The sequence below is a fragment of the Triticum urartu genome, chromosome 2 (genome assembly GCF_003073215.2).
Source record: "Triticum urartu cultivar G1812 chromosome 2, Tu2.1, whole genome shotgun sequence".
NCBI lineage: Eukaryota > Viridiplantae > Streptophyta > Magnoliopsida > Poales > Poaceae > Triticum > Triticum urartu.
The window spans coordinates 578,497,167-578,568,942 of record NC_053023.1 but is presented as its reverse complement, the minus strand read 5'-3'; the positions used below and the strand labels follow the sequence as shown (position 1 = coordinate 578,568,942).

General features: G+C 46.0%; 4 protein-coding genes and 1 long non-coding RNA gene across 5 annotated transcripts; 4 read left to right on the top strand and 1 right to left on the bottom strand.

Moving 5' to 3' along the window:
• Positions 1-968: 968 nt before the first annotated feature.
• On the top strand, positions 969-4,039 carry LOC125533677. The gene is made up of 3 exons (XR_007294329.1): positions 969-1,295; positions 1,389-2,651; positions 3,692-4,039. It is a non-coding gene; the product is annotated as an uncharacterized LOC125533677 (long non-coding RNA).
• A 41,042-nt stretch (positions 4,040-45,081) lies between these two features.
• On the top strand, positions 45,082-46,173 carry LOC125534180 (septin and tuftelin-interacting protein 1 homolog 1-like). The gene has a single exon (XM_048697461.1). It carries the CDS (start codon positions 45,082-45,084, stop codon positions 46,171-46,173), a length of 1,092 nt encoding a protein of 363 aa, XP_048553418.1.
• Positions 46,174-50,560: 4,387 nt separating this feature from the next.
• Positions 50,561-51,588, top strand: LOC125538898. The gene is made up of 2 exons (XM_048702221.1): positions 50,561-51,224; positions 51,316-51,588. The coding sequence occupies exons 1-2, from the start codon at positions 50,802-50,804 to the stop codon at positions 51,418-51,420; spliced, it is 528 nt and encodes a 175-aa protein (XP_048558178.1). The 5' UTR covers positions 50,561-50,801; the 3' UTR covers positions 51,421-51,588.
• A 148-nt stretch (positions 51,589-51,736) lies between these two features.
• On the top strand, positions 51,737-52,293 carry LOC125538899. Its single transcript, XM_048702222.1, has one exon. The coding sequence runs from the start codon at positions 51,813-51,815 to the stop codon at positions 52,146-52,148; it is 336 nt and encodes a 111-aa protein (XP_048558179.1). The 5' UTR covers positions 51,737-51,812; the 3' UTR covers positions 52,149-52,293.
• Positions 52,294-53,392: 1,099 nt separating this feature from the next.
• Positions 53,393-56,948, bottom strand: LOC125538897 (adenine phosphoribosyltransferase 2-like). The gene is made up of 6 exons (XM_048702220.1): positions 56,586-56,948; positions 56,349-56,459; positions 55,135-55,227; positions 54,766-54,915; positions 54,122-54,180; positions 53,393-53,468 (listed from the first exon to the last, which is right to left on the bottom strand). Exons 1-6 carry the CDS (start codon positions 56,725-56,727, stop codon positions 53,412-53,414), a joined length of 612 nt encoding a protein of 203 aa, XP_048558177.1. The 5' UTR covers positions 56,728-56,948; the 3' UTR covers positions 53,393-53,411.
• Between the last annotated feature and the right edge of the window lie 14,828 nt (positions 56,949-71,776).

Below are 71,776 nucleotides of genomic sequence, written 5' to 3'. Positions count from 1 at the left end.
GTGGATGATGCCCTGCTGATTCTCTTTGAATTCGGCTACTGTGGGAATGTGTATAGTCAGGCTTGGAGTGAGCGCTCCATGCATGTGTGTCAGTGGCACTCAGAGATTGGTTGTGCCGCTTTTGTGAGGGTGTGTGGGAGTGGTGTGCTTGAGACAGGCCAATCTCGTGAGCAGGTGCGGAGATGAGTTGCACAAGAGAAACATTGGTGGGATGAACCCAAACCTTTTCTAAATATGAATTATCCTTCCTTCTTAGAAAAACATGTTTTGAGTAAAGTTATCTTTACTGTAGACATATATTGACAATTAATCAAGTATCAACATCATTGCATGCTTATTGTGTGGAATGTGTGTCCCAATGTTGACAGAAGGTTATAAAAAGATTGTCTTGGAATTATAATTTTCTTGGGAGATATTGCCCTGAATTCTCATTTCTCATCAGAAATTTAGTATCCATTTTCGTTGATCTTATTTGCAACATGTACAAGTCAGTAATAATCTAAGGGGGTGCCCTACCGGAGAAGATTATGATAGTTGGACAAGAAACTTGGTACTGTCGTGCAAGGTAGAGGTAGGAGAAATAGGAGATAAAAGCATGCATTGGTGGGAGAAGAAGTCGAGTGTCGCCGTGGTAGCTCAGACATGGAGTGTGGAGAAAGACCAATGACGAGATGTAATGTACCTACTAAATTATGACCATGAGATATCATCCCATAAAAATAGTCTTTGAACTCTCATGCCACATGAATTTTCTTTTTGTATATATATATTTGTTAGTCCGTGGCAACGCACGGACACTTAGCTAGTCCCTAATAGACGAGTTCGTAAGTCGTTCGTTCATCCTCCCATCGATCGACTTCCCCACCCCCGTCGATCCCCACTCCACCAAGCCCCACATGGGCCCAACCTAACAAGCCCATGACCGAAAGCCCATGCACGTCACTTGCCTGCTCCCATCCCTACCACGAACTAGCGGCGCGCTAGGGTTAGCGCCACCACCAGCCACACCCGCCGCTCGGCTCCTCGCCGGACACCCATGTGCTCTCGTGCGCAGCTGCCACCTCGCCGCCTCCAGCCGTCGCTGTCCTTGGCCCATCTCCAACACCGTCAACGCACCACCGGCCGCCTCCCTCGCCACGTCCCTGCTGCAAGCTCCCTGATGCCTCTCCACGTCGGTCTTCCTCCTCCTCTCCCACCTAGCTGACCTCTGCCGCATCGCCTACTCCCACCGGCTGCGCAGCTCCTCGTTGCCATGGACGGGTTCAACTCCAATCCCAATGTTCTTCATCTTCAAGGTTCAACTGCTCATGTTTAAAGATTTTCTATTTTGGGTGCGAGTTCATACTAATTGTACAATGATTCACGTAAGTTGGTGCATATTTAATCAGGAAATTTGGAGCTTGTTTGGTTCAGTGCCTACGGCTGCCCTGCCAATTATTTGGCGTTGACCGATGGGGTGGGCTGGCGTTTGGATTGCAGCCAAATTTTAGAATCCCAACCAATATTTTGGTCACCTGCTGCAACATGTAGTGATTCTGGCGCACGCGTGGTGGCGAGAACTTGGCGGCAAATTCGATGGCCAAAAAATTGGCACGCCACTGTTTTGGTAGGGCTCTTGTGGCCATCATACAAACAGGCCCTTGGTAATAGAAATCCCCCTCCATTGCCTCTGTTCGATTTTGGTAGCTATCCTTGTTGTAGATCATATGGTTGTCATCTTCATATGTCATATGATATATAATTGATGCAAAATGCAGCTGACCCAACGTGTATCTGAAACCATTTACCTGCAGTTGTGTCAGCTGCATTTGTCTTCAGATACACGTTGGGATATCTGAATATGACTAAAGATGTTTGAAGAAATTGATGGCCAAAACGGTGGTATCTCTTTGGCCAGATGACTGGACCATCTTCCATGATCCAGAGGAAGCACCTCTCGCACAGACATTTATATTGTGGACCATGGGTGTTCAAGATTATATTGCAGTTTGGGCAATTGTGAGACGTCTATCACCATGAATTGCTTAGATGATGCACCAAAGTGGACCGATTTTGTATTCATGGACTTTGATATTTTTATTGATCTCATGGTTGTGAACATCAATGGTGTAAAGTATATGTATTGCTGGTCATGGATAAATCTTTACCGAGTTTTCATTTTATCATGTACATTTCAAGTCTTGCTTGCCAAATTTCCACAAGTTCTTGTTAAATTGTTTAACTGCCTCATGTTTGTTCTTCATTATTCCATATCAAAGTGATGTCGTCCAATGCGTCTGTTCCTGTCTGATGTAGAAATTGCTTTCCATGAGGCATGCCCTGAAGATGATACAATATCATTCCTCTTGGTGCCCGTGCTAATATAACTCTTATTTTCAAAAAACAATTTCTTTGTATTTGGGAGCAAGATATTAGGTAGAAATCTTTTGGTGAACTGCAGATTTAAGCGTCTCTGGCGAGTTCTTTGTCGGTCAGCTCCACCTCCCTTAGCGCTTGACCTAGCAGATGTGTGTGCGTGTGCAGATCACCCATGTCTCCACTACGCCACCTACTGTTGGATGGCACTGGCCGTCCAAGCGTGTGGAACTGGAAGGACTGTCCGTCATGGCGGCACAGCTCATCTCGGAGGAGAAAAGACCAAGGTCTTGTAGGTAACATCCCATCAACTACCTGTCTACTAAATAGAAAGCTTCCATCTTGATGTAATTTTCTGGAGGTTAATCCTACTTGCTTGTTTGATAAACCTTGTCATATGCTTCATGTGAGGTTTCTTGTATTGGTAGCAAGCAATGAGTTACTATATATGATATCATATTCCAAATACAATTATTGAACTCATCAGTTCAGCAGATCCTACATAAAAGGTGAAGTGAACACACAGCATGCATTTGCTTTGGTTTATGGTTTTTTACAGCGTCACTGAGTTTGCCAAAAGAAATTCGCCCAAAACAAACATCACGACACTCTGTTTTAGCCTAAACAGAAGCGGCTTCAGTTTCTGACATCTCTGAATTTTAAGAATAGTAGGACAGGATCTGCAATTGCACTTTGCAAGTTTTACTGATTTCTTGTGCAAGATCCTAAAACAGTTTACCATTTGATCCCTAGATTTTCTTATATTGTTGATGTTTCTTCCAAATAAATATACAATATGTTTGGGGTTTATCTTAGTGCCTAGCATGGTGCAACAGTTATATTTTTCTTCAACGACGGTGAAAGAGCTATAACTTATACCGATCTCTGATTCAGGTTCTTTTTCTCTATGGAGGGCACTGTAACTATGTCATGGTCAGAACATTGATCCTGTTAGTAATTTAGTCTATATTATTTAGTTTCAAAAGAAATTTTCTCTTGAGTGAGAAGTTTCCATTTCTCTTGAGTGAGAAATTTCCGGAGGGCGGCGGTGTTGAAGGGACCCGCTGGCGCTGGCCAAGATCCCGATCGATGGGCGTGCCTGGTCGCTGGAGCCAGATCGTGCGTCGGCTTGGGGGCAACTCGGGGATGTCCACAACAGTGCGCGACGGGGACCGAGCGTCGGGGCATGTCGCGGGTTCCGGTTGAGGGCTTGATCATATAACTGAATTATTATTGCTTGGTTTGATCAGAACATTGAACACTAGAGCTGAATTGAATCTCTTCACAAGATTCACTTTGATACAGCTATTTTCTTAATGACAGTCTTCATGTGAAGGTTTCAAGTACTACATATAGGAGGAGGCAGGAGTGGCTGCAATCTTGCTACAAAATGACACTTACGGAGCTTCTTTACCTAACATGGCCAAGAAGTCAGCGTAGAGTATAGCCGGTAGGATACATATCTGCAGAGTGCATGTAGTGTGTGTGTCAGATATACAGTGGGAAAACACGACAATGCAAGTGTCAGATCCTATTCTTGATGCAATTTTGCGACTCTATTTTGGACTCTAAGCAATTGGTTGATGTTAAGCTGAAACTCGGATCAGTCTTGTGGCTCTTCTGTACCTATATGCCTAGATTATTTACTAATGGTATATGAACTATATCTTCCTGTATAGGATGATCAATTTCAAGGAATAGAAAGACTATGGTTTTGATTTTTATCATGTTTTTGTGATTAGCTTCCTGGTAGACTGGACTTCCAGTTATCCGCTAGACTAAATAATTTCTAGCTATTTTTTAAATATTGATTAGTACACAGAGATGAATTATGTTGGTCTCAAAATGAAACACATTTCTTGGATGCCTTGACTGTATGCATACTTGTGTTATATGTGATGCGCTCACGATATATGATAGATGGTGTCTTCCTTTTTATAGCTTGATTAGATGCAACTGTGGACGTTTAATTACAACTAGACATGGTGGCGCGCTCCGCCGCGCCTGGAAAGAACTGTAGTTTGTGGGAGACTTCAGGTGGCCTGGTCCTTACAGCATCGTTGGTGGCCTGATTTTGTGTGTGGCTGGTACCTTATCTATTTTTTTCCTGGGAACGGTCAAAATGGGCTGTATGCTGATAGCTGTGGACGGGGAAATACATGAATGAACCCAAGTACATCTGCACCCACTTCGAAAGACACCTTTTTAAGTTTTTTAAAAAAATCTAAAAATTGTTGCACATGTACAGCTTCACATTCTATGTGTGCGCCAAAAGTTATGAAGGATTTTTTTCGTGTGCAAAAAAGACAAAAAACTACCTCATGGAACACTAGTTTCAACCATTGAAATTTGTATTTTTTATGGAAGCAAAATAAAATGATGTATTTGTGTTGGTCCAGTGTGTTGAACATAGCATGATGGACAATCATATTTCTCTCACACATGATCTGAATTTGGGGTAGCATGGACTGTCTAAACGGTTGAATTTTGAGAAGCCCTCTAGGCAACCATTTCACATCCGAACATTGTCCGGTGTACGAAGGAGAAATGAGCGTCGGACTTGGAGACGACCCTAATCATGTGTTCAATTCATTTATATGCATCATAGCCCGTAGCAACGCACGGGCATTCTGCTAGTAGATCTAGGTATTGCCATCTTTGGTAGGCAATCCATAAGTGGCTCTCATAATAGATTCATAAGGTAATTTAATTTTATTTCTAGAAAAGTGTTTCATGCCTTTCCTTAATGGAAATTGGAATCTAATATTTCCTTCCTTCATATCAATAATTGCACCAATCGTTCTAAGGAAAGGTCTACCAAGAATAATAGGACATGAAGGATTGCAATATATATCAAGAACAATAAAATCTACGGGCACATAATTCCTATTTGCAAAAATAAGAACATCATTAATTCTTCCCATAGGTTTCTTAATAGTTGAATCCGCAAGGTGCAAGTTTAAAGAGCAATCATCAAAATCACGAAAACCTAACAAATCACACAAAGTCTTTGGAATCGTGGAAGCACTAGCACCCAAAGCATTCATGATCTTTAATTTTAATTTTAATAGTTGGTTCCCACTCATCATAAAGTTTTCTAGAGATAGAAACTTCCAATTCAAGTTTTTCTTCATAAGATTGCATCAAGGCATCAACGATATGTTTAGTAAACGCTTTATTTTGACTATACGCGTGAGGAGAATTTAGCACGGATTGCAACAAGAAAATACAATCAATCAAAAAGCAATTTTCATAGTTAAATTTCTTGAAATCCATAATAGTGGGTTTAGCAACATCTAGGGTTTTAATTTCTTCAATCCCACTTTTATCAATTTTAGCATCAAGATCAACAAATTCCGAATTCTTGGAATGCCTTCTAGTTAAAGGTGGATCATATTCAGTCCCATCATTATCAAGTTCATATTGCAAAACAAAGATTTAATAGGGGACACATCAATAACTTTTAGATCTTCATCTTTATTTTTATAGGAATTAGAAGAACACGCTCTTATAAAGGCATCTTTCTTAGCACGCACCCTAGCGGTTCTTTATTTGCACTCATCAATGGAAATTCTCATGGCTTTGAGAGACACATTTGATATCATGCTTAGGTGGAATAGATCTAAGTTTCAAAGAATCGACATCAAGAAAAATTCTATCAACGTTCCTAGCCAAATCATCAATCGTAAGCAATTTTTCTTCAATCATAGCATTAAAATTCTTTTGCGAAGTAATAAATTATTTAATATTAGATTCAAAATCATAGGGCATCTTATTATAATTTCCATAAGAATTGTTGTAGGAATTACCATAATTATTAGAGGAATTACTAGGATAAGGCCTAGGGTTGAAATTTCCTCTATACGTGTTGTTACCAAAATTGTTCCTACCAACAAAATTCACATCCATAGATTCATTATTATTCTCAATCAAAATAGACAAGGGCATATCATTAGGATCAGAAGAAACACTCTTATTAGCAAATAATTTCATAAGTTCATCCATCTTTCCACTCAAAACATTAATTTATTCTATCGCATGCACCTTTTTATTAGTAGATCTTTCAGTATGCCATTGAGAATAATTAACCATAATATTATCTAGGAGTTTAGTAGCTTCTCCTAAAGTGATTTCCATAAAAGTGCCTCCCGCGGCCGAATATAAAAGATTTCTAGAAGAAAAATTCAATCCGGCATAAAAAATTTGTATAATCATCCACAAATTTAAACCATGAGTAGGGCAATTACGTATCATTAATTTCATTCTCTCCCAAGCTTGTGCAACATGTTCATGATCAAGTTGCTTAAAATTCATAATATCGTTTCTAAGAGAGATGATCTTAGCGGGAGGAAAATACTTAGAGATAAAAGCATCTTTGCACTTATTCCATGAATCAATACTATTTTTAGGCAAAGACTAAAACCAAGCTTCAGCACGATCTCTAAGTGAAAAAAGAAATAGCTTTAATTTAACAATATCATTATCCACATCTTTCTTCTTTTGCATGTCACACAAATCAACGAAGCTATTTAGATGGGTAGCGGCATCTTCACTAGGAAGGCCGGAGAATAGATCTTTCATGACAAGATTCAGCAAAGCAGTATTAATTTCACAAGATTCAGCATCGGTAAGAGGAGCAATCGGAGTGCTAATAAAATCATTGTTGTTGGTATTGATGAAGTCACACAATTTAGTATTATCTGAGCCATCGTGACAAGCAAGCAAACTAACACACAAGCAAACAAAAAGCAAGCGGGCAGAAAGAGGCAAATAGAGAAAGAGAGGGAGGATAGAGAGAGAGAGAGGGTGAATAAAACGGCAAGGGTGAAGTGGGGGAGAGGAAAACGAGAGGCAAATGGCAAATAATGTAATGCGGGAGATAAGGGTATGTGATGGGTACTTGGTATGTTGACTATTGCGTAGACCTCCCCGGCAACGGCGCCAAAAATCCTTCTTGCTACCTCTTGAGCACTGCGTTGGTATTCCCCAAAGTAGCGTAAGTATTTCCTCAGTTTTTGAGAATCAAGGTATCAATCCAGTAGGAGGCTACACGCGAGTCCCTCGTACCTGCATAAAACAAATAAATCCTTGCAACCAACGCAAATAGGGGTTGTCAATCCCTATAAGGCCACTTACGAGAGTGAGATCTGATAGATATGATAAGATAATATTTTTGGTATTTTTATGATAAAGATGCAAAGTAAAATAAAGGCAAAGGAAATAGCAAAGGAAATAACTAAGTAGTAGGAGATTAATATGATGAAGATAGACCCGGGGGCCATAGGTTTCACGAGTGGCTTCTCTCGAGAGCATAAGTATTCTACGGTGGGTGACCAAATTACTATTGAGCAATTGACATAATTGAGCATAGTTATGAGAATATCTAGGTATGATCATGTATATAGGCATCACATCCGAGACAAGTAGACCAACTCCTGCCTGCATCTACTACTATTACTCCACTCATCGACCGCTATCCAGCATGCATCTAGAGTATTAAGTTAAAAACAGAGTAACGCCTTAAGCAAGATGACATGATGTAGAGGGATAGACTCATGCAATATGAAGAAAACCCCATCTTGTTATCCTCGATGGCAATAATATAATACGTGCCTTGCTGCCCCTACTGTCACTGGGAAAGGACACCGCAAGATTGAACCCAAAGCTAAGCACTTCTCCCATTGCAAGAAAGATCAATCTAGTAGGCAAAACCAAACTGATAATTCGAAGAGACTTGCAAAGATAACCAATCATACATAAAAGAATTCAGAGAAGATTCAAATATTATTCATAGATAGACTTGATCATAAACCCACAATTCATCGATCTCAACAAACACACCGCAAAAAGAAGATTACATCGAATAGTTCTCCACAAGAGAGGGGGAGAACATTGTATTGAGATCCAAAAAGAGAGAAGAAGCCATCTAGCTACTAACTATGGACCCGTAGGTCTGAGGTAAACTACTCACACTTCATCAGAGGGGCTATGGTGTTGATGTAGAAGCCCTCCGTGATCGATGCCCCCTCCGGCGGAGCTTCGTTACAGGCCCCAAGATGGGATCTTGTGGATACAGAAAGTTACGGCGGTGAAATTAGGGTTTTGGCTCAGTATCTGATCGTTTGGGGGTACGTAGGAATATATAGGAGGAAGGAGTACGTCGGTGGAGCAACAGGGGGCCCACGAGGGTGGAGGGCGCGTCTGGGGTGTAGGCGCGCCCCCTACCTCGTGGCCTCCTCTTTTCTTTCTTGACGTAGGGTCCAAGTCTCCCGGGTCTTGTTCATTGAGAAAATCACGTTCCTGAAGGTTTCATTCCGTTTGGACTTCGTTTGATATTCCTTTTCTTCGAAACCCTAAAATAGGCAAAAAAAACAGCAATTCTGGGCTGGGCCTCCGGTTAATAGGTTAGTCCCAAAAATAATATAAAAGTAGAAAATAAAGCCCAATAATGTCCAAAACAGTAGGTAATATAGCATGGAGCAATCAAAAATTATAGATACGTTGGAGCCGTATCAAGCATCGCCAAGCTTAATTCCTGCTCGTCCTCGAGTAGGTAAATGATAAAAACAGAATTTTTGATGCGGAGTGCTACATGGCATAATTTTAATGTAATTCTTCTTAATTGTGGTATGAATATTCAGATCCGAAATATTCAAGACAAAAGTTTAATATTGACATAAAAATAATAATACTTCAAGCATACTAATAAAGCAATTATGTCTTCTCAAAATAGCATGGCCAAAGAAAGTTATCCCTACAAAATCATATAGTCTGGCTATGCTCCATCTTCACCACACAAATATTTAAATCATGCACAACCCCGATGACAAGCCAAGCAATTGTTTCATACTTTTGGTGTTCTCTAACTTTTTTAATCTTCACGCAATACATGAGCGTGAGCCATGGACATAGCACTTATAGGTGGAATAGAATGGTGGTTGTGGAGAAGACAAAAAGGGAGAAGATAGTCTCACATCCACTAGGCGTATAAACGGGCTATGGAGATGCCCATCAATAGATATCAATGTGAGTGAGTAGGGATTGCCATGCAACGGATGCACTAGAGCTATAAGTATATGAAAGCTCAAAAAGAAACTAAGTGGGTGTGCATCCAACTTGCTTGCTCATGAAGACCTAGGGCATTTTGAGGAAGCCCATCATTGGAATATACAAGCCAAGTTCTATAATGAAAAATTCCCACTAGTATATGAAAGTGATAACATAGAAGACTCTCTATATTGAGTATCATGATGCTACTTTGAAGCACAAGTGTGATAAAAGGATAGTAGCATTGCCCCTTTTCTCTTTTTCTCTCATTTTTTATTTTTTTCATGGACTCCGTTTGATATTCCTTTTCTTCAAAACCTTAAAATAGGCAAAAAAACAGCAATTCTGGGTTGGGCCTCCGGTTAATAGGTTAGTCCCAAAAATAATATAAAAGTAGAAAATAAATCCCAATAATGTCCAAAACAGTAGATAATATAGCATGGGGCAATCAAAAATTATAGATACGTTGGAGACGTATCACGCACCATGGCTTTCGCTAAATTATTTTTGCTTGTTCACCATTTTTGAGTAGTTGAATACTTCAACATCGTCGTTTTTCTAAGAGCAAAGGGTCTTATATATTATCAAGCGAACATCATCTTCGACAACCTGCTTCTCCAATAATTCAGCATATCTCCTCCTAAGTTTTTGTCTCCTCACATCTGTCACGCCCTCGATGCGGCTATATCTCCTACGTGTTGAAGCACGACTTAGAGGCATAACCGCATTGAAAGCAATGTCGCAAGTAAGGAAATCTTCACAACACCCCATGTAAATAGATTAAGTTGGGTAACGCCAGGGTTTTCCCAGTCACGACGTTGTAAAACGACGGCCAGTGAATTGTAATACGACTCACTATAGGGCGAATTCGAGCTCGGTACCCGGGGATCAACCCAACATGCGACACGGTCCCGATCGCCCCAACTGGGCACCACTACTGATCATCAGGGAAAGACACATAGTAACGGCATGAGTCCTCGTCGAACTCCCACTTGAGCTCAAGCGCGTCATCTGGAACGGAGTCGTCAGGCCCTGCATCTGGTTTGGAAGTAATCTGTGAGCCACAGGGACTCAGCAATCTCGCACCCTCGCGATCAAGACTATTTAAGCTTATAGGTAAGGCAAGATAAATATGTGGAGCTACAGCAAGCGACTAGCATATATGGGGGCTAACCTGTTTGCAAGAGAGAGCGAGAAGAGAAGGCAAAGCGCGAACGAATAACTAGAGAACAACCTGCGGCAAGCATTACTCCAACACCGTGTTCACTTCCCGGACTCCGCCGAGAAGAGACCAGCACGGTAACTCACACAGTTGGTTCATTTTAATTAAGTTAAGGTTCAAGTTATCTACAACTGGACATTAACAAATTCCCATCTGCCCATAACTGCGGGCACAGCTTTCGAAAGTTCAAATCCCTGCAGAGGAGTCCCAACTTAGCCCATGACAAGCTCTCACGGTCAACGATGGAATAGACCTTCTCCCGAGACATTCCGATCAGACTCGGTATCCCGATTCTACAAGACACTTCGACAAGTTAAAACAAATCCAGCAACACCACCCGAATGTGCCGACAAATCCCGATAGGAGCTGCACATATCTCGTTCTCAGGGCACACTCAGATGAGCGCTCCATACAACTAAAACCAAACCTCGAGTTTCCCCGAGGGGGCGCTGCACAGGACTCTAGTTTGGACCAACACTCAGAGGAGCACTGGCCCGGGGGGTTTAAAATAAGATGACCCTCGGGCTCCGGAAACCTAAGGGAAAAGAGGCTAGGTGGCAAATGGTAAAACCAAGGTTGGGCATTGCTGGAAAAGCTTTATTCAAGGCGAACTATCAAGGGGTTCCCATTATCACCCAACCGCGTAAGGAACGCAAAATCCGAGAACATAACACCGATATGACGGAAACTAGGGCGGCAAGAGTGGAACAAAACACTAGGCAAAAGGCCGAGCCTTCCACCCTTTACCAAGTATATAGATGCATTAAGATAACAAGATAATATAATGATATCCCAATAAATAAATAATGTTCCAACAAGGAACGGTCTCCAATCTTCACCTGCAACTAGCAATGCTATAAGAGGGGCTGAGCAAAGCGGTAACATAGCCAATCAACGGTTTGCTAGGACATGGTGGGTTAGAGGTTTGACATGGCAATTTGGGAGGCATGATAAGCAAGTGGTAGGCATCGTAGCATAGGCATAGCAAAAGAGCGAGCATCTAGCAAAGCAAAGATAGAAGTGATTTCGAGGGTATGATCATCTTGCCTGCAAAGTTGTCAGAGTTGGCTAGATCCTCGAAAGCAAACTCAACGGGCTCCTCGTTAGCGAACTCGTCTCCCGGCTCTACCCAAACAAGACAAACAAGCAACAAGGATACAATCAACCACGTGCAAGGCTCAAACAACATGATGCAAACATGGTATACTATGCGGGATGTGATATGTGATGCATATGCAAGATTTGGGCAAGGGAAGAATGAACCTGGCCTCAACTTGGAAATCCAAGTGTGCCACTGGAAAGGTGAGGTGATTTCGGTTGAAATCGATATAAAGATCACCGGAATCGGAGACACGGTTTGGAAATGGCAAGCAATTCAAATATGACAACGGTCTGCGATATACAACAAGTAGCCATCTAAATGCAACAAGTTAAACATGCTACAGCACCCAAACATGGCAACAAAAAACATGGCAGGGATCCATTCATGATTCTTAAAAAAATATGAACACTGAGCTACGGCCAATTCATCCATTAACAGGTTCAAACAAGCATGGCAACAATGCATTTAGTAAACAGATTTCAGACTTAGTGAAATTAACACTTGTCTGGAATTTTAGATCAGGTAGCACACTTTGGAGCATGAAAACTATATGCTACAGGTACTGAACATGGCAAAGTAAAGAATGGCATGGAGCTACTCAAAGATCTTAACAAAAGTCCCTTAGTGACCTTGAGCCAAAAGGGATCAGAAAATACAATTGAAAGCATGTGAACATGGCAAAAACATAATCAGATCACAGACTTAGTGAAAAACTGGAGCATGCAAAATCAGATATCAAGTAGGCATGTTTACGAGCTCGATGCACTCACTACAGAGCATGTCATGACAATCTAAGCATACACCCATCAAGAATACACATTATACAAGCTAGAAATGGCAAGAACAATAACATAGCATGCACGGATCAACTACAACATCCTCGGCAAAATCGCTAACAAGTAGACAATCTGCCCAGATTCACGAAATAGCAAAAGTAGAGCTCGATTGACTCAAGCTAGGTTGCTCCATAATTGCAAACAAAGACACGTATGGATAGAGCACTACAAGATTAACAAATCATCCTTACTGATCATCCTCAAAAGAGGCACGGATCACTAGGAAACAACATGAACATATGGCATATTGATAAAAACAGATCAAGGACTTAGTGGAATTGCTAAGTCCCTGAAATCAGCATTAACGAATGCACCACTTTGCAAGCTTGTGCTAGTCACCTCACACATCACAAAAATACATGGGTTGCACCTCTGGATAGATGGCAAAACATATAACAAAACATATGTAGAGCTCAAGGGCATATCATGCACACAATAATCATGGAAAAAATGACAAATATCTAATTGGAGCAGCAGATCTAACAATTATCTCAAAAAGCATTCTTCCAACAGCATTTTGGGCATCAAGATGAACTCAAATGAAAATGATGCAATGAGATGAAATGATGTAATCTCTGAGATGAACATTTTGATATGCTAAACGCCCAAAACGGATCTACGGATGCAAAGTTATGATGCGATGAACATGGCAAAATATCTAGGGTTTCGGGGGACAAAAGTCAACCGAGGTAGATCTCAGATCCAGTTCCAGCCGGCGCAGATTACGAGGTTCGCCAGACTTCACTATTCACCGGAGAAGGACGAGGCGGCCGGAGTGAGGGAGCTTGCCGGGGACTTGGCCGGCCGGCGGGACGACGACGGTGCGGCGGCGGCGGACGGAGAGGCTGCGGGCGCGGCGGCTCCGGTGGCGCGGGCGGCGGGGCGCGGGCGCGATGGGCTCCGAGGGCCCGCCCTGGGCTCGGCGGGCCTCAGCGGCGGCGGCGGCGAAGTGGGCGCGCGGGCGCCACGTGGCGAGCTGCAATTGGCGCGAGCCGGCGGCGGACGTTGTCCGGCGGCTGGAGAGGAGCGGGGCTAGGGTTAGGGATCCGGGATTTTCGGGGGAGTGCACCTATTTATAGATAGAGGGAACTAGGAGAGTCCAAATGAGGTGCGGTTTTCGGCCACGCGATCGTGATCGAACGCTCTAGATGATGGAGAAGGTTTAGGTGGGTTTTGGGCCAAATTGGAGGGGTGTTGGGCTGCAACACACACGAGGCCTTCTCGGTCCCTCGGTTAACCGTTGGAGCATCAAACGAAGTCCAAATGGTACGAAACTTGACAGGCGGTCTACCGGTAGTAAACCAAGGCCGCTTGGCAAGTCTCGGTCCAATCCGGAAATGTTTAATCCCCACACACGAAAGAAAGGTAGAAATGACCACCGGAGGAGAACGGAGCGCCGGAATGCAAAACGGGCAACGGGGAAAATGCTCGGATGCATGAGACGAACACGTATGCAAATGCAATGCACATGATGACATGATATGAGATGCATGACAACGACAACAACACACGGAGACAAAAACCCGAACCCGAGAAAATAAAATAACTTAGCGCCGGAAACGGCAAGAGTTGGATTACATATTAGGTAAAATCATATCCGGGGTGTTACAACATCATCCCCGCTCAAGCAATTGATAGCCATCATATCTTCTTCTGGATTTACCTAGAGCCTTTTGATATGGGCTGCTCATTGATGTTTTAATTGGACACCATTGATCGTGTAGGACCCATGATTCAACAAGATTGGTGTCACCCAATTGGTGGAAAATCTATGTTACCTCCCCCCTTTCATAATGGCCTTATGTTCTCCAACGATTGTGTGCAATCGTCACTGGTCCATGACACGTCTCCAACGTATCTATAATTTTTGATTGCTCCATGCTATTATATTATCTATTTTGGATGTTAATGGGCTTTATTTTACACTTTTATATCATTTTTGGGACTAACCTACTAATCGGAGGCCCAGCCCAAATTGTTGTTTTTTGCCTATTTTAGTGTTTCGAAGAAAAGAAATATCAAACGGAGTCCAAACGGAATGAAACCTTCGGGAACGTGATTTTCTCAACAAACATGATCCAGGAGACTTGGAGTGGCCGTCAAGAAACAAGTGAGGAAGGCACGAGGCAGGGGGCGCCTACCCCCCTGGGCGCGCCCTCCACCCTCGTGGGCCCTCTGTTGCTCCACCGACGTACTTCTTCCACCTATATATATCCACATACCCTCCAAACATCCAGGAGCGCCACGAAAACCTAATTCCACCGCCGCAACCTTCTGTACTCAAGAGTTCCCATCTCGGGGCCTTTTCTGGAGCTCCACCGGAGGGGGCATTGATCATTGAGGGTGTCGTGGAATTGTCACGACAGATGTCCTAGTGAAAGGACTTAGTCATGGAGCCATCACAACTAGGAAGCTTAAAGGGGTTAATCGGGACAAAGGACACGAGAGATTTATACTGGTTCGGCCCCTTGCGGTGAAGGTAAAGCCAAGTCCAGTTGATGTGGTATTGCTAGGTTTCGATGACCAAGGAGCGAATACGCTAGCTTGGCTCTCGATATGTTGTCTCTTGCCCCAAGCCGCCACCGGGTCGTCCCCTTATATACACGGGTTGACGCCCTGCGGCCTACAGAGTCCCGGCCGGCTCATACAACGTGTCTGGCTCGGTGACCTCTCTTACATGCCTTGTATTACAAGTCTATTCATACATGGTGATACGTCTCCGTCGTATCTATAATTTTTGATTGTTCCATGCCAATATTATTCAACTTTCATATACTTTTTGACAAATTTTTATATTATTTTTGGGACTAACATATTGATCCAGTGCCCAGTGCCAGTTCCTGTTTGTTGCATGTTTTTTGTTTCGCAGAAAACCCATACCAAACGGAGTCCAAACGGAATAAAAACTGACGGAGATTTATTTTGGGATATTTATGAATTTTGGGAAGTGGAATCATCGCAAGACGGTGCCCGAGGGGGGCACGAGGTAGGGGGTGCGCCCTAGGGTGTCAGGCGCGCCCCTGAACCTCGTGGCCACCCCGTAAGGCGGTTGGAGCCCTTCTTTCGCCGCAAGAAAGCTAATTTCTGGATAGAGATCGTGTTAAAATTTCAGCCCAATCGGAGTTACGGATCTCCAGGAATATAAGAAATAGTGAAAGGGAAGAATCTGAGAACGCAGAACGAGAGAGAGACAGAGAGATAGATCCAATCTCGGAGGGGCTCTCACCCCTCCCACGCAATGGAGGCCATGAACCAGAGGGGAAACCCTTCTCCCATCTAGGGAGGAGGTCAAGGAAGAAGAAGGAGGAGGGGGTCTCTCTCCCCCTCGCTTCTGGTGGCACCGGAGTGCTACCGGGGGCCATCATCATCACCGCAATCTTCACCAACAACTTCACCGCCATCATCACCAACTCTTCCCCCCTCTATGCAGCGGTGTAACCTCTCTCTTACCCGCTGTAATCTCTACTTAAACATGGTGCTCAACGCTATATATTATTTCCCAATGATGTATGGCTATCCTATGATGTTTGAGTAGATCTGTTTTGTCCTAATGGCTATTTGATGATCGTGATTGGTTTGAGTTGTATGTTTTATTATTGGTGATGTCCTATGGTGCTCTCTGTGTCGCGCAAGCGTGAGGGATTCCTGCTGTAGGGTTTGCAATATGTTTATGATTTGCTTACGGTGGGTGGCGTGAGTGACAGAAGCACAGACCCGAGTAAGTAGGTTGTTTGCGTATGGGATAAAGGGGACTTGATGCTTTAATGCTATGGTTGGGTTTTACCTTAATGAATCTTTAGTAGTTGCGGATGCTTGCTAGAGTTCCAATCATAAGTGCATATGATCCAAGTAGAGAAAGTATGTTAGCTTATGCCTCTCCCTCAAATAAATTTGCAATAATGATTACCGGTCTAGTTATCCATTGCCTAGGGACAAATAACCTTCTTGTTGACAAAAGCTCTTTACTAAAACTAATTTATTTGTGTCTTCGTCTAAACAGCCCCTACTTTATATTTACTTGCTCTTTATTATCTTGCACACCTATCCAACAACACCTACAAAGTACTTCTAGTTTCATACTTGTTTCCGGTAAAGCGAACGTCAAGTGTGCATAGAATTGTATCGGTGGTCGATAGAACTTGAGGGAATATTTGTTCTACCTTTAGCTCCTCGTTGGGTTCGACACTCTTACTTATCGAAAGAGGCTACAATTGATCCCCGATACTTGTGGGTTATCAAGACCTTTTTCTGGCGCCGTTGCCGGGGAGCAATAGCGTGGGGTGAATATTCTCGTGTGTGCTTGTTTGCTTTATCACTAAGTAATTTTTATTTGTTGTTCTTAGTTGTTTCCCATCTTTAGTTATGGGTAGGAAACGCAAAATACCAAAAAAATTAGTTGTACCTACTGAACCAATGGTTGAAGAACCAATCAAAATCTATCACACTGTTGAAGCTTATTACTTGGATCATCTTCGATCCCTATGTGCTCTTGCTGAAACCCCAACTAGTTTAGTTGAGGGCAAATCCTTAGATGAGCATGCTTGTTATGTGCGACACTGTATATCTGAAAAAGGGAAACTATTATGGGGTCAAATTCAACGTTTGCAATGCTATGCTTGGAATTTATGTGAAATATATGATTTTACTTGTTGTTCTGAAAACCCTAAGAAACACCTTCCCTATCAATGTGAGTTTAATAATAATGGAATCATATCTTCGTATGCTAAGGGTGTTTATAATTACTATGATGTTCAACAAATTGAAGAATTTGTTGCTTTTAAGGGTGCTTTTGAAATTGATTCGTCGATTGAAAAGTATGATGCTACTCTTTACAAATCTGAAAATTTTGCTATACATGAATATTGTTATGAGAATTATGCTTCTAATACCTATGTTAAACAATATATTGAGGAATACTCCGCTGTCCAAGGAGTCTATGGAAGAAGAAATTGATGAAACTATGAGCTCATTGGATGAAAAATATGAGGAGGAGAGCGAAGAACAAAAGGAGGAAGAGCGGATTGATCACCCGTGCCCACCTTCTAATGAGAGTAACTCTTCAACTCATACATTGTTTAATTCCCCTTCGTGCTTACCGAAGGTTGATTGCTATGATGACTGTTATGATCCCATTGATTCTCTTGAAATATCCCTTTTTGATGATGCTTGCTATGCTTGTGGCCAAGATGCCAATATGAATGATGCTTATGGAGGTGAACCTGCTATAGTTCCTTATGTTAAACATGAAATTGTTGCTATTGCACCCACGCATGATAGTCCTATTATCTTTTTGAATTCTCCCGATTACACTATATCAGAGAAGTTTGCACTTATTAAGGATTACATTGATGGGTTGCCTTTTACCGTTGCACATGATGATTTTGATGAATATAATATGCATGTGCTTGCTGCTCCTACTTGCAATTATTATGAAAGAGGAACTATATCTCCACCTCTCTATGTTTCCAATACGATAAAATTGCAAGAAACTGTTTATACTATGCATTGGCCTTTAGTATGTGTGCATGAATTGTTATTTTATGACATGCCGATGCATAGGAAGAGAGTTAGACTTCGTCATTTATTGATATATGTTACTTTGTGCTCACTACTAAATTAGACCGCTTTGATATACCTTGGGATCCGGGTGGATTCATTACTTGAGCACTATATGCCTAGCTTAATGGCTTTAAAGAAAGCGCTGCCAGGGAGACAACTCGGAAGTTTTAGAGAGTCATTTATTTCTTTTGAGTGCTTCCATATAGTTTAAAAACAACAAAAATAAAGAGGGGAACCCAAAACTTTTTCTTAAAGAAAAGTGGAAGTGAGAGAGATGAGCATTGTGAAAGTGGGGGACGTCCTTGAACTTTGTTCATGCCCATGGGAACTTTCTGAATCTTAATTGCAAAAACCTTTCAACAAAAATAATTATCCCCTTGTAAAATTCCATTGAATTATAAAAATAATGTGCCAAGGTTTGCCTTTAGGACGTTTACATTTGCTTGATGGTTTGTACGGTGCAGGACAGAAACTTTGGCTGTAGTGCGCGATTTTACATGTTTAGCTGGAACATCAAATGGTTCTGATTCTTTTTTCATTATCTTCCTATACAAATTGTTTGTTTTTCCAAATTTTTTTAGAATTTTTCAAGTATCAGAAGTATGGTGAATGTTCAGATTATTACAGACTGTTCTGTTTTAGACAGATTCTGTTTTTGATGCATAATTTGCTTGTTTTGATGAACCTATCAATTTATATCAGTGGATTAAGCCATGAAAAAGTTATATTACAGTAGACACAATGCAAAAACAAAATATGAATTGGTTTGCAACAGTACTTAGAGTAGTGATTTGCTTTATTATACTAACGGATCTTACCGAGTTTTCTGTTGAAGTTTTGTGTGGATGAAGTGTTCGATGATTGAGAAGGTTTCGATGTGAGAAGAAGGAAGAGAGGCAAGATATCAAGCTTGGGGATGCCCGAGGCACCCCAAGTAAATATTCAAGGAGACTCAAGTGTCTAAGCTTGGGGATGTTGGGGAGGCATCCCCTCTTTCTTCAACAAATATCGGTATGTTTTCGGATTCGTTTCGTTCATGTGATATGTGCAAGTCTTGGAGCGTCTTTTGCATTTAGGTTTTTATTTTTTTATGCACCATGCTGGTATGAGATAGTCCTTGGTTTATTTATAGAATGCTCATTGCACTTCACTTATATCTTTTGAGTATGGCTTTATAGAATGCTTCGTGTGCTTCACTTATATCATTTGAAGTTTGGATTGCCTGTTTCTCTTCACTTAGACAACCGCCATTTGTAGAATGCTCTTTTGCTTCACTTATATTTGTTAGAGCATGGGCATATCTTTTGTAGAAAGAATTAAACTTTCTTGCTTCACTTATATCTATTTAGAGAGATGACAGGAACTGGTCATTCACATGGTTAGTCATAAAATCCTACATAAACTCGTAGATCGCTGAATATGATATGTTTGATTCCTTGCAATAGTTTTGCGATATAAAGATGGTGATATTAGAGTCATGCTAGTCGAGTAATTGTGAAATTGATAAATACTTGTGTTGAGGTTTGCAAGTCCCGTAGCATGCACGTATGGTGAACCGTTATGTAACGAAGTCGGAGCATGAGGTGTTTATTGATTGTCTTCCTTATGAGTGGCGGTCGGGGACGAGCGATGGTATTTTCCTACCAATCTATCCCCCTAGGAGCATGCGCGTAGTACTTTGTTTCGATGACTAATAGATTTTTGCAATAAGTATGTGAGTTCTTTATGACTAATGTTGAGTCCATGGATTATGCGCACTCTCACCCTTCCATCATTGCTAGCCTCTCTAGTACCGCGCAACTTTCGCCGGTACCATAAACCCACCATATACCTTCCTCAAAACAGCCACCATACCTACCTATCATGGCATTTCCATAGCCATTCCGAGATATATTGCCATGCAACTTCCATCATCATCATACACATGACTTGAGCATTTATTGTCATATTGCTTTGCATGATCGTAAGATAGCTAGCATGATGTTTTCATGGCTTGTCCGTTTTTTGATGTCATTGCTACGCTAGATCATTGCACATCCCGGTACACCGCCGGAGGCATTCATATAGAGTCATATCTTTGTTCTAGATATCCAGTTGAATATTGAGTTGTAAGTAAATAAAAGTGTGATGATCATCATTATTAGAGCATTGCCCAAAAAAAGAGAGGCCAAAGAAGCCTAAATAAAAAAGGGGGGGCCAAAGAAGCCCGCAAAAAAAGGGGCAATGTTACTATCCTTTTACCACACTTGTGCTTCAAAGTAGCACCATGTTCTTCATATAGAGAGTCTCTTGAGTTATCACTTTCATATACTAGTGGAAATTTTCATTATAGAACTTGGCTTGTATATTCCAACGATGGGCTTCCTCAAATGCCCTAGGTCTTCATGAGCAAGCAAGTTGGATGCACACCCACTTAGTTTCAGTTTGAGCTTTCATATACTTATAGCTCTAGTGCATCCGTTGGATGGCAATCCCTACTCACTCACATTGATATCTATTGATGGGCATCTCCATAGCCCGTTGATACACCTAGTTGATGTGAGACTATCTTCTCCTTTTTGTCTTCTCCACATAACCCCCATCATCATATTCTATTCCACCTATAGTGCTATGTCCATGGCTCACGCTCATGTATTGCGTGAAAGTTGAAAAGGTTTGAGAACGTCAAAAGTATGAAACAATTGCTTGGCTTGTCATCGGGGTTGTGCATGATGTGAATATTTTGTGTGGTGAAGATGGAGCATAGCCAGACTATATGATTTTGTAGGGATGAGCTTTCTTTGGCTATGTTATTTCAATAAGACATAATTGCTTGGTTGTATGCTTGAAGTATTATTATTTTTATGTCAAAGGATAGACTATTGCTTTGAATCACTCATGTCTTAATATTCATGCCATGATTAGACATATGATCAAGATTATGCTAGCTAGCATTCCACATCAAAAATTATCATTTTTATCATTTACCTACTCGAGGACAGGAAGGAATTAAGCTTGGGGATGTTGATACGTCTCCGTCGTATCTATAATTTTTGATTGTTCCATGCCAATATTATTCAACTTTCATATACTTTTTGGCAACTTTTTATATTATTTTTGGGACTAACATATTGATCCAGTGCCTAGTGCCAGTTCCTATTTGTTGCATGTTTTTTGTTTCGCAGAAAACCCATACCAAACGGAGTCCAAACGGAATAAAAACTGACGGAGATTTATTTTGGAATATTTATGAATTTTGGGAAGTGGAATCATCGCGAGATGGTGCCCGAGGGGGGCACGAGGTAGGGGGCGCCCAGGGTGTCAGGCGCGCTCCTGACCCTCGTGGCCACCCCGTAACGCGGTTGGAGCCCTTCTTTCGCCGCAAGAAAGCTAATTTCTGGATAGAGATCGTGTTAAAATTTCAGCCCAATTAGAGTTACGGATCTCCGGGAATATAAGAAACGGTGAAAGGGAAGAATCTGGGAACGCAGAACCAGAGAGAGACAGAGAGATAGATCCAATCTCGGAGGGGCTCTCGCCCCTCCCACGCCATGGAGGCCATGAACCAGAGGGAAACCCTTCTCCCATCTAGGGAGGAGGTCAAGGAAGAAGAAGAAGGAGGGGGGCTCTCTCCCCCTTGCTTCTGGTGGCACCGGAGTGCTACCGGGGGCCATCATCATCACCGCAATCTTCACCAACAACTTCACCGCCATCATCACCAACTCTTCCCCCCTCTATGCAGCGGTGTAACCTCTCTCTTACCCGCTGTAATCTCACTTAAACATGGTGCTCAACGCTATATATTATTTCCCAATGATGTATGGCTATCCTATGATGTTTGAGTAGATCTGTTTTGTCCTAATGGATATTTGATGATCGTGATTGGTTTGAGTTGTATGTTTTATTATTGGTGCTGTCCTATGGTGCTCTTCGTGTCGCGCAAGCGTGAGGGATTCCCGCTGTAGGGTTTGCAATATGTTTATGATTTGCTTATGGTGGGTGGCGTGAGTGACAGAAGCACAGACCCGAGTAAGTAGGTTGTTTGCGTATGGGATGAAGGGGACTTGATGCTTTAATGCTATGGTTGGGTTTTACCTTAATGAATCTTTAGTAGTTGCGGATGCTTGCTAGAGTTCCGATCATAAGTGCATATGATCCAAGTAGAGAAAGTATGTTAGCTTATGCCTCTCCCTCAAATAAAATTGCAATAATGATTACCGGTCTAGTTATCCATTGCCTAGGGACAAATAACCTTCTTGTTGACAAAAGCTCTACTAAAACTAATTTAGTTTTGTCTTCATCTAAACAGCCCCTACTTTATATTTACTTGCTCTTTATTATCTTGCATACCTATCCAACAACACCTACAAAGTACTTCTAGTTTCATACTTGTTTCCGGTAAAGCGAATGTCAAGTGTGCGTTGAGTTGTATCGATGGTCGATAGAACTTGAGGGAATATTTGTTCTACCTTTAGCTCCTCGTTGGGTTTGACACTCTTACTTATCAAAAGAGGCTACAATTGATCCCCTATACTTGTGGGTTATCACATGGTTGTTTATACTTACGGGCCTTAAGCCGCCTCTGGGCTTGGGATTATTATAAGCCTTATTGTAAACCGTCACCTTATATACTCTTCGGGCTTCATTCACGTAACCCGCCGTTGTGGTTGACCCGGCCCCTCCTGGGTGGGTCATACCTGGTAGTTATATCCCCAACAGAGGGCCTCTACATCAACTCCATGGCCTCTCTGGTGATGTGTGAGTAGTTTACTTCAGACCTACGGATCCATAGTTATTAGCTAGATGGCTTCTTCTCTCTCTTTGGATCTCAATACAAAGTTCTCCTCAATTTTCTTGGAGATCTATTCGATGTAATCTTCTTTTGTGGTGTGTTTGTCGAGATCCGATGAATTGTGGGTTTATGATCCAGTTTATCTATGAACAATATTTGATTCTCCTCTAAATTCTTTTATGTATGATTGGTTTATCTTTGCAAGTCTCTTCAAATTATCAGTTTGGTTTGGCCTACTAGATTGATCTTTCTTGCAATGGGAGAAGTGCTTAGCTTTGGTTCAATCTTGCGGTGTTCGATCCCAGTGACAGAAAGGAAACCGATACGTATTGTATTGTTGCCATCGAGGATAAACAGATGGGGTTTATATCATATTGCATGAGTTTATCCCTCTACATCATGTCATCTTCCTTAAAGCATTATTCTGTTCTCTTGAACTTAATACTCTAGATGCATGCTGGATAGCGGTTGATGTGTGGACTAATAGTAGTAGATGCAGAATCGTTTTGGTCTACTTGTCTCAGACGTGATGCCTATATACATGATCATACCTAGATATTCTCATAACTATGCTCCATTCTATCAATTGCTCGACAGTAATTCGTTTACCCACCGTAATACTTATGCTCTTGAGAGAAGCCACTAGTGAAACCTATGGCCCCCGGGTCTATATTTTATCATATTAATCTTCCAATACTTAGTTATTTCCATTGCTATTTATTTTACTTGCATCTTTTATTTCTCTTTATCATAAAAATACCAAAAATATTATCTTATCATATCTATCAGATCTCACTCTCGTAAGTGACCGAGAAGGGCTTGACGACCCCTTTATCGTGTTGGTTGCGAGGTTCTTATTTGTTTGTGTAGGTGCGTGGGACTTTAGCGTGATCTCCTACTGGATTGATACCTTGGTTCTCAAAAACTGAGGGAAATACTTACGCTACTTTACTGCATCACCCTTGTTGGAAATATGCCCTAGAGGCAATAATAAAAGCATTATTATTATATTTCCTTGTTCATGATAATTGACTTTATTCATGCTATAATTGTGTTATCCGGAAATCGTAATACATGTGTGAATAACAGACACCAACATGTCCCTAGTAAGCCTCTAGTTGACTAGCTCGTTAATCAACAGATAGTCATGGTTTCCTGACTATGGACATTGGATGTCATTGATAACGGGATCACATCATTAGGAGAATGATGTGATGGACAAGACCCAATCCTAAACATAGCATAAGATCGTATAGTTCGTTTGCTGGAGTTTTTCCAATGTCAAGTATCTTTTCCTTAGACCATGAGATCGTGTAACTCCCGGATACCGTAGGAGTGCTTTGGGTATACCAAACGTCACAACGTAACTGGGTGACTATAAAGGTAGACTACGGGTATCTCCGAAAGTGTCTGTTGGGTTGACACGGATCAAGACTGGGATTTGTCACTCCGTATGACGGAGAGGTATCACCGGGCCCACTCGGTAATGCATCATCATAATGAGCTCAAAGTGACCAAGTGTCTGGTCACGGGATCATGCATTACGGTACGAGTAAAGTGACTTGCCGGTAACGAGATTGAACGAGGTATTGGGATACCGACGATCGAATCTCGGGCAAGTAACATATCGATTGACAAAGGGAATTGCATACGGGGTTGATTGAATCCTCGACATCGTGGTTCATCCGATGAGATCATCGTGGAGCATGTGGGAGCCAACATGGGTATCCAGATCCCGCTGTTGGTTATTGACCAGAGAGTCGTCTCGGTCATGTCTGCTTGTCTCCCGAACCCGTAGGGTCTACACACTTAAGGTTCGGTGACGCTAGGGTTGTGAAGATATGTATATGCAGTAACCCGAATGTTGTTCGGAGTCCCGGATGAGATCCCGGACGTCACGAGGAGTTCCGGAATGGTCCGGAGGTAAAGAATTATATATAGGAAGTGTTGTTTCGGCCATCGGGATAAGTTTCGGGGTCACCGGTATTGTACCGGGACCACCGGAAGGGTCCCGGGGGTCCACCGGGTGGGGCCACCTATCCCGGGGGGCCCCATGGGCTGAAGTGGGAGGGAACCCAGCCCAAAGTGGGCTGGGGCGCCACCCCCCTAGGGCCCATGCGGCTAGGGTTTGGGGGAAACCCTAAAGGGGGGCGCCCCCTTGCTTGGGGGGCAAGCCCCCCACCCTTGGCCGCCGCCCCCCCTAGTAGATTCCATCTACTAGGGCCGGCGCCCCCCCCCAAGCACCCCTATATATAGTGGGGGAGAGGAGGGACATGACACACCAGCCCCTGGCGCCTCCCTCTCTCCCCGTTACGTCTCTCTCTCGTAGTATAGGCGAAGCCCTGCTACTGTGACGCCCTGCATCCATCACCACGCCGTCGTGCTGCTGGATCTTCATCAACCTCTCCTTCCCCCTTGCTGGATCAAGAAGGAGGAGATGTCTCCCGTCCCGTCGTGTGTTGAACGCGGAGGCAATCGTCCGTTCGGTGCTAAGATCATCGGTGATTTGAATCACGTCGTGTTCGACTACATCATCCCCGTTCTTTGAACGCTTCCGCTCGCGATCTACAAGGTACGTAGATGCATCTAATCACTCGTTGCTAGATGAACTCCTAGATGGATCTTGGTGAAACCGTAGGAAAAATTTTTGTTTCTGCAACGTTCCCCAACAGTGGCATCTGAGCTAGGTCTATGCGTAGTTCTCTTGCACGAGTAGAACACAAAGTAGTTGTGGGCGTTGATTTTGTTCAATATGCTTGCCGTTACTAGTCTTATCTTGATCAGCGGTATTGTGGGATGAAGCGGCCCGGACCAACCTTACACGTACGCTTACGTGAGACCGGTTCCACCGACTAACATGCATAAGGTGGCTGGCGGGTGTCTGTCTCTCCCACTTTAGTTGGAGCGGATTCGATGAACAGGGTCCTTATGAAGGGTAAATAGAAGTTGACAAATCACGTTGTGGCTTTAACGTAGGTAAGAAGTCGTTCTTGCTAGAACCCTAATTCAGCCACGTAAAACTTGCAACAACAATTAGAGGACGTCTAACTTGTTTTTGCAGCAAGTGGTTTGTGATATGATATGGCCAAAGTTGTGATGAATGATGAATGATCTATATGTGATGTATGAGATGTTCATGCTATTGTAATAGGAATCACGACTTGCATGTCGATGAGTATGACAACCGGCAGGAGCCATAGGAGTTGTCTTTATTCTTTTATATGACCTGAGTGTCATTGAGAAACGCCATGTAAATTACTTTACTTTATTGCTAAACACGTTAGCCATAGTAGTAGAAGTAATAGTTGGCGAGCAACTTCATGGAGACACGATGATGGAGATCATGGTGTCAAGCCGGTGACAAGATGATCATGGAGCCCCAAGATGGAGATCAAAGGAGCTATGTGATATTGGCCATATCATGTCACATTTATTATTTGATTGCATGTGATGTTTATCATGTTTTGCATCTTGTTTACTTAGAACGACGGTATTAAATAAGATGATCCCTCATAATAATTTCAAGAAGTGTTCCCCCTAACTGTGCACCGTTGCGACAGTTCGCTGTTTCAAAACACCACGTGATGATCGGGTGTTTTATTCAGACGTTCACATACAACGGGTGTAAGACAGATTTACACATGCAAACACTTAGGTTGACTTGACGAGCCTAGCATGTACAGACATGGCCTCGGAACACAGAAGACCGAAAGGTCGAGCATGAGTCGTATAGAAGATACGATCAACACGAAGATGTTCACCGATGTTGACTAGTCCGTCTCACGTGATGATCGGACACGGCCTAGTTAACTCGGATCATGTAATACTTAGATGACTAGAGGGATGTCTAATCTAAGTGGGAGTTCATTAATATTTTGATTAGATTAACTTAATTATCATGAACTTAGTCTAAAATATTTTACAATATGTCTTGTAGATCAAATGGCCAACGTAGTCCTCAACTTCAACGCGTTCCTAGAGAAAACCAAGCTGAAAGACGATGGCAGCAACTATACGGACTGGGTCCGGAACCTGAGGATCATCCTCATAGCTGCCAAGAAAGATTATGTCCTACAAGCACCGCTAGGTGATCCACCCGTCCCACAGAACCAAGATGTTATGAACGCTTGGCAGACACGTGTTGACGACTACTCCCTCGTTCAGTGCGGCATGCTTTACAGCTTAGAGCCGGGGCTCCAAAAGCGTTTTGAGAGACATGGAGCATATGAGATGTTCGAAGAGCTGAAAATGGTTTTTCAAGCTCATGCCTGGATCGAGAGATATGAAGTCTCCGATAAGTTCTTCAGCTGTAAGATGGAGGAAAATAGTTCTGTCAGTGAGCACATACTCACTATGTCTGGGTTACATAACCGCTTGTCTCAGCTGGGAGTTAATCTCCCGGATGATGCGGTCATTGACAGAATCCTCCAGTCGCTTCCACCAAGCTACAAGAGCTTTGTGATGAACTTCAACATGCAGGGGATGCAAAAGACCATTCCTGAGTTATTCTCAATGCTGAAATCAGCGGAGGTAGAAGTCAAGAAGGAACATCAAGTGTTGATGGTCAATAAAACCACTAAGTTCAAGAAAGGCAAGGGTAAAAAGAACTTCAAGAAGGACGGCAAGGAGGTTGTCGCGCCCGGCAAGCAAGCTGCCGGGAAGAAGCCAAAGAATGGACCCAAGCCCGAGACTGAGTGCTTTTATTGCAAGGGAAGCGGTCACTGGAAGCGGAACTGCCCTAAATACTTAGCAGACAAGAAGGCCGGCAAAACAAAAGGTATATGTGATATACATGTAATTGATGTGTACCTTACTAGTGTCCGTAGTAGCTCCTGGGTATTTGATACCGGTGCAGTTGCTCACATTTGTAACTCAAAGCAGGGGCTGCGAAATAAGCGGAAACTGGCAAAGGACGAGGTGACGATGCGCGTCGGGAATGGTTCCAAGGTCAATGTGATCGCCGTCGGCACGCTGCCTCTATATCTACCTTCGGGATTAGTTTTAAACCTTAATAATTGTTATTTAGTGCCAGCTTTGAGCATGAACATTGTATCGGGATCTCGTTTAATTCGAGATGGCTACTCATTTAAATCCGAGAATAATGGTTGTCCCATTTATATGAGAGATATGTTTTATGGTCATGCTCCTATGGTGAATGGTTTATTCTTTATGAATCTCGAACGTAATACTACACATGTTCATAATGTGAGTACCAAAAGATGTAAGGTTGATAATGATAGTCCCACATACTTGTGGCACTGCCGCCTTGGTCACATAGGTGTCAAACGCATGAAGAAGCTCCATGCAGATGGACTTTTGGAGTCTCTTGATTATGAATCATTTGACACGTGCGAACCATGCCTCATGGGTAAGATGACCAAGACTCCGTTCTCAGGAACAATGGAGCGAGCAACCAACTTATTGGAAATCATACATACTGATGTGTGCGGTCCAATGAGTGTTGAGGCTCGCGGTGGCTATCGTTATGTTCTCACGCTCACTGATGATTTAAGTAGATATGGGTATATCTACTTAATGAAACACAAGTCTGAAACCTTTGAAAAGTTCAAGGAATTTCAGAGTGAGGTTGAAAATCAACGTGACAGGAAAATCAAGTTTCTACGATCAGATCGTGGAGGAGAATACTTGAGTCACGAGTTTGGCACACACTTAAGAAAATGTGGAATAGTTTCACAACTCACGCCGCCTGGAACACCACAGCGTAACGGTGTGTCCGAACGTCGTAATCGCACTCTATTAGATATGGTGCGATCTATGATGTCTCTTACCGATTTACCGCTATCTTTTGGGGGCTATGCTTTAGAGACTGCCGCATTCACTTTAAATAGGGCTCCGTCGAAATCCGTTGAGACGACACCGTATGAATTATGGTTTGGGAAGAAACCTAAGCTGTCATTTCTAAAAGTTTGGGGATGCGATGCTTATGTCAAGAAACTTCAACCTGAAAAGCTCGAACCCAAGTCGGAAAAATGCGTCTTCATAGGATACCCAAAAGAAACTATTGGGTACACCTTCTACCTCAGATACGAAGGCAAGATCTTTGTTGCCAAGAATGGGTCCTTTCTAGAGAAAGAGTTTCTCCCGAAAGAAGTAAGTGGGAGGAAAGTAGAGCTTGATGAAGTATTACCTCTTGAACCGGAAAATGGCGCAACTCAAGAAAATGTTCCTGAGGTGCCTGCACCGACTAGAGAGGAAGTTAATGATAATGATCAAGATACTTCTGATCAAGCTCCTACTGAAATTCGAAGGTCCACAAGGACACGTTCCGCACCAGAGTGGTACGGCAACCCTGTCTTGGAAATCATGTTGTTAGACAACGGTGAACCTTCGAACTATGAAGAAGCGATGGCGGGCCCGGATTCCGACAAATGGCTAGAAGCCATGAAATCCGAGATAGGATCCATGTATGAAAATAAAGTATGGACTTTGACTAACTTGCCCGTTGAACGGCGAGCCATAGAAAATAAATGGATCTTTAAGAAGAAGACAGACGCGGATGGTAATGTGACCATCTATGAAGCTCGACTTGTCGCTAAGGGTTATCGACAAGTTCAAGGGGTTGACTACGATGAGACTTTCTCACCGGTAGCGAAGCTAAAGTCCGTCCGAATCATGTTAGCAATTGCCGCATTCTACGATTATGAGATATGGCAAATGGACGTCAAAACGGCATTCCTTAATGGTTTCCTTAAGGAAGAATTGTATATGATGCAGCCGGAAGGTTTTGTCGATCCTAAGAATGCTGACAAGGTGTGCAAGCTCCAACGCTCGATTTATGGGCTGGTGCAAGCATCTCGGAGTTGGAACATTTGCTTTGATGAGATGATCAAAGCGTTCGGGTTTACGCAGACTTATGGAGAAGCCTGCGTTTACAAGAAAGTGAGTGGGAGCTCTGTAGCATTTCTCATATTATATGTAGATGACATACTATTGATGGGAAATGATATAGAACTCTTGGACAGCATCAAGGCCTACTTGAATAAGAGTTTTTCAATGAAGGACCTTGGAGAAGCTGCTTATATATTAGGCATCAAAATCTATAGAGATAGATCGAGACGCCTCATAGGTCTTTCACAAAGCACATACCTTGATAAGATATTGAAGAAGTTCAATATGGATCAATCTAAGAAGGGGTTCTTGCCTGTGTTACAAGGTATGAAATTGAGCTCAGCTCAATGTCCGACCACCGCAGAAGATATAGAAGAGATGAGTGTCATCCCCTATGCATCAGCCATAGGTTCTATTATGTATGCCATGCTGTGTACCAGACCTGATGTAAACCTTGCCGTAAGTTTGGTAGGAAGGTACCAAAGTAATCCCGGCAAGGAACACTGGACAGCGGTCAAGAATATCTGAAGTACCTGAAAAGGACTAAGGGAAATGTTTCTCGTTTATGGAGGTGACGAAGAGCTCGTCGTAAAAGGGTTACGTCGACGCTAGCTTCGACACAGATCTGGATGACTCTAAGTCACAAACCGGATACGTGTATATTTTGAATGGTGGGGCAGTAAGCTGGTGCAGTTGCAAGCAGAAGCGTCGTGGCGGGATCTACATGTGAAGCGGAGTACATGGCAGCCTCGGAGGCAGCACATGAAGCAATATGGGTGAAGGAGTTCATCACCGACCTAGGAGTCATACCCAATGCGTCGGGGCCAATCAAACTCTTCTGTGACAACACTGGAGCTATTGCACTTGCCAAGGAGCCCAGGTTTCACAAGAAGACAAGGCACATCAAGCGTCGCTTCAACTCCATTCGTGAAAATGTTCTAGATGGAGACATAGATATTTGTAAAGTACATACAGACCTGGATGTAGCAGATCCGTTGACTAAACCTCTCCCTAGAGCGAAACATGATCAACACCAGAATTCCATGGGTGTTTGATTCATCACAATGTACCTAGATTATTGACTCTAGTGCAAGTGGGAGACTGTTGGAAATATGCCCTAGAGGCAATAATAAAGCATTATTATTATATTTCCTTGTTCATGATAATTGTCTTTATTCATGCTATAATTGTGTTATCCGGAAATCGTAATACATGTGTGAATAATAGACACCAACATGTCCCTAGTAAGCCTCTAGTTGACTAGCTCGTTGATCAACAGATAGTCATGGTTTCCTGACTATGGACAGTGATGTCATTGATAACGAGATCACATCATTAGGAGAATGATGGGATGGACAAGACCCAATCCTAAACATAGCACAAGATCATATAGTTCGTTTGCTAGAGTTTTTCATGTCAAGTATCCTTTCTAGACCATGAGATCGTGTAACTCCCGGATACCGTAGGAGTGCTTTGGGTAACCAGAACGTCACAACGTAACTGGGTGACAATAAAGGTATACTACGGGTATTCCCGAAAGTGTCTGTTGGGTTGACACGGATCAAGACTGGGATTTGTCACTCCGTATGACGGAGAGGTATCACTGGGCCCACTCGGTAATGCATCATCATTATGAGCTCAAAGTGACCAAGTGTCTGGTCACGGGATCATGCATTACGGTACGAGTAAAGTGACTTGCCGGTAACGAGATTGAACAAGGTATTGGGATACCGACGATCGAATCTCGGGCAAGTAACATATCGATTGACAAAGGGAATTGCATACGGGGTTGATTGAATCCTCGACATCGTGGTTCATCCGATGAGATCATCGTGGAGCATGTGGGAGCCAACATGGGTATCTAGATCCCGCTGTTGGTTATTGACGGAGAATCGTCTCGGTCATGTCTGCTTGTCTCCCGAACCCGTAGGGTCTACACACTTAAGGTTCGGTGACGCTAGGGTTGTAGAGATATGTATATGCAGTAACCCGAATGTTTTTCGGAGTCCCGGATGAGATCCCGGACGTCACGAGGAGTTCCGGAATGGTCCGGAGGTAAAGAATTATATATAGGAAGTGAAGTTTCGGCCATCGGGAGAGTTTCGGGGTCACCGGTATTGTACCGGGACCACCGGAGGTCCCGGGGGTCCACCGGGTGGGGCCACCTATCCCGGAGGGCCCCATGGGCTGAAGTGGGTGGGCTGGGGCGCCACCTCCCTAGGGCCCATGCGGCTAGGGTTGAGGGGAAACCCTAAAGGGGGCGCCCCCTTGCTTGGGGGGCAAGCCCCCCACCCTTGGCCGCCGCCCCCCCTAGGTAGATTCCATCTACTAGGGCCGGCGCCCCCCCTAGCACCCCTATATATAGTGGGGGAGAGGAGGGACTTCATACACACCAGCCCCTGGCGCCTCCCTCTCTCCCCGTTACGTCTCTCTCTCGTAGTATAGGCGAAGCCCTGCTACTGTGACGCCCTGCATCCACCACCACGCCGTCGGTGCTGCTGGATCTTCATCAACCTCTCCTTCCCCCTTGCTGGATCAAGAAGGAGGAGATGTCTCCCGTCCCGTACGTGTGTTGAACACGGAGGTGCCGTCCGTTCGGCGCTTGGTCATCGGTGATTTGAATCACGTCGTGTTCGACTACATCATCACCGTTCTTTGAACGCTTCCGCACGCGATCTACAAAGGTATGTAGATGCATCCGATGACTCGTTGCTAGATGAACTCCTAGATGGATCTTGGTGAAACGAGTAGGAAAATTTTTGTTTTCTGCAACGTTCTCCAACAACCCTTTCCTCTACAAGATGGGGTTTTCTTCATATTGCATGAGTCTATCCCTCTACATCATGTCATCTTGCTTAAGGCGTTACTCTGTTTTTAACTTAATACTCTAGATGCATGCTGGATAGCGGTCGATGAGTGGAGTAATAGTAGTAGATGCAGGCAGGAGTTGGTCTACTTGTCTCAGACGTGATGCTTATATACATGATCATACCTAGATATTCTCATAACTATGCTCAATTATGTCAATTGCTCAATAGTAATTTGTTCACCCACCATAGAATACTTATGGTCTCGAGAGAAGCCACTAGTGAAACCTATGGCCCCCAGGTCTATCTTCATCATATTAATCTCCTACTACTTAGTTATTTCCTTTGCTATTTACTTTGCCTTTATTTTACTTTGCATCTTTATCATAAAAATACCAAAAATATTATCTTATCGTATCTATCAGATCTCACTCTCGTAAGTGACCGAGAAGGGCTTGACAACCCCTTTATCGCGTTGGTTGCGAGGTTCCTATTTGTTTGTGTAGGTGCGTGGGACTTGAGCGTGATCTCCTACTAGATTGATACTTTGGTTCTCAAAAACTGAGGGAAATACTTACGCTACTTTACTGCATCACCCTTTCCTCTTCAAGGGAAAACCAACGCAGTGCTCAAGAGGTAGCATGTAACACCCCGGATGTAACTTACCCAATTTGTACTCCAACTCTTGCCGTTTCCGGCGTTAAGTTATTTTATTTTCTCGGGTTCGGGTCATTGTCTCCATGTGTTGTTATCGTTGTCATGCATCTCATATCATGTCATCATGTGCATTGCATTTTCATACGTGTTCATCTCATGCATTCGAGCATTTTCCCCGTTGCCCGTTTTGCATTCGGGCGCTTCATTCTCCTCCGGTGGTCATTTCTAGCTTTCTTTCATGTGTGGGGACTAAACATTTCTGGATTGGACCGAGACTTGCCAATCGGCCTTGGTTTACTACCGGTAGACCGCCTGTCAAGTTTCGTACCATTTGGACTTCGTTTGACACTCCAACGGTTAACCGAGGGACCGAAAAGGCCTTGTGTGTGTTGCAGCCCAACACCCCTCCATTTTGGCCCAAAACCCACCTAAACCTGCTCCATCATCTAGAGCGTTCGATCACGATCGCGTGGCCAAAAACCGCACCTCATTTGGACTCTCCTAGCTCCTCCTATGCCTATTTATAGACCCCCCCCCTTCCCAAATCCGGATCCCCTCGTCCGAAACCCTAAAAATCTCCCTCGCGCCGGCCGAACACGTCCGTCCCCAGCTGGACACACCGCCGCCAGCCACTCCACGCCTGCCACGTGGCGCCGCCGCGCTGCTCCCGCCGCCGGCCCGGAGAGCCCGCATCAGGCCCTCCCGGCCCGCGCGCCTCGCCGCCTGCCTCCTCCCTCCGCGCCGCCCGACCGCACTCGCGACGCCGCCGCCTCCACCACGCGCCGGCCACCACCGCCCACTCCGGCCGCCGCCTAGCTTCGTCGCGCCGGCGAGCTCGGCGCCCCGCGACCCCGCCGCCTCCATCGAAGCCTGCCGCCGCCGCCTCCCCGCCGTCACGACGGCTCCGGCGACCGGCCTCGCCCCGCCGCCTTCCCGCCCTCAAGCCGGCTCCGGCGAGCCCTCTCCCCGCCGGTGAACAGTACCCGACGGACCTCGGTTTCTGCGTGCCCCGATCCGATCTAGATCTATCTCCTCGGGTTGACTTTTCCCTCAGTAACCCTAACTATTTTGCCATCTTGGACCTGCCGTAACTTTGCATCCGTAGCTCCGATTCATGCATATAGCATATCAAAATGTTCATCTCAGAGAGTAAATCATTTCATTCCATTGCAACATTTTCATTTGAGTTTATATTGATGCCCGAAATGCTGTTAGAAGGACGCTACTTGAGTTAATTGTCAGATCTGCTGCTCCATTTAGCCTTTTGTCATTTTTGCCATGATTATTGTGTGCATGATATGCCCTGATGCTCTACATATGTTTTGTTAAGGGTTTTGTCATCTTTCCAGAGGTGCAACCCATGTATTTTTGTGATGTGTGTGGTGACCAGCACAAGCTTGCCAAGTGAGGCACTTGGTAATTCTGATTTCAGGGACTTAGCATTTCCACTAAGTCCTTGATCTGTTTATCTCATGATGACATATGTTCATGTTGTTTTCTAGTGATCCGTGCTTCTTTTGAGGATGATCAGTAAGGATATTTTGTTAACCTTGTAGTGCTCTATTCATCCATGTCTTTGTTTGAAATTATGGAGCACCCTAGCTTGAGTCAATCGAGCTCTACTTTTGCTACTTTGTGAATCTAGGCAGATTGTCAACTTGTTTGCAATTTTGCCGATGATGTTGTAGTTGATCCGTGCATGCTATGCTATTGTTCTTGCCATGTCTAGCTTGAATTTTGTGTGCTCTTGATAGATGTATGCTTATCTTTTCATGACTTGCTCCGTAGTGAGTGCATCGAGCTCGTAAACATGCCTACTTGAGTTATGTTTCAGCATGTGCCAGTTTTTCACTAAGTCTGAAAACTGATTATGTTTTTGCTATGTTCACATGCTTGCAATTGTGTTTTCTGATCCCTTTTGGCTCAAGGTCACTAAGCGACTTTTGTTAAGCTCTTTGAGTAGCTCCATGGCATGCTTTACTTTGCCATGTTCAGGTCCTGTAGCATGTAGTTTTGTTGCTCCGAAGAGTGCTACCTGATCTGAAATTTCAGACAAGTGTTAATTTCACCAAGTCTGAGATTTGTTTACCATATGCATTTTTGCCATGCTTGTTTGAACCTGTTAATGGATGAATTGGCCGTAGCTCAGTGCTAGACTTATGTTAAGCATCTTGAATGCATCCCTGCTATGTATTTTGTTGTCATGTTTGAGTGCTGTAACATGATCATCTCATTGCATTTAGATGGCTACTTGCTGTAAATCGCAGACCGGTGTCATATTTGAATCGCTTGCCATTTCCAAACCATAACTCCGATTCCGGCGTTCTTTATATCGTTTTCAAGCGATTTCATCTCATATTTCTAGTGGAACACTTGGTTTTCCAAGTTGAGACCAGGTCCATGTATTTCCTGTCACATCTTGCATATGCATCCCGCATCGCATCCCGCATAGCATATCTTCATAGCATCATATTGTTTGATCCTTGCACGTGGTTGATTGTGTCCTTGTTGCTTGTTTGTCTTGTTTGGGTAGAGCCAGGAGACGAGTTTGCTAACGAGGAGCCCGTTGAGTTTGCTTTCGAGGATCCAGTCAACTCTGACAACTTTGCAGGCAAGATGATCATACCCTCGAAATCACTACTATCTTTGCTATGCTAGTTTGCTCGCTCTTTTGCTATGCCAATGCTACGATGCCTACCATTTGCTTTCAAGCCTCCCAAATTTCCATGTCAAACCTCTAACCCACCATGTCCTAGCAAACCGTTGATTGGCTATGTTACCGCTTTGCTCAGCCCCTCTTATAGCGTTGCTAGTTGCAGGTGAAGATTGGAGACCATTCCTTGTTGGAACATTTATTTACTTGTTGGGATACCATTATATTGCCATGTTATCTTAATGCATCTATATACTTGGTAAAGGGTGGAAGGCTCGGCCTCTCGCCTAGTGTTTTGTTCCACTCTTGCCGCCCTAGTTTCCGTCATATCGGTGTTATGTTCCCGGATTTTGTGTTCCTTACGCGGTTGGGTTATAATGGGAACCCCTTGATAGTTCGCCTTGATTAAAGCTTTTCCAGCAATGCCCAACCTTGGTTTTACCATTTGCCACCTAGCCTTTTCCCTTGGGTTTCGTGGACTCAAGGGTCATCTTATTTTAAACCCCCCCCCCGGGCCAGTGCTCCTCTGAGTGTTGGTCCGAACTGAGCTGCCTGCGGGGCCACCTCGGGGCAACTTGAGGGTTGGTTTTACTCGTAGCTAGTCTCATCTGAGTGTGCCCTAAGAACAAGATATGTGCAGCTCCTATCGGGATTTGTCGGCACATTCGGGCGGTGTTGCTGGTCTTGTTTTAACCTGTCGGAAGTGTCTTGAAGAACCGAGGTACCGAGTCTGATCGGAACGTCTCGGGAGGAGGTCTATTCCTTCGTTGACCGTGAGAGCTTGTCATGGGCTAAGTTGGGACTCCCCTGCAGGGATTTGTACTTTCGAAAGACGTGCCCGCGGTTATGGGCAGATGGGAATTTGTTAATGTCCGGTTGTAGATAACTTGAACTTTAACTTAATTAAAATGAATCAACCGTGTGAGTTACCGTGATGGCCTCTTCTCGGCGGAGTCCGGGAAGTGGACACAGTGTTGGAGTAATGTTTGCGCAGGTTGTCCTCTAGTTTCTCGCTCACGCTTTGCCTCCTCTTCTCGCGCTCTTTTGCGAATAAGTTAGCCACCATATATGCTAGTCGCTTGCTGCAGCTCCACATATTTTTACCTTACCCTACCTATTAAGCTTAAATAGTCTTGATCGCGAGGGTGCGAGATTGCTGAGTCCCTGTGGCTCACAGATTACTATTACTCCAGATGCAGGGCCTGATGATTCCGCTCCAGGTGACGCGCTCGAGCTCAAGTGGGAGTTCGACGAGGACTCTCAACGTTACTATGTTTCCTTTCCTGATGATCAGTAGTGGTGCCCTGTTGGGGGTGATCGGGACCGTGTCGCATGTTGGGTTATCTTTTATTTTGGTGCCGTAGTCGGGCCATGAGTGTTTGGGTGATGTAATGTTATTTATGTACTTGATTGACGTGGCGAGTGTAAGCCAACTATGTTATCTCCCCTTTTATTAATTAGATTACATGGGATGTTTGTGAAGATTGCCTAACTTGCGACATATGCCTTCAATGCGATTATGCCTCTAAGTCGTGCCTCGACACGTGGGAGATATAGTCGCATCGAGGGTGTTACATAGCAGTCCACCGCACGAGCTTCCTCGGGATTGAGATGGTTTGTCGCGCTAATGGGTTCTTTCTACATCAACAGAAGTACACCCACGAGTTGCTCGAGCGTACTGGCATGCTTAATTGCAAGCACGTCTCTACGCATGTTGATAAGAAGGCCAAGCTTTCTGCTCATGATGGGTTACCAGCATCGAATGTTCCCTTCTACCGCTCCATTGTCGGTGCACTTCAATACTTGACCTCACCAGGCCAGACTTGTAGTGTGCTGTCCAGCAGGTGTGTCTTCATATGCACTCTCCTCGTGACACTCACTGGAACCTGGTGAAGCAGATTCTGATGCCTCCATATTTTACACATCTTTAGAGCTCATTTGTTGCACATTATCTCTGTATATCAAGTCATGTTCCATTTAGCCAATTATATGTCCATATGCATGATTTCTAGTTTTTGACCTTTTCACCGCGAGCATTGCATAATATTTATTCCTAGTTGGTTTTTATTAGTTTTCTTTGTCTGTGTGTGTCTTGTAGGTGATGCAGACTTCCCAAGTACTTAGCGCAATGAAAGGAGTTCAAACGATGGACATTCAGGACCCAGACTTAACCATTTCAAAGGTGGAAAAGGTCATTTTTCCAAAGTGCCCCCAATCAAGATCTAAAACCAGAAATGGGTCGGCTTCGTTCATACGAATCCAGCGAGCTCAAGAACGTCAAATTATGAGTTCGTATGAAGAAGTGGCGACCGTTTTACTGAAGGGAGGTTGCCGAAGAAATGAGGAGAAAAGATGGCGTTCCATGCGATTGCACGCGTTTGTTTGAGAGCCCATTTGGACTCCACACAGCATCGAAAGTTGCCTCTCGTGGCGGGATTCTTCATGGATTTCGTCCCTGTTTGTTCCCACGACTTCCTTGGCCTTCAAGGGATAATTTGGGAGAGAATTGGGCTCACCTAGAGCCCTTGGATTAAAGGGAAGATGCTACATCAATGGAGGAGGCTATAGGAGAGCTCTTATACAAACACCTCCAACCCTAATTGCCGCCATCAAGCTTCATCATTCATCATTCATCATCCTCATCTCCAAGTCCAGCCACCATCCACCTCAAGAACACCATTGTTGCAACCTTAAAAGGAGACCGGAAGGGAGCCGCACCATGGGGCGCGGCCATGGGCCGCCGCCGCCGCGCAACCATCATACGGCGTTGCCGCCATCATCACCATCATCACCCCTTCTTCCTCCTCCATCACAGTCTCCGTGATGGGTTGTAATAACTCTTGAACCCCTCTATATGTGATGTTATTTGAGTAATTGTTGGCTATGGGTCGGTCGATTAATAAGTGTCTATTTGATATGTGTTGTCTAATTATGTGTGTTGCTTCGTGTTGCATATTTACCTTCGGTAATTTAGTGATGGGGATGTCCTATCCATTGGTGTAGTTGGACACATCCAACTCCCTAGGCCACACATGAAGTATATAGATGGTTGTGCAAACTAGTTGACCTGTGATGTGACACGTGCAGATATGTTGAGGGGAAACACGATTATTCTAGGAGCACAGTTGTCCATAGAACCTAATGCCTTCGTCCAATCCTCAAACCACAAGGACCTTAATATCTTTGTGCTAGCCACCTTAGGTATGGGACACGAAGCAGGATGAATGAGTTATCTCAATATAGCTCGTCTTGGGAGATAATGTTATGTGAGGGGCCGCCCACCAGAAGTAGACCACCGTATCATATAATGCATGTACTGACTTAGTCACAACGTGGCATAGTCATAAAACCCAAACTCTATTCTGCGCTCGTACCGAACGAGGTTGTACCTAGATGACAGCAATCTGATCTGAAACATCACATACTTCTCTTAGATTATTTCTTCTAGTTAGTTTAGTATTTATTTTTCGTTCTCTCTAGTACTTAGTTTAATTCTTGCTTTTTACCATTCCCTTGAAACTTACTTAAATGAGCTATTTCCAAACTCCAGTTTGGGTGTGAGAGCGGTAGTGTTAGTGACAACACAACTATGGGGATTGTGGTGCCATCCTATTCGCTCCTTGTGGGATCGACAAACCTTACTTATCATGAAATTTCCACATAGGCATGTGCACTTCCAGACCATTAGATTATCCGGTACATTTGTGTCACTATGGCTCTCGGACTCACGTTGACGGCATCCTCATCTACCGAAATGGTGGCCTACTTCGATGTTGATTGGGCTGGTTGCCTTGACACTCGGCATTCTACTTCCGGCTATTGTGTCCATCTTGGTCCTTCCCTAATCTCATGGTCGTCCAAGCGACAACCTACAGTATCGCACTCCAGCGAAGAGGCGGAGTACAGAGTTGTGGCCAACGCCATTGCAGAGTGTTCATGGCTATGGCAACTTCTTCAGGAGCTACATCACGATGTCTCTCTGGCTACCATGGTATATTGCGACAATGTATCCACCCTTTACCTCTCCGCTAACCCCGTTCATCGTCGTTGGACGAAGCACATCGAGCTTGATACTCACTTTGTGCATGAACAGGTTGCCCTTGGACGCATCCGAGTTCTTCATGTTCCGACAGCACAGCAGTTTGCCGATGTGATGACTAAGGGACTGCCAACTTCCACCTTCGAGGAGTTTTGGTCCAGTCTTTGTGTCGCTGGCGAGGCTTCGACTGTGCACGCGAGGGGGGTGTTGAGTACGTGATATTACATGTATAGATTGTTTCCTTGTACGCCAAGCCCACCTCATGTTTCCTTGTCTAGAGTGAGGTTGAGTCCCACCTTGTACATCATATATACATGCATATTGCACACGATCAATACATCGTGCATACACTTTGTCCTTGAATAACAGGAACAACACTTGGCCTAGGAAACGTTGTAGGATGAAACTGTATAGGTGGACTGCCGCTGGAATTGCCTCTATGATTCCGTCGTCATCTTCCTGAGAATACTACAATTGATGAAGGCCGATGTGGCTGACAAGAACATCCACACCGTTGTCGTGGTGAGCGCGATGAGCTGGCAAAACAAAGTTCTGCTCTAAGTACGTGGTGCGAGACAGAATAATCCAATAAGATTGTACTCCTTCTGTCCCACAATATAAGTACAAATATGTCGTATATTATGGGATGGAGTGAGTTTTTTTACCTCACTGATCAATAGAGCCAAAAGACCTGGAAGTGTGGACACAGGGCGGAGCCAGTGTGGGGGGGTGGGGGGGTGAGCGCCCCCCTCTCCCCCCAACAAATGGATCGACAGGCATATCCTATAAGGCGCCCGTTGCGTCAGTTACAGGCATTGGTGCAAGCGGGGGGGACCCCCCTCATCCTTCAATACTGCATGGCCGCCCCATTAAAAAGGTATACGCGGGAGTTAGAGCGCTGGTTTTTGGAAGCTAGCTTTCAAGCTTTTTTTTCTAAACTTTTTTCAATTTGGTTTTTCCTTAGGCCGGATTTGGTTCAGTTTTCCTTTCTTTTTCAGGGGAACCTTTTTTTTAATGGCACCGGATTAGATATAAATTGTTTCCATCTTATCTCTAATAGTCATATAGTCATTGTATGTGATGAGCCTAGGTAAATGGATCGCCTTCTAGAGATAAGATGGCAATAATTGTTATCTAATCTGATCCAATCTCTAAATGCCAAATATATATGTAACAATTAAGACCCTGGAATGGCGCGAGCAAACTAGCGTGTTGTACAGACCAACACACGACGACCTACTTGTAGAATATTGGCTGCTTCCCACCCAAGGCATCGCCCTTGTTCGATCCTGCTTCCCAACAGCATAAGGAAGAGGAACCCCCAATCAATTCTTTGTTCTAGGCTTTCCTCTGTTGGGATTAATGTGTATTCTTCGACACCGCGACCACCTTTGGTTGTTGCTTGAGCAACCACTAGTGAATCCTTCGTCTCATTGGTCGATTGCACCGCGCGAAGGTCTCCTTGAGGCATCGATGGTTGGTTGTCGGCCTCGCATGCACATGTCGCAGACTCGCGCATCCATGTGCCCTAGCAGATCTATCAATGATATGCTCTCTTGGAACCCCATGTACAGGGGTCATGGCGAGGCACTCCATCCTCGCCATAGATGGTTTCTTTTTTCTGGTTGAGTCCCACATGTAGGGAAGGGTCAAAATATGATGTGGCGGTGCTCAAGTCAAAACCGCTTTGATGAGTCAAAACTAGGTGGGGGTTGATTCATGGACCGGATGGTTAGTTCGGGGTGTGAGACGACTGGTTTTAAAGTTGATGTATGAATCTTAAACCGAGTGTCAAGTTTAGGATTGTAATATGGACATTTCTTTTGTAAATAGTCAAATGCTATTGACAGTATCTAGCAACACATGTAAATTTAGAAGAGTTGGGGCCTAGGAAGATTTGCCACACATAATAGGATTCTGGCTAAAGGGTACGCCAATAGGGTGACCCTGCTCGCGGACCTCATTACCCTCCCCAACCAGTCCGCCTTCGTGAAATGGCGGTATATCTTGGATGGGGTTTTAGTTCTCCTTGAAGTTCTTCATGAGGTTCGGTCGAAACACCTTAAGGCGGTTTTCCTGAAAATTGATTTTCATAAGGCCTACGACACTGTTAGTTGGCCCTTCCTTCGGGAAGTTTTGCTCCGGAAGGGCTTTGATGATCGTTGGGTCACCCAGATGATGTAGATGGTATCCTGCGGTCGCACTGCCGTGAACATCAATGGAGAGGTTGGGCCTTACTTCCCCACCCTTTGTGGGGTTAGACAAGGCCAAAGCCGCTGGCCACATTCATGGGATTATCCCTCATCTAGCGGGCGGCTCTGGGATCTCCATGCTCCAGTACACCGACGACACCATCATCATGGTCGAGGGCTCGGACACGGACATCGCTAACCTCAAGTTCCTTCTTCTCTGCTTCCAACAAATGTCTGGCCTCAAGATCAACTTTGATAAGAGTAATGTGATGGTTATGGGCTACTCTCCGGCTGTCGCCTTGGACATCGCCAACCGCCTCAATTGTCGCGTCGGCTCCTTTCCCACGACCTACTTGGGAACCCCCATCAGTGACTCTCAGCTCACTGTCGCGAACTTGCGCCCCACAGTGGCCAAGCTTCAAACGCGCATGGAGCCGTGGCAGGGCCGGTGGCTGTCAAAGGCAGCTCGGACGATCCTCATTAACTCCTCCCTCACTAGCCTCCTCCTGTTTCTTATGAGCTTCTATAGCCTCCATGAGACCCTTCACCATGAGATCGCCAAAATTCAATCTCGCTTCTATTGGGCGGGTGACAACAATAAGCAGAAATACCACATGGTTAGCTGGCCGGACATCTGCAAGCCCCGTGAACAGGGAGGCCTTGGTATCATGTGCTCTAAACGCATGAACATCTCCCTCCTCACCCGCTGGCTCTGGCGCATTTCGCAGGGCCACGGTGGTCTCTGGCTTGACATTATCCGGAACAAGTACATGCGCGGACAGCCCCTCGCCTTCTGTCAGAGATCCGGCGGATCCCAGTTTTGGCAATCGGTTGTCCAGCTGCTTCACGTCCTTCGCATTGGCACCTCCATCTCGGTTGGATCGGGTATAGCGACGTTGTTCTGGTTCGACCGGTGGGCGGGAGACTCCCCCTTTGCGACCCGTTTCCCCGACCTCTTCTCCATTGTTGTCGTCCCCCTAATCTCCGTTGAGAGGGCCCTTATTGACTTAGGGCGCCTCGCCTTCCGGAGACCATTTGGGCCTCTGGAAGCCGCCGCGTGGCTGGAGCTGCTCGACTGCATCGCCCTCCACGAACCGGAGTTGGATGCGGGCCCAGACGAGGTTCGGTGGCGTCTTGAGCCTTCGGGACAATTCTCCACCAAGTCCCTCTACTCGGCCATTGCCCCCTCCTCCGTCCCTCCCCCCTTACGGCGGTCTGGTCCATCCGCTTGCCACTGAAAATGATCTTTATGTGGCAATGGATTTGCGGTAGGATGCCGTCTGGGGTGGAGGTCCGCAAACGCAATGGCCCTGGGTCCGGCCTTTGCCCCCTGTGCGGTACCCCCGAAGGCTCGAATCACATCTTCTTCTCCTGTGTCTCAGCTCAATTCTTGTGGAGCTGCTTTAGGGAAACTGTGGGAGGCGATTGGTGCCACACCAACTTCCCCGACCTCTTTGCCGAACTCCAAAACTCCCCTTCCCCTTCTCGCCACATTAGGTGGCTCGAGATTGGGGTTCTTGCGTGGACCCTTTGGACGATTCGCAATAAGCTTGTGATCCAGCTATTCCTCTTCGACGGGCTACTGACACTCTCTTCAAAATGTCTGGTTACTTGCAGCTATGGCGGCCGCTTAGCCGCCCTCAGGACCGCGACGCCATCACCGCCTTCATCGCCGACCTCCGCTCGATGGCCGTCCGTCTATCGCCGCCGCCCCCTCCGCCACCCCCGGAGCCGGATTAGACGCTGTGCCTTGGCCGCGTCCTTTTATTGTTTGTTGTTTTTTCTGGGCTTGTTGAGTTGTGCCCTCAGCAGAACCTTTGTACTCCTCGTTATGTGACTTGGGTGTGTGTGTGTGCGCTGAACTAGTCTATGTTTGTGTGCTCTTGGCGGTTTGCTTTATTTATAAAGCGGGGCGAAAGCCTTTTTCGATAATAGGATAAGACTTTTTTGCACAGCAAGACGTTGGAGCCCGGGTAATTGATGGCGGCGAGGATGCAGCTGCTGGAGGTGGGGGCTTCGGAGAAGATGATTTTCCGCAGGCTGGTTGGCCTGGCGTTGAGTAGATTGCACGAGCACACCGGAGCGAGCTCCACACTGGCACCAGAGAAGAAGTTGACGATCACGAGGGAGCGCTCGTCGACCGCAGCGACCCAACCACCGTCGTGCGAGCCGACGAACCACTTGTTTTCCATCTTGTCTGGGACGCGCACGACAAAGCAGTCATCGGGGCCGCACAGGAGCTTGTTCCCGACGAATCGTCCACGCAGCGGATACACGAGCAGCTGCGGGCTGGCCGGCGGCCGCCGACGCGATGCGGCGGCGCGCCATCCCTTGCAAACGGCCGCGACGTGCACGCGATCGCGCAGGGAGGCAAGCCTTTGGCGGACCATGCCGAGGAGGTCGTCGGGCAGGTTGGACCACGGCGGCGATGGCGACGACTGTGTGCTGCCGGCGGTTGTCGACATGTCGCGCGTCTGTGTCTCTGGATCGACCACGAGTAGTGGCAAGCAGAGGTTGGAAGTTTGGGTGTGTCTAGGGCACATTTAGATGTGCTCTAGTTATTGCACATCTAAGTAGGTGAATCAAGCATAAAAAAAAAGAAAGAAAGAAAATATTAACACGAATCTCAATGTAAGACCAATGACATATGACTTAAATGTGCAATACTTTAGGCACAAATGTGTTTTAGCAAAACTGCGGAAGTTTTTATCGGCAACTTATGGGAGAGTTAGAAAGGGAAACGTGCTCAAACTCAAAGGCTCGTCTTCAGGACGGAATCGAATTAAAATTGGAAAATTAGCGTCTCGCGCTGGCCTCAAACTCAAAGGCTCGTCTCCAGGACGGAATCGAATTAGCGGCCCCTAATATAATCAGGCGTACGTATACCATATGTACGCAACTCTCACAGGCCTCAGCCGATCGAGCGAACAGCACGCCGGCGAATCGAGTCCCAGTAGCTAGCGACGGTGTTTGCTCTCGTCGCATGGCAACCATGGCGCTACTGCAACCCAGCTTCAACGGGGCGCTGCTCGACAAGGACGACGACGACGACTCCGCGGGCAGCTACAAGTGCACCAATGCGGCGGTGGCCAAGATGATGCGGCTATGGAACTACAAGGACGGCTCCGGACTTGGCGCACAAGGCCAAGGCATCATCGTCCCAATACAACCCGCCGTGCGTCGTCGTCGCAGGGCCGGCATCGGCCACCGCGACAAGCCTTACGACAACGGCCTGCAGGTTGCGCCGCCGCTGTCGCCGGTGGAAGACGACTTAGACGAGTGCCGTGAGTGGGAGGCTGTCGCAGGAGCCCTGCGGCTGGAACGAGAGTGCCACGAGAAGACTCTGACGCTGCTGCGTGAGATGAAGCTTCAAGGGGACAGCAGCGTGGAGACGGCGGACGCGCTGGCGGCCATCGTCAAGTCCGGGGAGGTGCTCCAGGGGAAGCGCGCGCTAGGGGCGTGGAAGGCCGCGTTGCCCCCATCCACCGTGCGCTACATCGTCGACAAGGTTCTCTCGCCGAGGCTCGCCGTGGAAGCGCAACAGTGGCGCCCGTCGTGGGACCCGGAGTGCGACGATTGGCTACGCCCCTGGATCCCTCTGATCGGCCACCTGCCGGAGGGCCTCTACGACGTCGTGGAGAGCAAGATCAGCAGCGCCGGCCACGACATCGTCCGGCCGTGGAAAGACTACTTCGACCCGGCGCACTGGGAACTCTTCGCCAGGCGCCACGTCCTGCCTGAGCTGACACGGCTGATGCGGGAGCTGAGGATGACGCCCCCAAAGCAGACGGACAGCTCGTTGCACATGGCGATGCTGTGGGCGCCGCTCCTGCACGCCGAAGACGTGCTATCGATCTTGGAAGAAACGGAGTTCTTCGACAAATGGGAGAGCGCGCTGCGCCACTGGCTGCAATCCGCGAAGCCGTCGTACGGGGAGGCCGTCGCATGGTGCACCGGCTGGAAGAAGCTCTTCACCCCGGAGCTGCTCGCCGACGAGCACGTGCTCGCGCGTCTGGACGCCGGCGCTGCCATGGTGGATCAAGAAACGCAAGACCTCGACAGCCTTCTTGGGTATAGTTGGTAGTCTACGTTCCACACACAGATTGCTTGTAAGGTGGTATAGCCACTCACGATTAGTAATGTAATGGTGATCATGCATCTATAATACCATCTTTACTGTAACTGTGTGACTTCTCGTGGTAGAATAATTGTTTCCTCTCAACTCAAGTTATGTTTTTGAGCAGAGGTTCCCTCAGTTACTAAACAGGAGGGGAAATCATGGAGACCGGCTGCAAACAGTCCGTACTTATAGGATTTATTGTCCAAGAAATGTTGGTGAACGTCCATGCTGATCTGAAATAACAGGCCAAGAAACATAGTACTACTCTCTCGGATCGAAAATAAGTGTCATTTTTTTAGTTCAAATTAGGGAGTACTAGATTTTCATAGGTTTTTTTTTGTTTGCGAAAATGATTCCAATCTATTATCAAAGTTCATCACAAATACAAAACACCTTAAATATAATAAAAATTACATGGAGATTCCGAGATTTTCATAGATGTTGTTATAGTTGGTCATCTTTGTTTTGTTCAAAGGCAAAAGTATCCCTCAGACTGTTGACATATTCCATCCTCCGCATGGAAAACGCAAAAATTTAGAGTTCACATGTTCCTACGTTGTCTATTGTACATGTATAAGACTAGGGTTTTATATTTATATCATTGTATGTTCTCTCTTCCTTTTGCATATTTGTATATATTGGGAGATAAGTAGAAGCCGGTCCATCCTATACCTATATATGTACATCATGCACACAATCAATGAATTATTGATGCATGCAATCCTTTCTTTTCAATTAAGGTGGTATCAGTTTAGCACGCCGATTCCTTTCCTCGCTTCGGCCTTTCCCTGCCGCCGCCACCCCTACAGCCGCCGCCGCCGCCGTTGTCCTCCTATTCTTCCGCAGCCGCCGCACCTCTCCCTTGCCGCCGCTGCCTCCCACCCCTCTTCTGTAGCCGCCACCACCAACACTAGCTGCCGCTCCCACAAACCCTAACCCGAGCCGCCGCTACACCAAACCCTACCCATGCCACCGCACCATGGACTCCCCCCACTCCACCTTCTTCGGTAACTCCAGTCCCTTCGTCGGACCCGAGCCCTCCGCCGCCGACGTCCACAACCTCGACATCCCAACCCGCGTCCCCATCAAACTGGATCAATCCAACTCTTCGTACTACGCGTGGAAGACCTACTTCAACCTTGTCTTCCGCGAGAGTACTACCTCCTCGAGCACATCGACGGCTTCGTCGGCAGTGCCGTCATGGCAGGCGACCCGGAGTAGTCTGCTATTGAGGCCACCCTCATCCGCTGGTTCTACCTCACCGTCTCGGCAGACATCTTCCACACGGTCGTCTCCGAGGATGATGACGCTTGTGTCGTGTGGACCAAGATCAACGCCCTCTTCACCGACAACAAGCTCCAACGCCTCGTCTTTTTGTAGCAAGAATTTTTTGGCCCCCTTAAAGCTCCAGGTCCTGATGGTTTTCCTACAAGATTTTTTTCAGCGGAATTGGTGACTGCTCAAAGAGGATATTATTCGTGCCGTTAAACAGTTTTTCATCATGGGTATAATGCCGGATGGGGTAAATGATACAGTTATGCTCCTATAGCCCTTGAATGTATGCATTTTTTTAGCATGCTTAAGGACAGTCCGGGAAAATTTGTGCTTATAAATTGGATTTAGCCAAAGCGTATGACCAGGTGGATTGTCACTTTCTGAAAAGAATGATGGGTGCTTTGGGCTTTGATATAGTTTGGATAAAATTGATTATGGCATGTGTCACATCTGTCAAAGTTTCTGTGCGCTTTAATGGTCAACTTTTGGAGTCGTTCTCCCCTTTATGTTTGTACCTATTCTTGCTGGTGGCGGAGGCTCTTTCTTTGTTGCTTCGGGATACATGTGCTAGAGGAGCTCTCCAAGATTTCAAGGTGAATAGGCATGCTCTGGGTATATCTCATCTTTTATTTGCCAATGATTTCCTTATGTTTTCAAGGGGTCCATTGATCAAGCGTTGATGATTAGAAATATTCTTTCAACTTTTAAGAAGGGGACTGGGCAATTATTGAGTACAGATAAATGCTATATTATGTTCGGGAAGAAGTGTAGCATGGAAAATCAAGTGTCTACCATGGTAATCTTGAATATTACTGCTGAAGGTTTTGAGGATAAATTTCTTGGGCTTTCGGTGTCTAAAGGTAGAATGAGACGGGTAAATTTCAATCTACTAAAGAAAAAGCTCTCAAAATTTTATCATATTGGATTTAAGAATATGTCTCTAGTGGGGCAAAGGAAACTTTGATCAAATAAGTTCTTCAAACTCTTCTAATTTATGCCATGGGTATCTTCAAGTTCCCGACATCGCTTTGCAAGGAGCTATCCCAGATTATAAGGAATTTTTGGTGGGGTGACGAGGATGATAGGAGGAAAACCCACCAGTTGGCTTGGGACAAATTGACTAGGCCTAAAGGTGAGGGAGGTATGGGTTTCCGCCATCTCAGATGATTTAACCAAGCTCTTCTCACTAAGCAGGCTTGGAGATTGGTGGTTAACCCTGAGTCCTTATGCGCAAAGATGATGAAGGGTCCTTATGCCAAAGATGATGAAGGCGAAATATTATCCCCAGGGGTATATCCTTGACACTGGTTTTCCACAATCGGCTTCGCTCCCTTGACAAGGTATTCTGCATGGTTTGGACCTGTTTTCCCACAATCGGCTTCGCTCCCTTGGCAAGGTATTCTGCATGGTTTGGACCTACTGAAATCTGGTGTTATTTGGAGAGTATGTAATGGGGTCTAATATTAATATTTGAAGAGATAATTGGCTACCAAGAATCACTGGCCTTAAAGTTACTGCAAAAAATAACAGGACCATCATCAGATGGGTGTCTCACTTGATTTTGAGGGAACCGAGGAGATGGCATGAGAGTTTGGTTAGGCACTTATTTTATCCACATGATGCAGGGGAGATATTAAGTTTACGTCTTCAGCGATCAGGAGAAGGTGATTTTATAGCTTGGCACTTTGAGAAGAATGATTTATGCTCGGTTAAAATCGCATATATGCTTCTGCTTAATCTAAAGGGGCGTAAAGAAGACGAAGGGCAATATAATGGCACTGTGTTGGGGAAGACGAAGGTTTGGGATATTATTTGGAATCCGGATTTTTGTGTGGCGTGTCGCTACGAATAGTTTGGCCGTCCAGGTAAACAAAGTCTTGCACCACCAAGCACTCTCAGTACATGCTTTATTTGTGGAGTGGAAGATGAAAGTACGTTTCATGCACTAGTCAGGTGCCCTAAGGCATATGCGTTGCGTATGGCCATTAGGGACATATGAGATCTACCTGGGGAGGAGGTTTTCAAGCATTCGGGGTCTGATTGGTTTCTTATTCTTTTGGACCAATTGAGTGTTACTCTGCTTGACCAAATTATATTCATTTTCTGAGAGCCAGACATTTGAGAAATGACTTCATATTTGGTACGGTGAAGGAACTTGTCTCGGCCTCTGCTAATTTTGTGGAGAGTTATTGGTCGTCATTTGTCGCAAATTCACTCCTGTCAAGAGGTGGACTCGAAAAATAAAGGTAAAGGTTCGTTGTCTGGATTAAAACTTGGTCCTAATCCTTTGGAAACTCAGGTATTATGGCAATTCCCTCCTTCTGATTATATTAAGATCAATGTTGATGCAAGCTTTGTGAAGAGCATTAGCGCTGCAAGTGTGGGCATGGTGGCCAGTGACTCTTCGGGGAAGGTCTTGGGCTTTGTAAAAGTGTGGACGAGGCGGAACTCCGAGCATGTCTTGCTAGTCTATATATAGATATCACTTTTCACAATCCTATAATTTTGAAGATTGACTATACTTTTGTGGTTGCGTCCCTTGCAAATGAAATAGCTGACAGGTCCTCACTGGCCGATTTGAAAAAGGAATCAAGGAGTTTATCAAAGCTTATAAATAATTTTAAATATGCTAATGTTGTGGCCCATACGATTGCGAAGTTTAGCTTCAATAATACTTTCTTCGGTCCTTTTTACTCTGCATATTAGAATTCTCTGAAGTCAAACTTCATAAAGTTTGGCCGTATTTATATAAAAAAATATCAACATCTGCCATGTTAAAGTTATACGATATGAAACTTTAAGTCATGACACATCTATTGATATTGATTTCAGATTGTGAATGTTGGTATTTTCTTCTATAAAGTTGGTCAAACTTTACGAGGCTTGACTTCAGTCAAATCTTATATGCGAACTAAAAAGGACCGGAAGGAGTAGATGGGATGGTATTCTTGTTAATGATGCTCCGCCCTATGTGGTCAATTTTATAATGAATGATCGTAATAACATTTTAATTCATTGACATTTTAATTAATCAACATTTTAAAATCTCTCTTAAAAAAACACTTTGTCGCAAAAGAAAAACAAATGACAAGCTTTGGCGTACACGTCAGCTTTGGTGCACGCAGTTCGAGACCCCACTCATCAGTGCCACGAACCCTCGAGATCCCAACGGTCGAGTGCCCGCCTAGACACCGCAACGGTTACTTCCACCGATCTGCTCCATTTCCCACCCCTTTCCCTCCCTTCCTCCGATCACCACGCTCTCCATTCCCTCTGCTCCCTCTCAATTCCAAGCACTTGTCCAGCCTTAAGCCAAGATGAACAGCGCAGCAGAGACAGACGCCGGCGGCGACAACGGCAACCCGGGCGCCGCGGTGCTGGTGGTGGAGCGCGTGGTGACGGTGGAGTACCTGGAGCAGTCCATGTCGCGGGGCCTCCTCGGCAAGTTCCCCGACTCCTCCGCCTACGACTTCGACTACTGCCAGAGCGGCATCTGGTCCCCGGTCAACAAGATCCCCAGCGAGTCGCCGGCCTCCGGCTCCAGAGACTTCCTCATCGCCAAGCTGAAGCGCCGGGCGCGGGCCGGGAGCAGGCTCAAGGACGCTGCCGTCGGTGGCGGCAGCAGGTCGAGATGGCGGCGCCGGCGGCTGCGGCGGGACGGCTCTTTCCTCGACCTCCACGACACCGGCAGGGCGAAGCTGGACTTATCGCCGCCGCTGCCGTCGCCTGCCCCCACCAAGGTAGTTCCCTGCACATGAACCCCTCCAAGCTTAAGCTAGCTCCCCGAATCGGCCTTGGGTTACGAGGTTTCTGTTGGCTTGGGTTGTTCAGGAGGGGTGGAGGAGGGTGCTCACGGCGGCCATCAGGAAGTTCAAGGCGCGCCACCGCCGCTCCCGGCCGGCTCCCCTGCTCCAGATGATGCTGCCAATGCTCTGAAGTCTGAATCCGCCGACCGATCGATCGATCGCGCCCGCGACTTCTTGTTCTTCTCTTTGATTATTGGTGAGTTCGAGCGTGCTGTACAACAGATTAGATGGTCAGATCGATGGTTTGTAAGTTGCCTGTCATGTACTGTAACTATCACCAGTTAAGTTTCTCCATTCAGTTTACGTCCTACTTTTCCGTCAGTTTGTTTCGGTTTGCAACCCATCTGACACGGTTCCTGATGGAATCGTAACGAACCTGAACTCTGACACGAAATCCACCCTGCAATTCCGTTATAATCTCCCTGTGGGAATCGCAACAAAAACAAACGCGCCGGATCAACAACACCCGACAAAATCGACTTTCAAGTTCGGCCCGAACCCAAGAGTCCCGGAGCTCTGAAGATGGCTTCCAAGATCGCCGCCACGGCGGCGAAGGTGCCAGCGAAGGCGAAGGGGCAGTGCATCTGCTCGCCCACCGACCATCCTGGCTCCTTCCGGTGCCGCCTCCACCGCGCCAGCGGTATGCCCAGGTCGGTCTCGTGCCAGCAGTTCGGCGACCCCCACACGGCGAGCTCCCCGCTGCTCTGCTCCGGCCACATGCCGAGGTCGGCATCGCAGCAGCAGTTCACGACTCCTTCCGGCTCCGGCATTTTGAGATCGGCGTCCCAGCAGCAGCTCCCGCGCACCGCAGGTGTGCCAAGATCGGCATCGTGGCAAGATTTTGCTCAGAAGAACTGATCAAACCTCCTGAACCAGGCTGTTCTTTTTTCATAGCTTAAGTTCAGAAACTACCTATGTAACTTTTTTTTAGAATTTTTTCCCTTGTTTGAAGCGCTAGATAGTTGCAACTAGAGCTGCAATCTTAGGGCGATATAATTTTAGAGACAATAATGTTCAAAAAAAATTAGAGACAATGGGATAAACTAATGCGGAGATACACAAAAAATTCTCATAAAAAGAACCTGGACAGCAGGATGGTTCTTTTCTTTGCAGCTAACAGTGGTGATTCCCGACAGAAATAGCTACAAGCTCTCATCAAATACTCCACTACTGGAAAACTAGTGCTAGGAAGACTACATCTCATCTATCTCACCCTCTCCACCAAGACACTTAGCAATAGCAGCTGCCCCTGACAGTGTACTGCAGAGTTATCAATACACATCCACCATGCGCTCTTGCAAAGGAATGAAGCTGTGATCCTTTTTCTGAAGAAGATAAAAGGCCAGAATTAGTACTCAGAACCTCTGGATTATTAGACTAAACGGCACATGCTCTCCTGTTTCAGAAAAAGGCGGATGTGGATTGTGGAGAATAGCTTAATGCGGAAGTTCTACACGAAGTAACTAAGCGTCTATCTATAATTGATGCCTAGTGAGGTTGTCATCTGTCTTTACTTAAGAACGGTTACTCAACAAATTACACATTTTACAAAATGGATAGTGTCGATATAGGATAGCATCACCCCTGGATAGTATCATTTACTCCTCAATTTGTAATAGTGTATTTGTACAAGAACATGAGTTAGTTAATTGATAACCTAGCCGTGTTGTATAATATGTTGAAAAAACATGAGTGAATTCCAGTTTTTACCCCTAAGTTTAACATTCTTGATGCTAATTACCCCATTTAAGAGAATTTCATCCATTATACCCTATTTAACATAAGTGTTGCCACAAATTACCCTTTTCTATTTTTTGTGAGTGTTCTGATTGGTGGGCCCCGATTACCAGGTCCACATGGCGTGCCACATCGTCGGTTTTTTCCTTGGCGATTTTTCTACAGGCTGAACCGATTCACTTAAATGGGGTAATTTGTGGCAACACTTTTGTTAAATGGGGTATAATGAATGAAATTCTCTTAAATGGGGCAATTAGCGTCAAGGATGTTAAACTTAGGGGTAAAAACTGGAATTCACTCAAAAACATTAACAAAAACTACTGGGGGATATTTCAACCATGAAACTATGAACACTTCACACTTGCCTGATCAATCATCATCATTTCACTTTTTGGACTCCACCAGTATGTAAACTGGCTTTCCATCGAGCTTGTAGAAATCCTGCAGAATATATGAAGTTAATAAATTTGAAAAGGCAGCTGGGTCACGCCTCTCTTGGAAATATGTGCTTTCCATGTATTAAATACATTTGCTAGATTTAAAATGAAGCTATACAATATATTTACGTAGTCAGTTTATTAAAAAAGTTTGAATAATGTGTATATTCTTGATGCGATGATATGAAAAGCTACCATTGTTGGGGGGTATGTAGTGTTTCTACTAGTGGAATATTTTACAAACACAAGTTTGCACTTTTGCTCACAATCCCTGATATGTTCAATTTACAGCAAGTATGTTCAAAGAGGAGAACCTATAAGCCTAAGTTGATGTGTCCATGTAAGTAAAATAGAGATGTCCTGCAGTGTGCAAATTAGGATTCTTCTAGATAATGTACTCCCTCCGTTCCTAAATACAAGTCTTTTTAGAGATTCTAATATGGGCTACATACCAAGCAAGATGAGTGAATCTACACTCTAACGTATGTCTATATACATCCGAATGTAGTCCAAACATGCAACACTTGTAGTAGTAACTTTGTTCGTTGCTTATTTTGTTCATTGTTTTCTCATTTATATCTGTCCTATTCACATAATGCAACACTCGTAGTAGTAACTTTTTAGCTATAGGGTTGTTTCACCTTAGCCCTTGCGTACCTTAAACTTAGGGAGTCCGATGAGGCATGCACACTCAACAACGTCAGCTGCGGCGTGTTCTGGAATGCAAATAATTGCATCAATCATGGAAATATTAGTCAAAAGACATTCTCATGTTGTTAGCTCATGATATATTCATATGATTGAGCGAGACATGTAATTAGAACTCCTCGTCTCTCTGTGGCGTGGACGCTTCATACTTATCTACAAAGTTTCCTCTTGGTAGCATGGAAAGATTGAAATTATGCGTCCAGTCGCATCAAGCCACACCTTTATGCAATTAGCTAGTAGCTACCCCCCATATATAGGGCTTATCTTTCAAACAGGAATTTGTCACGCTCACGGGAAAACTTTGCTTCTTGTCAAGAAAACATGATGGTCCTCTACTCTACATGTTGTCACTTATCACTAAGTTGTTGAGATGCTTAAGTGGCTACATTGCATGATACTCAATGTGTCTTTTTTGGCAAGGCTATGAGAGATTATTCCATATCAGCATCACACATCCTTTGACTTACTTATCCCTCTTCGATTTATTTACTGCACTACTGCTAGAGTCCTAGTGTAGCAGAAGCTCCAAATTGAGCCTTGTATTAAAGGATTATTCACATTTCATGTAGTGAGAACAAGAGGGAGGGGCTCACCAAGAAGTTTTATGGCTGCAGAAAGTGTCCCGCCCGTTGCAACCAGATCATCCACGACCACCACACGGTCGCCGGGCTCGACGGCTCCAACATGCATCTCCAAGCAATCCGTCCCATACTCGAGCGTATAATTCTCGGAAATCACCGCACCTTCATTAGTTGTTTGTATAGCAAAATTAGCACATTTTGGAAACTACTAGTGGTAACGATTTGTTTGTTTCCTTAATATGGTAACAACATTTGATGAAGCTATTCTGAATGAATGAAACTTTTCAGAAATCGACATGGTTAATGTGCTCAGAGATTCAGTATGCATTGGTACTCCTCGCAGCACATCATTTGATACCAACACCTATGGAATTATATTACCTGGGAGTTTGCCGGGTTTGCGCAGCGGTATGAATTTGGCCCCGATGGCCAACGCGATCGCGGGGCCAAATATGAATCCTCTTGCTTCAATGCCTAGTAGCAGCAACATGAAATATAGTGAGACGTACAGGTCAGGGAAGCATACAGAATTACAGATACTGCAGGGATAACCACGAAATACATGCAGCCGGCGGCCATCATTCATTCTTCGCCGTATATACAGCATGGCTAGGGTACGTGTACGTAATCACGTCACGGTGGCATTAGGTGCTGACATAAGCCAGGCGCAGCAAACAGCGGAGTTAACCAGATCGCTGTGCTCTTGTACCAGCAGGGGTACCGAACCACGCCAGCAAGCGTACGCGCGAACGCGAGGACCGGCGGGACGACACCGCATGTGCGCGATCGACCTCGGCCGTCCGATGAGGTGACCACGGTCCCCGCGCGATCTCCCCCCAATCGCCCGCCGGCTACATGCACGCCCCCTGTGACCCGGGCATTCAACGCGTACAGGTACAGGCGATGCCGCTGGCCCGGCCCGGTCACCGCGGGCCGTACAAGTGGCGCGCCGGGGCCGGCCGGCGCGCGCTGGCGTTCGTTCGTTCGGCTGCCGGGACCATCGTGGTCGTAGTACCACCATGCGACGACAGCGCGAGGGCGCATCCCACATGCGTGCAGAGACTATTCCGGTTGAATTGGCTGGCTTGCATCCATGGATGACTCTTCTTCCTCCTCTTCTTCTTCCCAGCGTGGCGGCATTGGCCCCTGGTTTAATTGCTCTGCTCTCTGGGGTCTGGACCAGACCGGACGATGAACTGATGAGGAAGACGCGTACGTGTGTGTGCGTATCAATACTGTTGCTACCTAGTACTGCAGCTACTGTTCTGTTACCTGAAAATAAGAGTTACTCCTACGAGTACACACAGTAATGTGGTGCGGTGGTGATGACCTGATCGCCGGCAGAGCGGAGCGGGGGAGACAAAGGGGGCAGGAATTATCTGGCCCAAAGACACGGCTAGTAGCAGCAGGCCGGCGCCCGGCGGCGGTATATTCCACAGCACCGGCGCACCGGGCCAACGGCGCGCTCTCAGCGGCATTAAAGAAAGACGCACGGGCCGGCACCAGAGCGCACGCGCGTGCGTGGACGGCACATGGCTCCTGCCTGCACTGCATGATTGACTAGAGAGCGGATAAGGGTGGAGTAATTTCTTTACCTGCGACGGCCGCGATGCCCATGCCGCGGTAGCGCTCCACGAACAAGTCCACGGCGTCCTTGAACACGCCCGGCCGCAGCAGCAGCGCCGTGATGTCGTTGAACATGATCCCTGCGCGCGCGGCACCAACGACCGGCCGACCAGACGAGAGCACGTCAGACAGGAACACAGGAGGGTTATGGTTAGTTAGTACTACTCCTAGTAGCAATGGTTTCGCACGGGGATGGACGGACGGACCTGGCTTGGGGAAGTGCGGGACGACGCGGATGGCGTCGGAAATGCCCTGGAGCCGCGGGTCGGCGGCGCCCTTCTTGGCCGGCGCCTGCGCCTCCGCCACCTTGCCGCCGCCCTCGCTGCCGCTGGTGCCCTGCTCCCCCATGCCCGTGACGCCGACGCTCGATGCTTGCTTTGCTTTGCTTCGTCGTTTGATCTTCCTTCCTCTGAGTAGTGAGTAGTGGTGGCTAGGGAGAAAGGTGTGCGCGTGTGTGTATAAATAAACACGAGCAGAGGAGACGGGCGGAGGCGCCGGGTGGACGTAGCCGGGAGGGAGGCAGTGTGAGAGCGTAGGGAGGGGTAGTTTTTATTATCCTTGGAAACCAGCCGGTATGCAGGACCACCTGTGCCGTGTTTGCGTAGAGAAGGAGGGCTCGGCTCGGCGCTCGCTCACCGGACAGTGGCCAACCTCTCCCCGGTTCATGAATGGTGACTCGGTGGGGCGTTGGCCGTTCCAGCCACGGGAGGGGAGATCACTCTCCCAGCACAAGTTTTACCACTTCGCTTCGAGGACCGCCAGCGGCTGCTGATCGAGACGTGTTTCACCTCTTTACTGCGTCCGGTTCGTATTCTTTTTTTATAGTTTTTATTACACGGCACGCGCTTTCCTTTGTCTTTGCGCATCGAAGTAAATTGCAGAAAACCACCTTTCTTCTTCTCTTTCATTGTTGGCTCAACCAGCGATTGACTGGATCTCATTGTTCCATTGTTTCTGATATGATATAGCCCACGGTTCATGCCGAGTGATGACCGACAAGATTTCTAGTTGCGGTTTCTGCGGTTGACAAAGCAAAACTGAAAACAGTTAAAAATATGTAGAAACTAAACTATTTCCAAATTTTGTGATTTTTTTCAAAGATGCAATTAAGGATGTAGTAGACGCGTGTTTATCAAACAATGATGTATACTAAACATGTGATCGACTAAAAAATGCGGACAAAAAGCTCGGTAAACACTAAACGGATCATATGCGAACATATTCCATGCACCAGTCCAATTTATGCACCGGTTGCACCCCTTCTAGTTGAGCCATTGGTTGTGAACCCGAGGGAGAGGATCAAGCCAAAAGATGAGTTGCTCGCATGTTTGCAAAGTAGTCCTTCTATTTCCGCAATCCTTTGTCTGTTTTTTAAAATGAAACTTAATATGAAGGGCATCTCTTAGTAAATTTAATGAAGCACTATTGCAATTTTTGTAAATGTTTCGTCGATGCTTTTACGTTTTTTAACACATATCCCATATTGGGCTTGTCTCGAACGTCTCGTCAAAACAAAAATGCTGGTCAAACCAGATTCAAATCCGAGCATGTGGTTCAAAAATATAAGAATCTTGTTGTGTTTGGAGATGGAAATAAAAACATGGATTTGATTATGGGATAGGGCAAACTGTGGAATGTGGGTTGATTATCATAAAGTATGAGCATGTTCACAAACATGCCAACGATCCATCTTGTGTCCCTCAGATTTGTATCCAACGGTCCCAAAAACTTGGTGCACAGGTTCTTCCGTTTCACTAGATTACTATTGATGGAACATGTCCATTATATATAGTTCAAGTCCTAGACTTGACCTGGATGGTTGTATTTTTCTGCATTTATTTTAGGCTTCCGGTGCTATTTCTTCAACGGTATGGCATACCCCTCAACTACGAGGCGTCTATAGAGACTACATCAATCCCAAGATTTGTCGATTCATTATCTCAAAGGTGTTCATATGGATAGGGCATGCAAGTGATCATACAGATGTGTGTGTGTGTGTGTGTGTGTGTGTGTGTGTGTGTGTGTGTGTGTGTTCGGAAGGGTCTGTGTATGCACTATATGTTTTTTTCAAATACACTAAAGGAATCACATAACAATATTGTCCATACGTTTTTTTTTCTTATCGATGCTTTTTAGGGTGTAGCAGACCTACTTTTGTTGAATCTTTTTTACTCAAACACATGCAAAAAAAAAATCCACGGGTCAGAAAATTCTGTCAATTGCGCGGTAGAATATGGTATCTTTATACACGCTTCGCCTCACCTAGATGCCACGATCAAGGGAAACCCGGACACCATCATCATCAGAGTTCCCTCGCCTCCACCGACCGCTCCGCGTAGCGGGACGGAAAGGAACCCCGAGATCTTGTCCCGCGTCCATCCAATAGTCTAGTTTGTTTCAATTACAGTATTTGCTTGTCCATGGATTTGGCTTCGACGACGGCGATGGCGGTGGAGAATATGGTTCCTCCTAATCTTCCTCTGATGCGATGTCTCTCCCTCTCTCTCTGATGTTGGTATTGGATCTGAGAGGCAGTGTCTACATTGTTTGGATTCTTTCAGATTTAGGCGAACACTTTGTGTGTATTAGTCGTGGCGTCGGGGTGGTGATGCGGAGTCCCAAACGTGGCATCGAGCATGGCTCACAACGTGTGGTGTGTGGCTCGGGTGGATCTTCCTGGATTTGATTGGTTTTGGCTTCTGGTCGATCTGTCTGGATTCGACCAATACTCGTAGTATTTTGAGTATTTGAAGGCCCTCTTCGACGTTTTTTCCTCCAAGGCAGGGATTTGATATGTAGACCGTGGCCGTCGACTCCTTGTGATCTACATCGATGACTTTTCGGCTGAGCGGTTTCTATAAACTCCTGGGTTGAAACAGTGGCCTAAGGCGACAATGAGCTTTACTCATGGCGTGCCGTCAACGAATGCAGGAGGAAGAAGACTTCGGGACCCTTAAGGATTTGGATATATTTTTCTTTTTGTAAGAGTGTGTTTGAAGACATATTATACTTAATATATGGTCTTAGTCCTTTCCAAAAAAGAAAAGAAATGTTAGAAGTTGGTGTTGTGTGTTTCTCTGTAATAAGCGCGAAGAAGGAAGAGTGAGAGATCCGTAAAAATAAACAAACGACGTGGGGCTCAACTTGGTTGCAACAATTTCATTAGACGTCGGAGGGTAAGACCTGCCTGCCGCCGCTAGAAGACCTAGTTGTCCGTAGCTTCTCCAACCTTCTTGCCACCGGGCATCGCCGACTGCGATGGACAGGATATGTCCACATGGGAGTTTGATGCGGCGGGTTTTGGCCAACTGTGACGGTGCTTCTGGACTGTGGTGCCAACCGTGACGTTGCATGTGTTGATGGCATCCGAGGGTCCCTAGAGACTTTGTCCCAGATGGTGATGAGCTGGATGTCTAGCCAATGGCGGAGCTGGAGGTATTCCTGGGTATTCTCTGGAATACCAAAGAATTTTGTGCAAAAAAAAATTACTACATATATCAATATACGATGTAGACTTACTTGGCCCAGCCAATGGCCCAATGCCCAGCCCAAACACAGCAACGCAATGACGCGGGGCGCCAGACATGAGCGACCGGGTGTCTGGTCTCGCGCGTGAGTAGCAGACCGAAATCGAATCCCCTTTCCCCTTCCCCTAACCTAGCGCTAGCTGAGGCTCCGGCGGCGGCAGTGAGCGATTCTGGTCCGGCGGCCGGCCTTCTCCTCTCGCCTCTCCCTCAGTTCCTCCCCTCCACTCCGGTCATCTCCCTCCCCTCCCCAGCTCCCCTCTCCTCCGTCCGGCCCTCTCCTCCGCGGCTCCGCCAAGCGCCAGAACGGCAGGCTGCCAGTCCGCCTCCAGCTTCCCCAGCGCGGCGGCTGCCAGCATCGCCCTCCGTCCAGCAGCAGCAGGCAGCAGGTCCGGCGACAGCGTCGTCCAGCAGCAGCAGGCAGCAGGTCCAGCCTCGGTTCCTCACTTCCTCTGTTTCTTTCCCTCTGTTTCTAACAAATCTGTAGTTTATTCAGTGAGTGCTTGTAAATTTAAATATAGTAAACTAAAATTGCAATAACTTCCTTTACTATGTGATTCGTTTCTTGTTTACTATGAAAATTGAAGTGTTTGTCCCATGTACATTAGGCCATGCCACATTGTCCCTGTCACTGATTTCTATTTTGTTTATGTGATTGTCATGCAGATGAAGAAGAAGGGTGTTACCATATTTGAAATGTGGGACAAATCTTCAAAGACAAGGAAAATAACTCCTACATCCACACCAACTTCTCTTTCCGTTGAGGTCGAGAGCAATCTGCAGCTAGCACTAGTGCAAAGACATGACGAAGCTCCACAACCGGAGAGGGAGACAACTCCAATTGTAGAAGATGATGAAGCGGTCGATGAAGATGATGAATCAATGCCCCAATTTGAAGCAGATTTGGCAGCTCTGGAACGTGATCCCGGCAAGCGACTTCCCATATCTTCATACCATGCCAATGACCAAGATAGAGTTAGAAGGAGATACATTGACTTGGGTGCTTGTCAACCAAAGGATCATAAGTTTGAGATCAGAGATTTTAGTGGACATCCCCGTCGCTTTTGCCCTACTTGGTTTAAGGATTATAAGTGGCGTATAGTGTGCAAGAAGATGCTGCTTTCTGTTTTGTTTGCTACTTGTTCAAGGATAAAACAAAAAGTCCCGGAGGAGATGCATTCGTGAATGGTGGGTTTAATAATTGGAACTTGAAAGCTAGATTGAAGAGGCATATTGGTGCTGTTAGTAGTGCTCACGCTGAAGCTCAAGAAAAGTATGATATGTTCACTACACCTACAACATCAATTAGGGAGTCCATTGCTTCAAACACCACACAGTACAAGGTTCTATATAAGCTCCGTGTGACATGGACACTCAAGTGTTTAAGATTCCTATTGCACCAAGGTTTGGCATTTAGAGGACATGATGAAAGTGATGACTCAATAAATAAAGGAAATTTCCTTGAGCTTTTAAATTGGCTAGCAGGAAACTTTGAAGAGGTTGATAGGGTGGTTCTAAAGAATGCTCCACAAAATTGTAAGATGACTTGCCATGATATACAACAAGAGTTGATCAAATGTTGTGCCCAGCTGACTACTAAACTAGTCATTGAAGATCTTGATGGTGGGCATTTTGCAGTACTTGCAGATGAGTCTAGTGATATGTACCAGAATGAACAACTAGCTGTTTGCTTGCGTTATGTGGATAAGAAAGGAAGGTCAGTTGTGAGATTTCTTGGTCTTGCCCATGTTGAAGACACTTCCTCTTTAACACTTAAAGCTGCAATTGAGGACATGCTTATGGCATACAATTTGAGCTTTGCAATGGTCCGTGGGCAAGGATATGATGGGGCTAGTAATATGAAAGGTAATGCTAATGGCATGAAGAAACTAATTATGGATGAGTCTCCTTATGCCTATTATGTCCATTGCTTTGCCCATCAACTACAATTAACTCTTGTTGCTGTTGCAAAGGAGAGTGGTGATTGCAATTGGTTCTTTCAACAGCTGGCATGTTTGCTAAATGTTCTAGGCTATTCTTGTAAAAAGATGAGAATGCTTCGAATAGCTCAAGCTGAGGAACTTATTACTGCATTAGAGTTGGAAGAAGTAGAAACCGGGACGGATTTGAATCAAGAAATGGGTATTGGAAGGCCATGTGATACTCGTTGGGGCTCTCACTACAAGACTGTCAACCATGTTATCTCTATGTATCCGGCAATAAGGCGTGTTCTCATAAGGATTGCAAAAGAGTATAATGGCACAGAGGCAGTAGCAGCAATGACTATGTTGACATCATTTCGAACATTTGAATTTGTTTTCATGGCACACTTGATGCAAGAAATATTTGAATATACCGATGACTTGAGTAGAGCTTTGCAAAAAAAAGATCAAGATATTGTTAATGCTATGGAGATTGTTGATCTCACAAAGCTGCACTTGCAATGCTTGCGAGAAGATGAAGGGTGGAATGATTTTCTTGAGAATGTCACTTCTTTTTGTGTAAAGCACAAGATCAAAGTTGTTGACATGGAGGCTCCTTACTATCCTGCTGGGAGACCAAGAAGAGGGTTCTTCAATGGCGCAAAGAATTACCAACGTTTCAAGGTTGAAATGTTTGTGGGTGTCATTGATAGGCAACTTCAAGAGCTGAATGCAAGATTTGATGAGGTAAACACTGAACTACTTACTTGCATGGCAGCATTCAGTCCACGTGATTCATTTGCTGCTTATGATAAAGAGAAGTTGGTTAGGCTTGCTAGAAAGTTTTATGCTAAGGATTTCACAAATGATGAATTGTCAAGACTTCCGTGGCAATTAAGCATGTTCATTTCTCATGTGCGTAAGGATAAAGGTTTAGCAAGTTGAAGAGTCTATGTGAGCTTTCAGTTTTGATGGTTGAGACAAGAAAGAATGAACAATATTATATTGTTTACAAGCTTCTTAAGTTGGTTCTCATTCTTCCGGTAGCCACTGCTAGCGTTGAGAGGGTATTTTCCTCGATGAAATACGTGAAGAATTCACTAAGAAACAAAATGGGTGATGAATATTTGAACAATTGCTTGGTTACATTCGTTGAGAGAGAATTCTTCGGGCAAGTGAAAGATGAGGATGTCATCAATCTCTTCCAGAAAGGGGATCGTAAAGTTATATTGTAATTTCCTTTGCTATTTGTAATTTTTCTTAATTGTTAGAGATATTGCCACAATGATATTTTGCTACTATTATCGATGTATGGTCATTGAGTCATTAATATTATCATCTTGTTGTACATTTATTGTTCTATTGTGTTGCTTTGGCATAAAAAAATTTAAAAGAATACCCAGCAGCAAATTCCTGACTCCGCCATTGTGTCTAGCCCGGATTTGATGTACAGCGGTGTGTGCATTTTGGTGTAGGCTGTTTTTAGGGAGTCTTTATGTCTTGACCGGGGCGGTGAGACGTCTCCTTAGCTCAACCAAATGAACTAAAATTTTAGAATTCACATTACCTTTGAAATTTCAGTCCATTTGATTGAACCAAAGCAGGGTCGAAGGATACCCTAGAGGTTCTAAATTTGCATGCCCAGTGTTCTTCCGTGGGATGGTGATTTGTTACGTTAATTGCGGTTGTCGATGTCTTTCGATACACATCGATGACTTTCCGGACACTGCTTGTATAAACACCCAGGCGGAGACTTAGAGACGGTATTGAGCTTTGCTCGAGGCACGCCATTTATGGATGCGGGAGGAAGAAGATTCCGACACGCCTAAGAATTTTAACATAATTTCCAAGGACATTGACAATTAATATACTACAAGTTGAGCTCTTTTTTTTCTTGAGAAAATGTAATAAAAAAAGAAACAGCGCGGTGGTTTTCACCCGCCGAGAGGTACGTACCGACACGTACTGGCTGGGAAGAAGAAATGTCGTCACACGCAGCATCACGGTCGGGGAGATCGACGGGGATGCGCGGGCACAGGGAGAAGATCCGTCCGGGTACGCGCGAACAGTGGCACGCGCACGTCCACCAGCGGCACGCATCACGGCGGATTCCGCAGCGCCAGCATCACGTCTTTTCGCATTGAATTATCATGTGATCTCCCCGCCCCACCCTGCGACCTGCCTGTACCTTACCTACAAGCACTAGTCTGTCCCGTCCAGTACGCTCGCTCGACGACGCCGCGAACCGGCTGGCTGCCTCCTGCCTGCCCGCGCCGAACGTCACTGTGCCCTCGCTCAGCTCGCACAGCGGCTGCCACTGCATGCATGCGCATGCGCCCATGGCTACGCGCGCGCGCGGCCGTAGGCACGCTGTTGGCCGGCCGGCCGGCTACTAGACGTAGGATTTGTGGGACCTGACTCAACCCTTTAGGAGTGGCCTATCACATATACTTATAATGATACATGATACATATTACACAGTTGGGCTACGTTACAAAGTCTAACACCCTCCCTCAATCTCAACTCACTCCTGATGCATCTAGGAGGTTGAGATTGCGCTTACAGACCTCAAATATGGGAGAAGGTAAAGGCTTGGTGAAGATGTCGGCAAGTTGATCCTTTGAGGAGATAAACTTGATCTGTAGTAGCTTCTGTGCAACACGTTCCCTCACAAAATGATAGTCAATCTCAATGTGCTTGGTTCGTGCATGGAACACCGGGTTTGTCGAAAGAAACGTAGCACCGATGTTGTCACACCAAAGAACTGAAGGATGTGACTGGGAGATTCCCAGCTCTCGAAGCAAAGACTCAATCCAGATAAGCTCAGCAGTCGCATTGGCAACTGCTTTGTACTCAGGCTCTGTGCTGCTGCGAGAAACAGTGGCTTGCTTGCGCGCACTCCAGGCGATCAAATTAGGACCCAGAAATACAGCATGTCCCCCCGTGGATCGCCTGTCATCTGGACACCTAGCCCAATCAGCATCTGAGAATGCAGAGAGAACAGTACAGGAACTAGGTCGCAGATGAAGACCATAGGAAACAGTGAGACGCACATAACAAAGAATGCGCTTCACAGCAGACCAGTGCACATCTGTAGGAGCATGAAGATACTGACATACCCTGTTAACCGCAAATGAAAGATCAGGACGGGTGATAGTCAGATACTGCAAGCCACCAACAATACTCCGATACTCCGTAGTATCCGTAGAAGAAAGAGGAGAACCAGCAGTGGCCGAGAGCTTATCCGTAGAGGACATGGGCGTGGGTGACGGCTTACACTTGAGCATACCAGCACGGCGCAAGAGATCAAGGGAGTACTTCTTCTGGGTGAGAGCCAAGCTACCACGAGACGGATGTGCAACCTCAATGCCTAGAAAGAAGTGTAGCTGTCCCAAGTCTTTAACCACAAAATCTCTGCCAAGAGCAGTCACAAGAGCATCAGCAGCCGTGACAGAAGAACTGACCAGAATAATATCATCCACGTACACAAGCAAATACACAGTCAGACTGGGACGCTGAAATAAGAACAGCGAACTGTCAGCTGTCGACGGAACGAATCCATGAGTACGAAGAGCCGAAGCAAGACGAGCATGCCAGGCACGAGGTGCCTGTTTCAGTCCGTAGAGCGCCTTCGTCAGACGACAGAGATGATGAGGCTGATCTGGATCAACAAACCCTGGTGGCTGCCACATGTAAACCTCCTCTTCAAGCAACCCATGGAGAAAATCATTCTGCACATCAAGCTGTCGAAGAGACCAACCACGAGAGACTGCAAGAGACAAAAGAAGCCTAATGGTAGTAGGTTTAACAACCGGGTTGAATGTGTCCTCGTAGTCCAGACCCTGTCGCTGCTTAAACCCTCTAGCCACGAGACGCGCCTTGTAGCGCTCAATAGACCCGTCCGCATGTCTCTTGACTTTGAAAACCCACTTCAAATCAATAACGTTGACACGAGGCAGAGGAGGAACCAATGTCCATGTCTTATTATGAAGAAGAGCGTTTTACTCTTGCTCCATAGCTGCCTGCCAGTGAGGAATACTCATAGCAACCTCATAGTGGCGTGGTTCATCAATGGGATCTGCAACAGTATGAGCAAGACAGGCAGCCAAATATGTGACAGTACCATCATGACGCTGCTTGGGCTTGACAATACCGTTGCGGCTTCGAGTATGCGGGCGTTGCAGTGCAACGGGAACGGGATCTGGCGGCGCCAACATGGGAGAGGATGACGGCAGAGCGGGAGACGGGAGCCCAGTGTAACACCCCGGATGTAACTTTCTCTATTTGTACTCCAACTCTTGCCGTTTCCGGCGTTAAGTTAATTTATTTCCTCGGGTTCGGGTCTTGTCTCCGTGTGTTGTTATCGTTGTCATGCATCTCTTATCATGTCATCATGTGCATTGCATTTGCATACGTATTCGTCTCATGCACTCGAGCATTTTCCCCGTTGTCCGTTTTGCGTTCCGGCGCTTCGTTCTCCTCCAGTGGTCATTTCTAGCTTTCTTTCGTGTGTGGGGATTAAACGTTTCCGGATTGGACCGAGACTTGCCAACCGGCCTTGGTTTACTACCGGTAGACCGTCTGTCAAGTTTCGTATCATTTGGACTTCGTTTGATACTCCAACGGTTAACCGAGGGACCGAAAAGGCATCATGTGTGTTGCAGCCCAACACCCCTCCAATTTGGCCCAAAACCCACCTAACTCTGCTCCATGTCCTAGAGCGTTCGATCACGATCGCGTGGCCGAAAACCGCACCTCATTTGGACTCTCCTAACTCCATCTATGCCTATTTAAACACCCCCCGAAATCAGGATCTTCCTCTCCCCCGAAAACCCTAATTTCGCCTCCGCGCCGGCTGGACACGTCCGTCCGGACCGGACGAAATCGTCGCCGCCCGCCCGCACCAGTGGCAAGCTGCCACGTGGCGCGCCGCCGCCGCCGCCGAGGCCCGTGAGGCCCATCCGGGGCCCCCGCGGCCCAGATCTGGCGCCGCCACCGCCGCCTCCTCCTCCCCGCGGCCGGGCCCGCTCGCCGTCCGGCGCCGCCGTGGCGCCATAGCCGCCGTTGCCGCCTCGTCTCCCGGGCCGCCACGCGCGCCGCTCCTGCTGTCAGCCGCCGCCGCCAACGGCCGCCGTCTCCGCGCCGGCCTCGCCGCGCCCTTCGTCCAGCCATCGCCGGCCCCAGGCGACGCCGGCCGCCGCCTCCTCCCTCCTCTCGCCGGCCGCTGCTTTCTTCTTCCCCAACGAACAGCTACAGTGCCACCGCCGCCTCGTATTCCGTGCCAACCCTAGATCTGAGGAGGTTGTTTTTCTTCTAAGTCCTGAAATTCGCAGATTCAAGTGCTCATGTTCGCGGCCTCGTAACTTTGCATCCGTAGCTCCGATTCATGCATATAGCATATCAAAATGTTCACCTCAGAGAGTACATCATTTCATTCCATTGCATCATTTTCATTTGAGTTCATCTTGATGCCCAAAATGCTGTTAGAAGAGGGCTCAGGGCTTGTGTGATCTCCTTCGGCATGAAGTGGGAGGATTGTCTTCCTTATGCTGAATTCTCCTACAACAACAGTTTTCAAGCAAGTTCGGGCAAGGCTCCTTTTGAAATTCTGTATGGCAGGAAGTGCCGTACCCCTCTCAACTGGTCTGAAACCGGCGAACGTCAGCTTTTGGGTAATGACTTAATCACAGAAGCAGAAGAAATGTGCAAAGTCATTCGTGATAACCTCAAAGCGGCCCAATCCCGCCAGAAGAGCTACTATGATAGTAAGCACCGTGATTTGGCTTTCGAGATCGGAGATCATGTTTACCTCCGTGTCTCTCCTATGAAAGGTACTCATCGCTTCGGTATCAAAGGGAAGCTTGCCCCTAGATATGTGGGACCTTTCAAGATTGTCAGCAAGAGAGGCGACCTCGCCTATCAACTCGAGCTTCCTCCAAACTTTGCAAATGTTCATAACGTGTTCCATGTCTCTCAGCTTCGAAAGTGCTTCAAGACTCCTGACCGCATCGTCAACTTTGAGGACATTGAGCTCCAAGAAGATCTCTCTTATCGTGAGCACCCAGTTGCTATTCTTGAAGAGACGGAACGCAAGACTCGCAACAAGTCAATCAAATTTCTCAAAGTCAAGTGGTCACAAAATTCCGACCGTGAAGCTACCTGGGAACGCGAGGATCACCTCCGTTCTGAGTACCCGGCGTTCTTTCAGTCCTAGATCTCGGGACGAGATCCTTTCGTAGTGGTGGAGTGTTGTAACACCCTGGATGTAACTTTTCCTATTTGTACTCCAACTCTTGCCGTTTCCGGCGTTAAGTTAATTTATTTCCTCGAGTTCGGGTCTTGTCTCCGTGTGTTGTTATCGTTGTCATGCATCTCTTATCATGTCATCATGTGCATTGCATTTGCATACGTGTTCGTCTCATGCATTCGAGCATTTTCCCGTTGTCCGTTTTGCGTTCCGGCGCTTCGTTCTCCTCCGGTGGTCATTTCTAGCTTTCTTTCGTGTGTGGGGATTAAACGTTTCCGGATTGGACCGAGACTTGCCAAGCGGCCTTGGTTTACTACCAGTAGACCGTCTGTCAAGTTTCGTATCATTTGGACTTCGTTTGATACTCCAACGGTTAATCGAGGGGGACCGAAAAGGCCTCGTGTGTGTTGCAGCCCAACACCCCTCCAATTTGGCCCAAAACCCACCTAACTCTGCTCCATGTCCTAGAGAGTTCGATCACGATCGCGTGGCCGAAAACCGCACCTCATTTGGACCCTCCTAGCTCCCTCTATGCCTATTTAAACACCCCCCGAAATCCAGATCTTCCTCTCCCCCGAAAACCCTAATTTCGCCTCCGCGCCGGCCGGACACGTCCGTCCGAACCGGACGAAATCGCCGCCGCCCGCCCGCACCAGTGGCAAGCTGCCACGTGGCGCGCCGTCGCCGTCGCCGAGGCCCGCGAGGCCCATCCGGGGCCCCCGCGGCCTAGATCTGGCGCCGCCACCGCCGCCTACTCTTCCCCGCGGCCGGGCCCGCTCGCCGTCCGGCGCCGCCGTGGCGCCATAGCAGCCATTGCCGCCTCGTCTCCCGGGCCGCCACGCGCACCGCTCCCGCCGTCAGCCACAACCGCCAACGGCCGCCGCCTCCGCGCCGGCCTCTCCGCGCCCTTCGTCCGGCCATCGCCGGCCCCAGGCGACGCCGGCCGCCGCCTCCTCCCTCCTCTCGCCGGCCGCTGCTTTCTTCTTCCCCGACGAACAGCTACAGTGCCGCCGCCGCCTCGGATTCCGCGCCAACCCTAGATCTGAGGAGGTTGTTTTTCTTCTAAGTCCTGAAATTCGCAGATTCAAGTGCTCATGTTTGCGGCCTCGTAACTTTGCATCCGTAGCTCCGATTCATGCATATAGCATATCAAAATGTTCACCTTAAAGAGTACATCATTTTATTCCATTGCATCATTTTCATTTGAGTTCATCTCGATACCCGAAATGCTGTTAGAAGAGGGCTACTTGAGTTAATTGTCAGATCTGCTACTTCATCTTAGACTTTTGTCATTTTTGCCATGATTATTGTGTGCATGCTATGCCCGTGAGTTCTACATGTGTTTTGTTAAGGGTTTTGCCATATCTCCAGAGGTGCAACCCATGTATTTTTAGGATGTGTGTGGTGACTTGTGCAAGCTTGCAAAGTGGTGCACTTGCTAATTCTGTTTTCAGGGACTTAGTGATTTCACTAAGTCCTGGGATTGTTTAGTTCATGATGCCATATGTTCTTGTTGTTTCCTAGTGATCTGTACCTCTTTTGAGGATGATCAGTAAGGAAGTTTTGTTAATATTGTAGTGCTCTTTCCATCCATGTCTTTGTTTGTAATTATGGAGCATCCTAGCTTGAGTCAATCAAGCTCTACTTTTGCTTCGTTGCGAATCTGGGCAGATCGTCAACTTGTTTGCGATTTTGCCGATGTTATTGTAGTTGATCCGTGCATGCTATGCCACTGTTCTTGCCATGTCTAGCTTGCATTTTGTTCCTTCTTAAGGTATGTATGCTTGTCTTTCCATGAATTGCACCATGGTGAGTGCATCGAGCTCGTAAACATGCCTTCGTGAGTTATGTTTCAACATGTCCCAGTTTTCACAAAGTCTGAAAACTGATTATGTTTTTGCTATGTTCGTGTGCTTGTTAGTATATTTTGTGATCCCTTTTGACTCAAGGTCACTAAGGGACTTTTGTTAAGCTTGTTGAGTAGCTCCATGCCGTGTCTTTCTTTATCATTTTCAGGTCCTGTAGCATGTTGTTTTGTTGCTCCGAAGAGGGCTATATGATCTGAAATTCCAGACAAGTGTTAATTTCACTAAGTCTGAGATCTGTTTGTCATTTGCATTTTTGCCATGCTTGTTTGAACTTGTTAATGGATGATTTGGCCATAGCTCAGTGCTAGACTTTTGTTAAGTATCTTGAATGCTTCCCTGCCATGTATTTTGTTGCCATGTTTGGATGTTGTAGCATGTTCATTTCGTTGCATTTAGATGCCTACTTGCTGTAAATCGCAGACCAGTCTCATTTTTGAATCGCTTGCCATTTCCAAACCGTAACTCCGATTCCGGCGTTCTTTATATCGTTTTCAAGAGATTTCATCTCATCTTTCCAGTGGCACCCTTGGAATTCCAAGTTGAGGCCAGTTTCATGCATTTCCTTTCATATCTTGCATTTTGCATCCTGCATCGCATCCCGCATAGCATATCATCTTTGCATCGTGTTGTTTGAGTTTGCACGTGGTTGATTGTATCCTTGTTGCTTGTTTGTCTTGTTTGGGTAGAGCCGGGAGACGAGTTCGCTAACGAGGAGCCCGTTGAGTTTGCTTTTGAGGATCCAGTCAACTCTGACAACTGTGCAGGCAAGATGATCATACCCTCGAAATCACTACTATCTTTGCTATGCTAGTTTGCTCGCTCTTTTGCTTTGCCAATGCTACGATGCCTACCACTTGCTTGCAAGCCTCCCAAATTGCCATGTCAAACCTCTAACCCACCATGTTCTTGCAAACCGTTGATTGGCTATGTTACCGCTTTGCTCAGCCCCTCTTATAGCGTTGCTAGTTGCAGGTGAAGATTGGAGGCCGTTCCTTGTTGGACATTTATTTACTTGTTGGGATATCATTATATTGCTAATTTATCTTAATGCATCTATATACTTGGTAAAGGGTGGAAGGCTCAGCCTCTCGCCTAGTGTTTTGTTCCACTCTTGCCGCCCTAGTTTCCGTCATATCGGTGTTATGTTTCCGGATTTTGCGTTCCTTACGCGGTTGGGTTATAATGGGAACCCCTTGACAGTCCGCCTTGAATAAAACTCCTCCAGCAATTCCCAACCTTGGTTTTATCATTTGCCACCTAGCCTTTTCCCTTGGGTTTCGCGGACTCAAGGGTCATCTTATTTTAACCCCCCGGGGCCAGTGCTCCTCTGATTGTTGGTCCAACCTAGAGCACCGTGCGGGGCCGTCCCTTGGCAACTTGGGTTATGTTGGCTCCCGTACGCTTAGCTTATCCGGTGTGCCCTAAGAACGAGATATGTGCAGCTCCTATCGGGATTTGTCGGCACAACGGGCGGTGTTGCTGAACTTGTTTTACCATTGTCGGAGTTGTCTTGAATTACCGAGACACCGAGTCTGATCGGAACGTCTTGGGAGGAGGTCTATTCCTTCGTTGACCGTGAGAGCTTGTCATGGGCTAAGTTGGGACTCCCCTGCAGGGATTGAACTTTCGAAAGCCGTGCCCGCGGTTATGGGCAGATGGGAATTTGTTAATGTCCGGTTGTAGATAACTTGAACCTTAACTTAATTAAAATGAATCAACTGAGTGTGTTACCGTGATGGCCTCTTCTCGGCGGAGTCCGGGAAGTGGACACGGTGTTGGAGTAATGTTTGCGCAGGTTGCTCTCTAGTTTCTCGCTCGCGCTTTGCCTCCTCTTCT

Bases quoted from the DNA above. Each gene is read 5' to 3' on its own strand.
- LOC125534180 (XM_048697461.1), top strand. From the start codon at position 45,082: ATGGCGCTACTGCAACCCAGCTTCAACGGGGCGCTGCTCGACAAGGAC.
- LOC125538898 (XM_048702221.1), top strand. From the start codon at position 50,802: ATGAACAGCGCAGCAGAGACAGACGCCGGCGGCGACAACGGCAACCCG. The intron at 51,225-51,315 runs GTAGTTCCCTGC...TGGGTTGTTCAG, and splicing joins CGTCGCCTGCCCCCACCAAG to GAGGGGTGGAGGAGGGTGCT.
- LOC125538899 (XM_048702222.1), top strand. From the start codon at position 51,813: ATGGCTTCCAAGATCGCCGCCACGGCGGCGAAGGTGCCAGCGAAGGCG.
- LOC125538897 (XM_048702220.1), bottom strand. From the start codon at position 56,727: ATGGGGGAGCAGGGCACCAGCGGCAGCGAGGGCGGCGGCAAGGTGGCG. The intron at 56,460-56,585 runs GTCCGTCCGTCC...CCGCGCGCGCAG, and splicing joins CCCGCACTTCCCCAAGCCAG to GGATCATGTTCAACGACATC. The intron at 54,916-55,134 runs GTAATATAATTC...CAACTAATGAAG, and splicing joins CAAACCCGGCAAACTCCCAG to GTGCGGTGATTTCCGAGAAT.